The sequence below is a fragment of the Sodiomyces alkalinus genome (assembly GCF_003711515.1).
Source record: "Sodiomyces alkalinus F11 unplaced genomic scaffold SODALscaffold_5, whole genome shotgun sequence".
Classification (NCBI taxonomy): domain Eukaryota; kingdom Fungi; phylum Ascomycota; class Sordariomycetes; order Glomerellales; family Plectosphaerellaceae; genus Sodiomyces; species Sodiomyces alkalinus.
Window position 1 is genome coordinate 2,207,910 of NW_021167083.1, and position 72,089 is coordinate 2,279,998.

Consider the following 72,089-nt stretch of genomic DNA (forward strand, 5'->3'; position numbering starts at 1 on the left):
AGAACGCCACGGCGGCGTTATTTTTGCTATCGCGATGACCCTTATAACGGCCTTAGGTATCTAGTAGGATATATAGCCGGAACCAGTAGCTGCTATAGTATATCTGTATAACCTTATCCCTCGGAAGGACCTCTAGTAGAAGACCCCTTAAGGGCAGATAGAGGATTAGATTAATACATAAGGCCTGAAGAAGATCCTGACGATGCTTATCGTCAGCTACTTATAAAGGTATAGTTATAGGGTATATCCACTAACCGCCGACTATTAACGAGGTCGTAACTGTAACGCCAAGCTCGCGGAGAGAGTTTATATCGGCTATTTAATCGGCTATGAGAGCACTAATATATATCGGATTTAGGTGCTAAAATTAGGGAGGATCCTACGCACGAGAGATATTACCTTTAACGAAAAGCTTTTATATAAGGATCGTGATATAGAGTCAGAGGTTATAGAGGAGGTCTTCGAACTTCTTAACCTACCTATAGACTATTAATAACTCTACGATTCTCTTAGAGTTACTACTAATATCGCCGATCTTCTGCTTTAACCACTACTAGAGTAGAAAACTATAAGGGAGGCTATTACGGCTACTACTGCTACTAGTGCTTCTAGGGGGGTGGAGAAAGGTGCAGGTTTAATAACTATTATAGCATCTGTAGAAGAATAATAATAGCAGAAATAGAGGGAGGCACCTGATTAAGAGGCACGTGGAATAGGGTAAATAAGCCCTATAACGCCTTCCACGCCTCCGGCGGCACCTGCTTTAAGGTCTTCTATAATTACACCTATAATTATGCCTCTAACGGCACCTATTTTCCCTCCTTCAATAACCATAAACAGCCCTCCTACGCCACTAACTAGAACTACGGATCTGCCGTCTATTTTTAAACGAACTAACAATGCCGAAGATTAATCTAATAATACGGCCATAACCGGCGATACCGCTATCGAGATAGGATTATTATCCCCTAACCAATCGGTTCTTAAAGAGGAATTAGCCACTACTGCCACCACCGTTAATCCGGTATCCACGGCTCCTGCTAAGTCTTTATAACCCTTTTCTTCTACTACTATAGCTAACTAACCTGCTTCTATAAGTAGAAGAAACCGCCCTCCCGTTATTCCGACGGCCGCTGCCGACTAGCCTGCCCGTAGTAGGCGTTTAACCGACCGTTATACCCCTCCTTCCTTTTATACCTGCTATAATTAGATCGAGATACCGAAGAAGCCGCTACTACGCCACGATATACCTAAGAACCTCTAAACTAGTCTTAAATGCTAAAGAGTCCCTAGAAATTAGAATGGATTAAAGCCGTCTTATAGGAGGTTAGCACGCTTAGATTAATAGGTACCTGTAAACGATGGGAATAGTCCTACTAGTAGGGGTAAGGCTCGGGACTTTCTAAATCAGTTCTAAGGCCACTAGACCTTAAATAGGTGTTTAAGTATAAGGTCGATCTTACTAGTTACGTTAATAAGTTCAAGGCACGCCTATACGTTCGAGGGGATTAATCACTAAATAACCACCTTAACGCCTATGCCTCCTCCATCGCTAGAAGGACTTTTAGGTCGCTAATAGGTATTATAGCCCACTTCGATCCTAAGACTTAGTAGCTTAACGCCGTTAATGTATTCACTAATACCCTGCTTAACGAAAAGATCTATATTAAGGACCCTCCTGGTTAGTAGTTACTCTAGTCGGTTACGGGCCTTAAAGCCTACGATTAGCTCGAGGATATTTTAAAGTAATCTATATATATCCCTAAATAACGTAGAGGGATTTAATAGCTACGCCGGGCATTATATAGCCTACGGCGTTCCCTAAAGCTATAGCACTAATAGCTCTCTTCCGTACTAGGTAAGTGCGGTTTAAAGTAATTAACCGAAAACGATTACGTTTTTAAGAACGAGGTCCTGATTACTTTCTTTTACGTTAACGATATTATCCTGATCTACCGTAAGGAATATTAATCTGCTACTAATAACCTAGTGCGGTAGATACAGAAAAGCTTCTAAATTAGTGATCTAGGACCACTTAAGCGGTTCCTTAGAATCCGCGTGAGACGCGATCGTTAATAATATAAGCTATGGTTATCGCTTAATAACTATATCACCGATAAGATAAAGGCGTTATAGGTGGATTATAGAGGTTATAGGGTTAAAAGCCCCCTTCCTTATCCAAACGTCTTAGAACCCTTTATCGACTAATAAGCCTCCGAAGAATTAATCTATGTATATCTTCGGAATATCGGTTCTATTAACTACGCCGTTTATTAGACCCGGCCTAACGTCTCTAAAGCCGTTTTAAGGCTTACCGAATTTAGCATTAACCCTTTAAAATAGTATCACGAAGCTGCCGACAAGTGCCTAAAGTATTTCGGCTCGATAAAGACCCTATACCTGTACTTTGGACCACGGAAAGACTACTAAAAGCCTACACTCTTCTATACCTCCGACGCTGCCTTCGCGGACGATCGTAAGACTAGGTATAGCTCGTAAGGTTATACGATCCTCCTCTTCGGGGGTCCTATAGACTAGAAGGTAAATAAGTAAATAAGCGTTATAACCTCTAGTACTAAAGCCGAGCTTATAGCGCTTTCTGCTACTACTAGGCAGTATATCGCGACGAGGCGTTTAATAAAGGACCTTACCCTTATCTTTAAGGAGGAACCACTAACTATATATTACGATAATTAATAAACTAAGTAACTACTAGAGTCGCTACGGCCTTAGGTTACCTTAAAACTAAAGTATCTCGATATCCACGCCCTTTAGATCTGATAAACCATTTAAAAAGAGATTATCTTAATTAATTGGATCGCTACTAACGATATAGTTAGCGATAGCCTTATAAAGATACTACCCCCACAGGAATATAGAGCGTTTATATACCTGCTTACTATAAAGGTCCCGCCGAAATAGGATTAAAGTAATTAATAGGGATAAAGTCCTTCTATTACGTTTTTAATTAAAGGAAAACGGTTAATTAGACCGTTATTTTTAGTGTTTTTATACCCCTATAGACTATTATTTAGGTACTGCTTTTAATACTTTTCAACTGCTTTTTGGCTTTAACGCCTTTAACACCGTTAATTAATATCTAGGCCTATTTTACCCTAGATTTACGGCTTTAAATTAAGCAGAATAGTCAGGATCAATCCTGCAGTTCTAGGGGGGTGTGTTAGATACTATAGCCACCCTATCAGGATATAATAAACTATATTATATTAGACGTGTAGAGTACCTCGATCCTATATATCCACCCGTATTTCCCCTGCTTTTTCGTGTAGTTAGATGTTGCTATAAAGTATCATAAACTTGACTTAGATAAATACACACATAATTCCGCGGACCTTATTTTGTGTTCTGACACATATACTACGAAGGAATCCATACTTCTTCGTTCGCAACAATCCAAGTCTTCAATATCAATTCAATTTTCATCTATTTCTATCTTAATTATCAAAAAAGGTAATAATAGAAGAAAAAACCTAAGGAGAATAGGGCTTAAGCCGACCCGTACCTAAAGACGCAGAATAATACATAATGCTTATAAAGGCTTATCCAGCTAATTCCTCCTATTCTAGTTAGAACAAAAAGAAATCCGCTCATTTAAGACTTCCCTATTAGCTAAGCCCTATAAGGCTAAATACCCCATTATACAATACGATAAGTGCTGGGGATATTACCCCCGGTATACCTATAACGGCTAAAGCAGATATAAAGGTTATAGCTTTACCCTAAAGAAGGGCTATACCTATAAAGTCCGGTATACTAACTACTACGGACTCTATACTACGAATAATCCAAAATACTCGACAAGACCTAGGAGGTTGAATAGTAACATTATTCCTTTTAACTAAGGATAAGTATAGAGGTTTTCCCCGGGATCCCGGGTTTTCCCCTTTATAGCCACCCAAAAAGGACCGCATAGTCTAAACCAGGCTCTTATAGATTAGATATAATAGCGGCGTAGGAATAATAATAATAATAATAATAATAATAATAAAACCCGATATCGCGTTCGTCTATTTAGAACTTTCCTAATATAATATCAACCCCTCCTCCAACTACCTTAGAAACGATTAATAAATACTATTATTCCTATACTATATAAGATACCACTATCCAGAATTTAATAGACATAAACTCTTCTTAACCGTAAACGATACGTCCTTCGGGGATAATCTAGACCGTAAGAGTTCGTAAGGATACACGATAAAGCTTTTTAGCGGTACTATTAACTAAAAGGCGGGTAATTAACTATTAATTACGATATCGTTAATAGAGTCGGAACTACTTACTCTTATAAAGGCGGCTAAGAAGATATTATTCGTTAGTCGGATATTAAGGGATTTAAAGTTCGGTTAGATTAATAATAAATATAGGTATATTATAATAATAAGCAGGCTATTACGCTTATTAATAAAAATGGATAGCGTCTACGAATAAGGCTACGCCACGTTAATATTTATAACCAGTAAACGCCCTAGTTAGTATAATAAGGCCTCTTTAAGGTCACGTTATCGAATAGACTATAGTCTTTTCGGTTACATAATAGGCCGGATTGCTAAGAGTATAATCCGGGTAGATGCTTATAGAATCTGCACTATATAAAATACGGTGGCAGTGTTTCCCTAACGGTCTAAGACAGTTATAGTATATATAATTACCTTAATTAATTTTAACCTATTTTATAACGATTTTCACTGCGCTTTATCTGATAATTAAGAGTCTCACTTGCTAAGTGAAGATATCCCTATTTTACCTACCCTTTTACCACTACTACCAACTTAAGAAGCTATCTAGCCGCGCCTATATAGCGTGTTAATCTATAAATAACTATTAAGATATCGTATCTTAGCCCTGTTATATATAAAACCTATAAGGATTAGGAGCTCTAGCGACGCCTTATTAAGAAGAAGGGTGGGTCTACCCCGAAGGGACAAGGACTAGAGGGTGATAGGGAGTAACAGATAAGGATCGTAGTCTTATGCAAGGAGAGGCCAACTATAGGTTAACTGGTGGTTAATAGGAAGAGTATCTTAAAGGTAGGTGGTAGTGTAGAGGAGAGATAATCGCTAAACCCTTCCTTCCGGAATAGTCTAGCTCTCCGTCTTATATAATAAATATCCACTTATCAGTCAGCCGATAGTCCACTACTATATCCTAGTACCTCCTAAGTCTTGGTTATATCCTACACCTAACAGGCTACCCCTTCCTGGAATAAGACCTGTCCTTAGGCTATAGCTAGTTGTGGAGTATCCGTAGGGTGGGTGGTAGTTATCGGGTAAGGCGAGTGGGTTAATATATAGGTCAGAGCTTAAAGAAAATAAAGCCGTAGATAATCCACCGTTAAGTGACGGTGGAGCTAAAGGCTTAAAATATATCCTAACCTTAAATACTGGTACTAGAGGATATTTTTAGGGGAAGAGAATAAAGAGAAAATTCCTTACGAAGTGTGCTATTTTAGGTATATATAAGGGCGTGGAAAGAACTACTATAGGTAGCCAACCGTTAATTAAACGGTGGTTTATAGAGGTTTATTATAAAAAATAAATCTATAAGGGATATATCCTTATATAATAATAGATATAAAATAAAAGTTTAAAGCAGCTATTTACCTATTATTAGATAGTAGTAGTGTTATTAAACGGCTAATATCTCCCCGTTTATTAAACGCGTTCGTATTATTTATTCCGTGAATAGGGAAATGCGTTACCGGTAATAAAGGCGCGCCTGCCCTTCTATACGTAAATAGGAAAACGGTAGGCAGGATAAGTGGGGCCTCCGTAATTATATAGAGGATCTTTTCGGCTATAAGCCTTTTTTCCTTTTCTTCTTCTTTTTCCCTCTTTAGGTTCCTGGAGGAGGTTATAAGTATCCCCCCCGTTCCTCCCTTAAGGAGGCTATAGGTAGTATTACCGTGCCAGAACTAAAGTAAAGGAGGGGGTAGTCTAGTAGAGGGGTAACGGGTAGCTAACGTGTATACAGTTTTCCTTTAGTATACTCTCGTAATTTTTCTTTAGTATATATAGGTCTATTCTTCCGTTAGAATCTAAGTTCGAAGGAGAGTAATAGCTAGATAGCGGTTAGATAGAAACTAATATAGAATAGATTAATAGAGAAGATTTATAGTTATTATAGTTAGGTAAAGATTTACCGAGCGTTATAAGTGCGTCTAGAGTTATAGTAGGAATATAGGTGATACCTAATTAGCTATAGAATAACTATACCTCCTAAGGGTAATCGTGGTAGCGGTACGGTAAAGACTCCTAAAAAGCCTTATCCTAAGAAAAGTAGTACCGCCGGCGTTTAATAAGGGATTAGCGGTAAGGGGTTTAGTACCCAGGGTACGTATATAGAGAATAATAATACCTTAGCGCCTCTAAGTCTAATTAGTGGAGAAATAGCTAGTGGTTAGCAGTAAACCGGCGATAAAGCTAGTAATAGGAATAATAATAGTGCCGGTAATTCAAATAATAGTTCTATAGCTAGAAATAATAGAACGATCGAATTAGATAAAAGTGGACTAGCTAGTATATCTCGGGTGTATATTTTATATCCTCCTGCAGAATAAGGATATAATCCGTTTCTAGTTCTATATATACGGTGTATCGGTCGAATAACGAAGTAGCACCCTAGTAGTAGTTAAATTCCCTTATATAGTTATAGAGGTTATAAGTAAAGTGGTCGAGTAGGGGGTAATAGGTAATTAGCTGCTAATTTAGTATAATAGCGGCCTTACTTAAATATATATATTACATAGGATAGGGATCGAAACCCTGTGTGAAGGTATATTAGTTAGTGTATAGCTATTTTACTGCTAATTAATTATAGATGCTATATATATAGTTAGATAAAATTATGCGTTTTCGTGACGTGATTAAATAATACTAGTATAAGGCAGATACGACTCTAAAGGTATATACTCGTGAGTTAACTATTAGGTAATAATTCTAAAAATAATATAGAACGAATTATAGTATTTATAGCGTTTAGGTAAACGTGTATTAAAATATAAGAAGATATAGCTATTAGGTTAAAAGCGCCCCGCGCCTAAGCTCGAGGAGGAACGTTAAGAGTAAGTTTAGCGGTAGTTAATTATAGCCGAGCGGTAGGCTAGTAGTAGCGTAGCGGTTACTAATATACTACGATAACTGGTAGTACTATAAGAAAAGCGAAATATATATTCCAGCGTCTAAGTATCTTTTATTAGGTCACTTCGGGATAGGCAGAAATCCTTAACCGATAAAATCATTATAGGTTAACTAGTAGTTAACTTATAAAGATAAGGCTAATAATTGTATAGGAATTTAGAAATTAGCTAAAGGATCTAAGTAGTCAGGCACTTAATAATAGCGGAACCACTATTATTGCTTTAGTACCTAGGCTACCCCCTCCTCTGGTAAATAATAGCTATAGTGATATTATAGATAAGGAGGATAATAAGGGAGTCCCTACTAGTAACTAAAAGGTGGGTAATTCCCCTTATTCTCCTGACTTATAACCTATTACTGATTAGTTATTATAAGAGTGGGTATTATAATTTTAACGATGTCGTGGATTAAGGGGTAATCCGTAATTAGTTAGGGTTAGGTTTATTAGGTTTAGACTAATATAAAGTACCGGGTTTAGACCGGTGCTAAAAGAGTAGATAACGTACGAATATCCAGTACCTAGCAGGAGATTAGCGTCTGGGTTTAGACTAGAATACGAATATCATCGCTAGGTTTAGACTAGCTAGAAGAAAATATAGCCTTTGGGTTTAGACTATTAGCTAATAGGTAAATAAGTAGGACTTAGCAGTTATATATATTTTGCTTTAATAGAAAATCCGTAAATAGCGGCTAGAGATTATTAGCTACAAAACAGTAATATAAAGGAACGTAGTTAATTTAGTAAAATAGTAATATTATTATACCGCTAATAACTATAAATCAGCGGTTGCCTAATTAGAGAGGTACTCCGTAACTAAATCTTTATAGTGATATAACTTAGGTTTCTAAGTATTTTCTTCTACAGGATAACCTTCTCACTTAATAAGAAATTTGTAGCAGCGGCGTTTAGGGTACTAGCGTATACCTAAAATCCTTTTAACCTTAAACTTATTCTCCTTTTCCCCTTTAATATCTAATAGCTACTTAGCCGGCGCTCCACGGCTATCTTAGTTAAAAGGCTTAAGCAAACTAATAGGGAAAATATTATAAATCCGAAGATACTTAGGAAGGTCGACCTTATAACTGAACCGGTGATTACCTATCACCTTAATAATCTTAAAAGGCCCGATATATTTATATAATAATTTTTGACTTAGGCGTATAATTTTTATATTTTTAGTAGATACTAAAATCTTATCGTGTAAATAAAACTCCTTTAGTGTATATTTACAGTTATAATAGTTAGCTATTACCCGATTACTAAGTAATAGTTACTTATAAATTAACGTGTAGTTAAGAGATAGTTATTTTACTCTCTCTTCTGCTAACGTAGAGGGCCGTTTAACTTATAGTATAGGAGTATAGGGGCCGCGGGGGTTATAACTTATTAGGGCCTTAGCGGGTAAATAACGAGTAGCGGAATACTATAACGTGTTATATATAAATTCGGTAAGGTTTAAAAGATTAACCTAATTATCTTATTATTATATAACGTAGGAGCGAAGGTAATACTTAAGAATTTAGTTAATACGTTCGGTTTAGCTATTAGTCTACAGGTAGTACGTAGTGGAAAGGCGGTGTTTAACTTATAGTAAGCCGTATAGCGTGCGCTAAAAAGCACTTATAAAAAGACTTCTATAGTTGGAGATAATACTATCGGGTAGACTATATACCTTAAAAATATAGTGCTATAAGGTAGTCGCTAACCCCTTAGCTATAAGCTTACTAGAGGTAGGAGTAAAAAGGGAATATTTAGTTAGTCTATAGATAACTATAAGAATAGTATCTTTCTGCTTACCCCCCGGCCACTGAATAGGTAGTAGGCCGGTAATAAAATCTATTAAAATTTACTAAAATAGCTAGGTCGGAATAGGTAAAGGGGCTAGTTCGCGATAAGGAGTATAAGTGCGAGATTTAGTATATTACTAAAGAGGGTAGCTAGGTACCTACTAGCGAATATCCGTTGATATTCTAGGCTAATAAAAAGATTATTAAATTCGTTTTAATATCTTTATAATTCCCTAGTAACCTATAGTCGGGTTATCGTGGTGTAATTAAAGGATTATTAACTAAAGCTTAGAAGATCGAGGAATATAGACCTTACCGCGGAATTAAATACGACTATTAGTACCACGGGTCTATAAATTAGGCTCTCGCTAATTAACTATTAACTATCTACCGGAAGTAAGAAAGTTATCTTCTTTTTAAGCTTAGTGAATATTATTAAGGATATTAGGTAGCTATTACTTATCCGGTGCTTAGGCGGGGGCTACTTAAAATTTAGATATGAAATTATCTAGCACCTCCTAAGTAGTAATAAGACGTTTATTAGAAGCAGGAAGATAAAGAGGATTTTACAACAGACTATTGGTAGAGTTCTTATTACCCGGTTAGTGAATAATACGAATATCATAAGTGCTTAATTTATTAAGCCAGCGCACGTGCTTATTACTAAGCTTAGGTTTATCTAGTAACGTCTAATAATTAAGGTAGTCCGTTAGAACGTTAATAGTAAAGGCGCTATAGAGTATATAGTAACGCTAATGATAACACACCTCTATAATAGCTATAAGCTCGGTATTAGGAGTAGTATACTTTAATTTAGCGCCTTTAAGCTTACGTGAAAGGAAAGTAATTAGGCGCTAAACACGGTCCTTTAGTTAACTTAGGATAGCACTAATAGTAAAATTAAAAGTATTAGTTTTAAGGCGTATTAGTAATAAGGGGTTAAAATACCGTAAAACGGGTATAGAAAGAAAAGTATCCTTAAGTTATTTAAAAGCACGATAAAAATCTTTTAGTAGTTCGGCTAGTATATAGCCGCTGATACGTAATTAGTCCGTGAATAATCGTATAATTTTAGAGTAGTTATAAATAAAACGCCGGTAAAACCCTGTACATCCTAAAAAGACTTAAATTTAGCGAATAGTTATAGGCCGTCGCTAATTAATAATCGTATCCACACGATCGGGGTTTATCTTAATACCTACTAGGCTATAGCGGAACCCTAGGAAGTCTACCTTATTAATTTTAAATTTATATTTTTCGGCGTTTACGTATAAGTCCTAATCGCGTAATCTGCATAGGACTTATTTAACGTGTCGCCGATACTTAGTAAGGGAACGACTATAGATAAGAATATTATCTAGATAAACCACGTAAATAGTGTTAATAAGACCGGAGAGTGCTTAGTTGATATACCGCTAGAACGTAGCGGGGGTATTAGTAAGTCTAAAAGGCATAATAAGGTATTCGAAATAACTATATTTAATACGAAAAGCCGTTTTCTATTTATCACCTTCCTTAATTCGAAGTCGATAGTAAGTATCCTTAAGATCTAATTTACTATAGATTTTCGATCTAATTAAACGGTTAAGTATCTCGCTAATTAACGGTAGGGGAGTACGATCCTTCCTAGTAATCTTATTAAGGGCGCGGTAGTTAATATATAAACGTAACTTAGTCTAAATAATAGGCACTTATTATCCTCTAGTTAAATAGTATAATCCTATTATTAATAACTAGGAAGTAACGCTGCTCGATCGATATTAAAAATATCTTTAAACTCGTGATAAATAGTAGGAATATTATATAAATAGGGAGGAATATTAGAATTAATAGTTAGATTACTAGGCTCCTCCTATTAAGTAACCGATAATATAACTCTACTAATCCGTGGTAAAGAAGAAAGATATTCGTTTATAGATAAAATAATAGTATAACGCGTGTTACATTTAGGCGAACGAATCTACTTTAGTATAAAGATAAGACAATAATAATCGGAGGATAAAGGGTAGATCTACTCGTTAGTCCGCTAGTTAATAATAGGGTTAACGGCGTGGAGCTAAGTGCCGCCTAGAATAATTTTATATTTTATATTCGTAGTAATATTAATAATTCGAAATTCCTCCTTCTATACTTTAGTAAGCGACTAACTATTAATCGCTTTAAAAAGTATAATAGTGGTGCCGTAAGTCTGAATCTAGATATCGGCTCTACCTAAAGTCTAAAAGAGATTTTATACTAGGCTAGCCGCTAAGCCGCTAATAGCTCCTAAAGAAGAACGGTCGATTAGACTAAATTCTATACCACTATTAAGTAAAGCTAGGATCTTAATCTATTCTTTACCCCGCCGTAGACTAACTTTAACCTCTATAGTGGAGTTAGTAGTGCTCGGCTATAACAGGGATAATTCCTAATCGTTATTATTATATAACTCTATAACACGGGCAGGGATAGAGATAATATTAGAGCTAATAATAGGAGGAGGTTTAGTTAGACTACTAATAGTCTAGTATTAGCTAGATAAAAAAGAATATCTTTACGGGTAAGTATTAGCGTAATAGCCCTTCGTATAATATTTAAAATAAGTAATCTTACTAATAGAATAACGAATTAGAGGTACGGAAGTAGGCTAAGTATTCTGCTATTAGGTAGTAATAATATTAATAGCGTTATTATAGGAACGCTTAGTTCCCCGGAAGTCGTTATTACGACCGTGACGTTAAGAATAATTATTACACGACTAGTAGTTAATTACGTATTTACCACTTTTAGTAAAAACTAATTCGGCCTATCTAGCCCGTTAATCTAATTTACGATACGTTATCGGTAAGCCGCCTAATATAATAATCTAAGGGCGTAAATTATCTTGTAATTTTATGATTATAAAAATAATACCGATAATCTCCGGTAGGGGAATAAGGAGCTCGGATTCGAGTAATCGCTACTTAGCTTTAAAATTATCGTAGAATTAACGGGGACCCTACTATAAATCCTTATAGAATATACGTTAGACCGCTCGTAAAACTTAAGTATCACTATCTAGTATCTAATCGCGGAGCTAAGCTAAAAATTCGTCCTAAGATAGCCTACTATTAGGCTACCGTCGGTTAGCCTCAAAGTTATAATCCTATCGTAAGGAGGGTATAAGGCACTATATAGTAAAAATAATACGGTTAGTGTTATCGTTAAGAGCAGGGTTAATAATACGAATCTACTATATCTACGTAATAAAAGATTTATATTAAGCCTATAAGGTAGCGGAAAAATAGGGATTTAGTATATTAAGTTTCGAAAAAGCAGGGTTCATTTTAACGACGCTTTATTTGACATAGGTAATCTAGACGTGGGGCCAAGTTTCGAGCTAACTTTTCTAACCCTGGCAGAGATCTACATGCTCCTTATCTTGCGTCTATTTTGTATTCCAATTAGTCGGCGAGTTACCCAGTTCAACAGGGCTTCAAAATCTCAAGCTCAGACCGGACAATACCCTACAGTCATGAATGCCTCTCACGCCTTCCTAAAAGCGCCCCTTCCGTAACGATGCCTTGTTCCGAGCTCTGGCCTGCAAGGCGAAGCCTCGCATGGCGTCTTGGTTCAGCTGGCGTCATGGGCTTGACTGGGACCATATCAAGGGCGCTTTTGTACGGTCTGAACACTGTCCAGACGCAGAATCTTGTTTCTTTCCTGAAGCTTCTGGATCAGAGGAGATCTGGTGGGAGCCGGCAGGGTCTTCTGACAGGTACGCCGGTAGATGCATCTCGAACACCACGAGCCGTCTCAAATCACACAATCACTGATAGCCAAGCTGCTTAGTTTCCAATCACATTAGCGTGTAAGTAATGCAGCTCGTTTCGAAATAGTTCATGGACTTATTCGTTCGCAGCCTGGATGATCCGCTGATGTGGGGTGTGTTGCCTTTAAAGTATGCGTTTGACCCTGCCAACCTCAGATGGGGCCTTGGAGCCCATGACATATGCTTCAAGAAGTACGTGATCACTTCATTCACTCTGATGTCTGGCAGACCGAACTGACAATCCATCCATATGGATAGGAAATTCACGTCTTCGTTCTTCACGCTTGGTCAAGTTTTGCCCACCTATCGACTGTTCCACTCACCTCATGGTGGTCTCTTCCAGCCAACAATGGCTGAAAGCATTCGCTTGCTCTCCGGAGAGGAACCAAGCCCGCCCTCTGAACCTAATGGACTCACGTTTGCAACCGACGCCGGCGATGTATACCCATCCCCATCGGGTTTCCGTCTGCGTAATGCTTGGATTCATGTCTTCCCAGAAGCCTGCGTGCACCAGCACCCCATGTTGGTCCTCCGATATTTCAAGTGGGGCGTATCTCGCCTTATACTTGAGTCGAACCCGGCGCCGCTGTTAGTGCCCATGTTTATCGATGGGATCCAGCATATCATGCATGAACATAGGCGGTCGCCGCGCTGGCTACCTCGGATCGGGCAGAAAGTCCACGTAGTTTTCGGCGACGCCCTCGATACTGGCCACGTCTTTGGTCGACAGCGGGCAATTTGGAGGCGTTTGATAGAAGAGCAAGCGGGCCAAGCCAGGCCTCTCGTCGATCATAGCTATCCCGAGCAGCTCAAGTACGGCAGTGAGGCGATACAGCTTAGAATCGAAGTAGCAGAGACTGTGAGGAGTGCTGTAGCCGGTCTCAGGGGTGCATCCGGTTATCCGCCTGACGACCCTACATTTGCATTGGCCAGAACCTGGCAGAGGGAGCCTCCTCAACGTCGCTTCAAGAGCCCAGTTGACGGGAGCATCGTGCACAAAGAGTAATCAAAGTCTGGAATGAGGGTGACCAAGCTGTAAACGTCGCTGGCGCGCCATGCAATTACTTCCTACTGCAGCAAATGGCCTAATACTAATCCTGCAAGGCAAGCCGCTTGTCATTTCTTTTTTTCTTCCCGCTAGAATTTGGGCTCTGTAGCTGTACCGCCAATGTTGATGATACTCAGCTGTGGGCGAACTGACTAAACGACGAATTGGCAAGCCTATTGTTGTCATGTGGATCCAAGACTGTCTTCCTTGCTTAAAACCATACATATGCGACCGAGTCCCAGGCAGGGCGTGTCCCCTTAGACGATTCAAGAACCTGTGATCTCCAGAGTAAGGAGCAGGCTGCCCGCCTCGCTGCTGCAGTTGTTTGGCAGCAGTAGTCTGGGCCACTTGCAGTCTGGTCACTAGTAGCCCTCATAAGAGCCCTGCGTCGAAGAGTACGCTCTCGCTTGCGCCTGCAAAGCCTGCTGCTGCTGGTGTTGATGCACGATGATATCGTTAAACCAGGGGTGCTTCAGCGCTTCGTGGGCACTTATACGAAGTTCGGGACGCAGCTGCAGCATGCGTTGAAGCAAGTCAATACCCGTGGGATCGATCTGCGGAAGGATCTGGCGTAGATCCTGCGTGGCATACAAGCTGAAGGTCGGCTTGTACTCGGGCAGTTGCGTGATGCCCGGCCATGTCCTCTCAGTAGGGGTTCCCATGATGCGAAATATCCGAGTAAGCTGGTCCTCATTGGCCGTTCCTGGAAATAACGGCCTCCCGGTGTACATCTCGGCCATGATACAGCCAGCCGACCAGATGTCGATGCTTGTATTATAGGTCCTGCTGCCAAGAAGAACGTCGGGCGCACGATACCACAAAGTGACGACTTCATTGGAAAAGGTGTTCACCGGGATGCCGAAAGCACGAGCTAGGCCGAAGTCACCCAGTTTCAGTTGACCTTTGCTGTTAATAAGAAGGTTCTGAGGTTTTAGGTCGCGGTGTAACACCCTGTTCTGATGACAGAAGTCAATTCCCCTGAGGAGCTGGTACATGAAAGACTTGATCTGCTGGGGTTTGAGGGCGCCCCGGTCCCCGTGAGTGTCCATGTACTTCTTCAGGTCGCCGTCCAGAAATTCGAAAACCAGCATGAGCTTGTTCTCTGTGTGTATGACATCATGGAGGGCAACTATGTTTTCGTGCTTTAATTCCTTCATGAGAGATATTTCCCGGATTGCAGTCGAGGGCGTTCCTTCCTCGGAGTCGAGATGAATTTCTTTAAGAGCAACGAGCTCACCGGTCTGTCTATTCCGACCTTTGAAGACCTTGCAGAGGAAAGGGAGAATGTTAGTGCACGGATCCTCTGTGCGCCTTCAGGTGATGCATACTGTAGCGTAGGTGCCTTCCCCGAGCTTCTCGAGCTGCTGAAATGAACTTGGGTGTCTTTTTCCGTCCATCTTGGATTGAACTGTTATCTGTGTGATTTGATCCGACTTTCTTTCTGTCCGCCACACCTTTTCCCTTTTGTCTTTGCCTATGGGGAGAGCGAATAGGTTCCGGGAAGGAAGACCAGTGTCAGCTGGTTGATGGACCAATACTACCGTACATGGGATTAGCATGGACCAGTGAACAGACAGCTTCAAAAGGAAGGGGTGCCGGGGGAGGGGAGAAGGTATGACTTGCCATGCGTGAAGTACCTTAGGGAATACTGTCAGTGACTTCGTGGGGTGGGAGAAAGCAAGCAACAAAAATAAAGTGGAACAAATAATGAATTATGGCCTGGATGGAATATGGTGATTATTCTAGTTAATATATAGGAGCGTGACAGAGAGGGGTCGAGTTGATTTAGCACGGCAGAGACATTGACTGGCATGGTAAGCTCACTCCGACAAGGAAAGTAGGCGCGAGCTGCATAGCGCCAAAAATAGACTCGGCCACCCCGAAACAGTGGGGCCCGACTACCAGGCCATCACGTTTGAATTGCCGGGCTTTAATTAGTGGGGCCGTGACATACTATATAACCCCTGAAAAAACGTATAACGTGGTACTTCGTGAACTACCCTTTTAGGAAGTTTAAAAAGGTTCGAGGTACGTACCTGCACTAACAGCACTACTACGAAAATAAATTTTAATACTATTATAAGATATCTTTAGGTTAATCTAGAATCTATTTATAGCTATTTTATATAGGAAAGGATTTAGTTACTCGGTATATATATACGCGCTATATAGGAGGTACTTTGTATAGCTATTAGTTACTATTTAATATATTAAGGAGCTATAAGGTGGTTTTAGAGAGTACTAAGTCCCCCTATTTTCGTATACCTAAACTTCTGTATTTTATATAGAAAGTTCCTATCTCTTAATATATCTAGTTATACTTATTGTCGTGATACTATTGGTTATCGAATAGACTATAGTCTTTTCGTTTATGTAATGGGCCGGATTACTAAGATTATAATCCGGGTGGACGCTGATAGAATCTATACTATATAAAATACGGTAGCAGCGGTTCCCTGACGGTCCGACACAGTTATAATTATATATAATTGCCTTAATTACTTTTAACCTATTTTAGAACGCTTTTAACTACGTATTATCTGATAATTAAGAGTCTTACTTACTAAGTGAATACCTACCCTTTACCTTTACTACTACCAATTAGGAGCTCTGGAGTAGCTACTTTAAAGCTACGGCCGTTAATAATAACGTGTAGGATTATCTACGGCTTAATAATCCTATTCCCCCTCCTTAACGCCCTATTTTACCTTCCTATAACACCTTCTAAGCATCGAACGCTACTATATAAGCAGGCGCTATGCCTACGTAGCTATTAGATCTATCTCTTACTAGGTAGCGTGCCTACGAATCTACGATATAGCGTTAGAAGATATAGAGGGATAACCACGTTAAATACGCTAAAGGCATTAACGCCGTACTAACATAGTAGATTAATACTATTAATAAAAGCCGTAAACTACTCCTATTTAACGCCACCCCTTAAGGGACGTATAAAGCTATTTAACGCGATACCGCTTACTATATAACTACGCGCCGCGTGGATATCTACGAAGAATATAACGAATACATTCGTATTACTCCGAATAGCCTTAAGAAGCTATAGGAGTAGTTAGTAAGATAGCAGGAACTATTAAAGTACCTCGAAAAGGTTATATCGATAACCGTAACGTATATTTAGGTGGTAGACTTCTTTAGAGGGATCCGCGGGATAGCTAGCCGCGATTAGACTAAGGCCGAGGGACGCCTTTTAGATAAGGAAGTAGTCCCCCCCGAGGATCTTTAACCCTTAGTTAATGATATATTAAGACTAGACTTAAAGACTAAGGAAAACGCGGTAACTATTACGCTATAGTATTCCCTGCACTATATACTAGAAGCGATAAGGGTAAAGATATCTTAAAGGCATTAACTTAGCCCCGGAAAAAGGGTAATCGTGAGAAGAATAAAGCTAAGAATCCCGCTACCATAGTATCTTCCGCTATATTAATAGCTATACCTTCTATTACTTTAGCTATTACTTTAGCTAACCGCTCTTCTTCTAAATAATATAAATCTGCCCTCCGATAAGGGGAACGCTATCGCGTATATACTACGCCTAGTCACGATATTAACGCCTACTACTTACTTATTCCCGGAACTAGTACCGGACGGTTAGATTATACACGATAGCACTAAAATAACCGTCTAACGGATCCTTAGATATAACCCCGTAATACGCGCAGAAGTATAAGAACTACGCGCTACAAAGAAGGTAAAGAAGGATATAAGTCGGGACTCTATATAGCTTAAAAAGGCGTGACTCGTTTATAGTAGTATCCGTAGCGGCGTCTCCTACGCCGTCACCTTTACGGCGAGTATTACTACTAGTTACTCTCTTCGAGCCTCGGCTATCCTTAACTCCGGTACCACTATTTATATCTTTAACGAATTTTCCCGCTTTTCTGATTTTATACCCGTAACGCGAGGAGACTATATTATCGTAGGTAGTTCGTCACTACCTAGTAAAGGTTATAGTAACATGACCGTGAGATTAAAAGGACCAATAAGAGGCCTCGATTTTAGGCTCTTAAGTATCGTATACTACGAAGATTTTACCTATAATTTAATCTCTAACTAATAACTACGACTACGAGGGTACTAGTAGGATTAAAAACCACTAAATAACTACCTTCGATATACTAATAGATTGATACTATACTATTACGGGCCATAGCCCGCGGAATAGTCCCCAGCAGTGGCCGGGACTAAGAAGCACGGACCTCCTAGTAAACCCCGTCCGATCCTATATATACTTAGCCGCCTATACACCATGTATATTTTTCCTTTCCTCCTTTCCTTCCTTAATTCGAATAAACTATATTTTCGGCCTTAATACGTGAATAACTTTTAATAAGCCGTTATATATTCGAACTTATAAGACTATAAGCTTTAACGCTTATATAGAAGGACGTCCTAGTCACTTCGCCCCGAGCCTACAAAGGCGCTAAGGGTAAGTCGTAGGGACCTTATATAATAAGATCGATAAACACGTATTATAATATGTATAGGAAGCGGTAAGGATATCTATCACCCCTATTCACGATATACTTACTAGTATATAAGTAGCCCTTAAATGGTCTTAACTTAACCCGTACCTTATACCTACCACGCACCCGACGCCTACCCTAGTTATTACGCCCTTACCCTTACCTAGGCCTCTAAAGGTAAAGACTATTATACCCGTCCCGCTACTAGTACCTACGCTCTTATACCGTGTATAGTAAGTCGCTATCCCCGTAAACTTTAGTGGAAAACGCACGGAATACACCGCTTAGTCCTAAGCTATACGACTAAAGCTTAAACTTAATAGTCCGCTATTTTATAGTAACGAAGAGGCGTAGTATCTAATTCACGCGTGCTTAGATACCTAGCCTTAATAGGTGGTTGATACCTTTTTTAGTAATAGAGGTATAAATAGTAATTTTAATCTAAATGACTTTATAGCTTACCTTAACCGTATATATAAGGACTATAACGAATAAGTCCGTGCTATTAACGCCCTATAATTAATAAAGTAAAAACCTAACTAGCCGTTTACGCGCTTCTTACCTACCTCTACAAAAACCTAGTATAAGTAAGAGGCTATAATTAGGTAGACTATATTAAGATATGATTCCTCGATAACGCCCTAAACGATAGGCTATATTATAGCCTAATAGTAGCCGACCTCCTTAACACTTATACCGAGTAGGTTAATAAAGTATAAAAGATCGCGTAGAGATAAGAGAGTGCTAGTAAGTCGTACCGACTAATTCCTATTGCCTATAAACCGGCTAAGGATATTAACGGCGATATCGCTATAGGTAAAGTTAATAAAGTTAGCGAGTCTAAAGGGTTCTAATAGAAACTTAACCGCTATACGAATATTGTCAGGTGCCTGCAGCAGTGGTCATAATGGGTCCCCAGTATGAACCTATAGGGGTCTAGGCGTGCCTAGTCTAAGACCCCTTAAGGTATAAATAAAGCAGTTATTATACTAGTAAACAGAATAGTCCCTTAAAGTAAATAAGGTAGCCCTTAAGGAAGTAAATAAAGTAGTCCTCGAGGAGTAGCGGAGTATAGTCTTAAGGAGCGGAAGAGCCTCCCCTTAGAAGAGGGAGGCTAGCGATTAAGCTAACTCTTTGGCTATACCCACGTTTTAACCCTATTATAATCCTATCGTGATTATACCTGGTTCCTTACTTAACCCTACCTTCTCACTCTTTACGACTACCTATTTAATATTTTAATCGCTTTACCCTCTAAGGGCGCGAAGACCGTTAAGGAGAGTCACTAAGATATCTAACTATTATAAAATAAACGATCCTACCTTCGATTTCGACAAGGCTGCTAGCCAGTTTAAGCGATAGCTACGCGATAGCGAAACCGCCTTTATAGAGGACGCCGACGAGGAATATAACGGGAACACGCCGGGAACTAACACTACTCCTACTACTCCTACCTCTATTACTACACCGGCACCTATTCCTGCTCCTATACCTACTCCTATCGCTAGCACTACCTCTACTACTACCTTTACCCTTATCACTATCCCTATTCCTCCTATAACTATAACGGGACCCGTATAGGATCCTAACCTGCCCCCGCACGTAGACGTTAACCTAGCTATTCTAACGGATTAATAATTAGACGAACGCGTTAAATGGATAAAGGTATAAAACCACCGTAAGCGTAAGCTCGATTATCTTACTAAGCTAGAAACGGACACTACTGCCGTCGCTACTATCGCTACCGCCTTTATTAATCCCGCTATCGATCCCTACCGGGCCGATATTACCCACCGTCGTATAGCTAAACCTCGATATCGTATTATCGTAACCCTAATAGGATCTTAGTATACCCACGATATATCCACGACGTTTTCTATACACGGGTCTACTATATAGGCTAAGTTTAATTTCCCCTTACCTAAATAGAATAGCGTATCCTAGGCTAAGTATCGCACGTTTATCTAGGAAACGAATTAAAGGTTTAACCTAGACTCTTAGTCCTTCCCTATAGACGCTGCGAAGAACTACTTCGTTATATCGTGCCTCCCCTACTACCTTAAGGAACGCTGGTAGGCTAAACTACGATATAAGTATAATAGCGACTCTAATCGGGTTAGCTAGGCTATACTATAGGCTTAGTTATCCTCTTAGGTTAACGATAACGATACCCGTTTACGGGAGGTAGCGGTATAGATCTAGAGCGAGTCTATCTTATCTTAGAGAGAGGGCAAGTCCTACGCTAAGTTTATATAGCGGTGGGAAGCCCTGGAGTCGGAACTGCCGGACGAGCTCCCGGACTAGTAGAGAATCTAGATAATGCTAACGAGGGTCCTCCCACCTATCCGGGACTATATAGTGTCTATAGGAGTTCTTAAGGACTACTAAGACCTGGCCCCGGCCTGCCGTAGGGCTAAGGCTTTAACCGTTAACGACGGGCTGGCCGTTACTCGAGTAGACTTCTAGTCTACTGTCTAATAACGTCGTTTCCGTTCACGCGCCCCAGGATAAAGTACCTAGACAGCCACCTACGGTTCAATTAGTATCCCCGCGTCTACCCCTACGTCTGCCCCTACGCCTGCCCTAACCTCTACTCCTAGCTACCCTACACGCCCTAGACTATTATTATACCTCGACTCTATTACATACTATAACTATAACTAAGAGGGGTATTACGCCACTATATACCCTAGTCCTTAGATATAGCGTTCGAGTAATAATAACCCGAATACCTAACCGGTGTCTATATCCCGCCCCACGGTCGGCTATATTACGGGCGAGGTACCCTAGGAACTATACCCGCCTCGGACTACCCCTACTACTATACTAATAAAGGCACGCGTGTGCTTTCGCCGAGGTAGGGGATAAGTATAAACGTCGGCCCTCCTCGACGGAGGCGCCGATATTAATATACTGGATCGGTCCCTCCTAAGACCTAGTTAGGTCCCCGAGGGATCCTTAATCCCGGTATCCTGGATTACGGAAGGATAAACGAACCTTAAGTCCCTTTATAGGATTATTACCACTACCGACTATTAGGATCGGAAGAAAATATAGCGCGTTAAGTTTTACGTTATAGACCTCGATCCCTAGGACGTAAAGATTATCTTATTAAGGCCGTGGCTTATAGCCGTTAACCCTAACGTTAATTAGTAATATAGCACGTGGACCTATCCCTTAACCTATATAGAGCTTGGTGTGGTTATATGACCGAGAGAACTACGTAAAGCAGTTAGATAAGCTAAGTTTATCCTTACTCTAACCTATATAGGTTCTACGCGGGTTCCACGTATTGGCTATATCGGCCTTAACGGCCTAGAAAACCCTTTAGTAGGATATAGAGATATATTCTTAAACGGGGTCTACCCTGGCCTAGATAAGGACTTAGTAGCTACCCCTACGCTGCCGGAATAGTATTAAAATTTCGCTAATATTTTTAACGTCCAAAACGCCGGGCGGCTACCGATGCACTAGTAGTGGGACCACGCCGTTAAAATCGAGGAAGGGAAGAAGCCCCCCTACGGACTGATTTACCCTCTCGCCGCGTAGGAATTAGAGGTGCTGCGCTAGTATCTATAGGATACCGTTACGAAAGAGTGGATTAGACTATCTACTAGTCCGGCCGGCGCGTCTATTCTATTCGTCCCTAAAAAGAGTAGTAAGCTATGCCTTTATATTAACTATAGAGGGTTAAATACAGTGACCGTTAAGGACTGTACCCCCCTGCCTCTAATCCACGAAATCCTAGATCGGTTATCGTTAGCGTAGTACTACACTAAGCTGGATCTTAAAGATACGTACTATCGATTACGGATTCGGGAGGGCGATAAGTGGAAAACGGCGTTCCGGACGAAATACGGCCACTACGAATACCTTATTATGCTATTCGGGTTGACTAACGCCCCCGCGAGCTTGTAACGGTATATTAACCAGGCGTTAACGGGCCTTATCGATACTATTTATATAGTTTACCTTAACGATATCCTTATTTATAGTAAGGACTTGGTTACCCACCGCGTGCACGTTCGCGAGGTTCTTATAAGGCTTAGGTAGTGGTCCCTGTATACTAACCCTAATAAGTGTGAGTTCGAGACTAAAGACGTTAAATTCCTCGGGTTTATCTATAGCCTAGATAGGGTATATATAGACCCGGCCCGCGTTAGGGCTACCCGCGACTAGGAACTCCCTAATAGTGTTAAGAAGATATAGGTCTTCCTGGGCTTTACGGGTTTTTATAGACGTTTTATTAAGAACTACTCTAAGGTGGCCGCCCCTCTTATAGACTATCTTAAAGGGGGACCTACTAGGGGCTACGCCGGGATTATAGTACTATCCCCGTAAGCTTAGTCCGCGTTTAAGGAGATAAAGGTACTATTCTAAAAAGCGCCGGTCTTATAGTATTTTAACCCCGCTTTACTAATACGTATTAAGCCCGACGCTTCTGCTTTTATAATTAGGGCTATTATTAGTTTGCCCGAGGATAGGCTCTAGAGGCCCGTTACGTTTATATCTTTATACTAAAGTACTAAAAAGGGGCCAATAATATCGCGGCCGATATGCTCTTATATTAAGAGCAGGATATACCTAAGGACTCTTCTAATATCCGAAAGTAGGGGAGGTATATCTAGATAATCCCCGATATAGCTATCTCCCCCCGGGTATACCTAGTAAGAGTAACGCTACTAGAGCTAATTATAGTCTTTAAAGTAAACCCCGACCTATAATAACTATATGATATAACTAGGGCTATTAATAAGCGTTATTAAGGTACCCTTACTATAATAGTAGCGGGCGAGGGGACTTTTTCCCCTAAAATAAAGCTTAAAATGTGGATCGCTGAGTATAGGATCGACTAAGGGTAGCTAATATTTTATAACCGCCTATAAGTACTAGGGGATAGCGAAGACGGAGTAAGTCACCCGCTATAAGGCCGTCTTATATAAGCGATCCACGACTTAATAATCGGCGGATACCTAGGCAGGGATAATACTATTACCCTAATTATCTATTAGTTTTTCTAGCTCGGGATAAACTAAGATATCAGAAGATTTATACGGACTTATAATATATACTAAGCTAGCTATATATAAAAGGGTATAAAGAGAGGATTACTACGCTTACTCCTTATACTAAAGCGAATCTTCTACGATATCGCGATAAACTTTATAATAGACCTATTACCTACCCGTAAGGGTAAGTATAGGTACTCATAAGTAATCACCGATTACCTCTCGGAATTAGTAACGCTTAAAGCGATAAATACTATAAACGCTAAAGCCTATACTAAACGGTTCTTACTATACCATTATAGGTTTTACGGAATACCGAAGTCTATTATTAGCGATAAGGAGTTAAACTAAACTAATCGCTTTTATCGATACTTTTATAAACTCGAGGGTATTAAATAGCGACTAAGCACTATATACTCCCCTTAAACGGATAAAGGTCTTAAATATATTAACTAGGAAGTCTAAGCCTATTTACGGGCATATACCTATTACGCCTAAAAGGATTAGATTACGCTATTACCGGTAGCGTAACTAGCCTTAAATAACCAGGTAAACTTAATAATCTAAATAAGCCCATTCTTTTTATAATATAGGTACAACGTGGATCCGCTCTAAGTTAATAAGACTATGCTAACTAATAAGCGTAAGGCTTCCGTATAGGACCTACTAAGTCGCCTTTAAGAAGCTACCTAGTTTGCCTAAGCCGCGATAGCCTCTATATAACTCTATTAGGAAGAGTCGGTAAACAGTTTACGTTACCCTGCTAAGAGGTTTAAAAAGGATAACCTTATATAGCTAGATATTAGTAATTACTCCTTGCTATATCCTTTATAGAATGTTACCTAGCTTTACTATAAATATAAAGTTATAAAGGTTATTAAGTCCTATGTTATATAACTAGATATTCCCTTATAAGTCTATAACGATTTCTATATAAATCTCCTATAGCGAGCCGATTATAACCCCTTACTAGGGTAAGCGATAATTAACCCCTAGCCGCTACTTATCCGTAAAGGGCTAGATAAGGAGGAGGAATAAGTAGTAGAGGAAGTTCTTTACACCTATACCTAAAGGCGAGGTCGCGGTAAAGTCCCCGAGCTATTAGTATAACGGGAGGGCTATATAGAACTAATATAGGAACCGTTTAAAAGCCTATAGGAGATATAAGCACTTAACGAATTCGAGAAGAAATACGGCCCGGTATAGTCGAATAACGGGCCTTTATAATAGTATACGAAGGAGACACGGATATAAAAAAAGGCTAATATAGCAGCGAGGACGATAAAGACCGAAAATAAGATTATATTAGGGTTATACCCCCGCGCCACTTAACGTATAAGTAGGAAAGAACTAAGTAAAGTCCTAAAAATAATATAAACGGCCTACGCCCTTATAATCTTACCCTTTTCTAGCTCCTTCTTTTATAAGACTACGTTATCCTTAACGGTACTTACCTATAACTCCTTTACCGGCTTAGGATAAGCCGCTAAGGGGGTTATACCCTCCTCGCTATTAAGGATAAAAGGAGTAATAACCTCCTAAGGAGGAGCTAAGGTGAGTATAGCCTTATGAGTAGCCCTCGGATTATCACTAATAGCGAAAGGAGTTATACCTATATAATACTTATACACGAGATATACAGAGTAAAAGAGGTTATAAACCTCTTACGATATTATAGTAACGTTATTATTCCTATCCTCTAAGTTTTATAATATATCCTAAAGCGTTTTACTTATACTACGTATAAAGGTGGCGATATCATTAAGGGCTTATACTATACTTACTTAGAACTCGGTAATAGCGGATATGGCGGTAGTAGGCGGTAAGGCGATAATAGTAGACGGGGCGGTGGCGGAAATAGGAGCGGCGACAGGGGCGGGAGCGGCGATAGAAATAGCGGTAATAATAAAAGCGGGGGACTATAAAGGACCGGCGACGTTTTTACCTAGCTTAGCTAGGCTAAGAGTAACCTAAAAATACCTATAAGTATCCTAGAACTAGTAGTAATTCTATACGGAAGAATTAGTGTTAAGGCCACCGTATCAATGGCGGAGGCAAACTTATATCTTCGTTATCGGAGTCTTTATTTATAGCGTAGGCGGTATCCTATAGGGCCTTAGCGGCGTTATAGGCGGTAAAGAGGAGCTATATTACTTATTAGTTATAGTTATTACGCGTATAACCGGCACGCTTACCTCGGAATATTTATAAGTATAATAAGAATACTCGTAATATTTAATATCGGCACGAGCCGTGCTAGGGCCCGACTAATAATAGTACTTAACTCTATATTCTTATTTATATTACCGGGTAGCGTACTAGACGTAAGAGGCGAGGCAGTAAGGTCCGGGGGGGTTCTTAGGGGCGCGACGCTTCCTTAGGGGGGGGGGGGGGGGTTAGGGTCTACTTAGTATTAGTTACGACTAACCTTATAACCGATTATAACACGGGCGGAACTTATATCGTTATTACTATTACCCTTATAAGGGCGCTTACTAGGTAAAGCAAAATCCGATATCTGCTAACAGTTAACCACGGCACTAAACCACGGGCGAGGGGCGTGCTAACTTATTATAAGGAGGATATAGACGGCCTAGGAGATACGCTATGACTCGGCGATATCAGTTATACTACCACGGGACCTATAAAGTATCTCGGCGCTCCTTATAGTATAGAAAACTTAATTAAAATAAAAAGAAATAGATAAAAGAAGCTATAAAGGGGGAAGAAAAGAGTAAAAAACGAGGAATAGTAGGAGGTTTATTTTACTACCGTTCCTACGCGATTTAGGTAGAAGGAATAACCCCCGGTTATATATTTAGTAGGGATATTATTTATAATATACACGCACGCTAGTAAAGAGCTCGTGATAGCACCGCTATATAAGAGCTCCTTTATGCTATTTTAGCCTTAAAAGGATCTTAGCTATTACGAATTAGCTCCCTTTGAAGGAGCCTTTAATAGAATCGACTAAAGGAGGCTATTTTTAGATTATACGCGGGGAGGCTAAGGGTAAGCGAGGTCACGACCGCGCGACCACGATATAAGGGCGACCTCGCCGCCCCTAGCGGGGGGGAGGTATATTACGGGCTATAGCCCGCGGAATAGTCCCCGGTAGTGGCCGGGACTAAGAAGCACGGACTTCCTAGGGAGGCCCGTGCGATTCTATATATACTTAGCCGCCTATATACCACGCAGACTTTTCCTTTCCTCCTTTCCTTCCTTAGTTCGAATAAACGATATTTTCGGCCTTAATACGTGAATAACTTTTAATAAGCCGTTATATATACTAGCTAAGTTATTACTTCGGTTGGACTGTTTTTAAGTATATGCCCTACGATTCTAACTAATCTACGGATACTTTTCTAGGCTCTTCTTCTTCTTCTACCCGAAAAGGCGTCTATAAATTAACGATACGTTATCTAAGCACTACGGAGGGTATCTTATAGTATCTATAGCTAGGGCACGCTAGCCCTAAGCCTCTTAGGCACCTAGAAGAGCAGACGTAGGGGGTTAACATCAAGGGACTAATAACTATCGAATACGTAGCCTATAAGCTTATAAAGATAAAACGGTATATTAGTAAGCACCCTCGTATAGCACTAACCTACGGAGGGGAACGGTAGGCGATTAATCTCACAGAATTTAAACGAATATCCTATAGGGATTCGCGGTTTATATATTTTAGCGACTATTATAGTGTGTGTGTGTGTGTGTGTGTGTTTATTTAACGCCTTGGCAATACCCAGTGAATAGTGGGACCGCGCCCCCTATTAGAGTATTGGACGGTGTGGGTTCTATGTATATATGCTAAGACTATACAGTGCTAAGCGCTTGACTCTATGACCTGTCTCTACCAAAATAACATAAATCCTATACTATGCCGTTAAGATAGTGTATAAGATAAAAAGTTAGTGAAATAATAAAGGGAATCTCGTTATCTCGCTATATGCCCTCGGGGGCCTTTATACTTTTCTTCTCCGGTATCTATAATACCCCTATTAGGTTATAGGTGCGCCCCTCCTTAAGAGTAAGAGGTAAATCCTTTCTAGGAAGCCTATTATATTATTAAGGGCGGTAAACGCCGCCCTATCCGTGGGCATCCCTATAAGGGTCTCCTCGGGGTTAAACCTATAGATTCGGTCCCCGTTATTCTTATTATAATGCTATAGCTAGGGTGGCTATTTACGGGCGTTGCTGACTTTACGGTAATAGGCGAAGTGCTCCCGGGTCTTTTTATAACTATAGCTATAGTCCCCGATATAGTCTTCGTGATAGAATCGTTAGTAGTAGTCGTTAAAATCTCTATACCTAGTATATACCTATAGGAGGCGTATAAGTGTCCTATAAGGTAGTCGGAGGTCCTCGGGCTCCTATCTACTAAATCCTAGCTTCTTCTATAACGCTATTAAGTAACCGCGGGGATAATTCTTTACGTGCTATTTTCGAATCCTAGTCCTATAGCATTCTATAGCTTATACCTTAACGCTCGCCCAGGTTAGCCTCTTATTCTTAGGTAGTATCCCCTATATATCTTCTATACTATATAGTTCGTTAGCCCTTTTATTACCCGGTATCCCCGTATATCCCGGTGCCTAGCGTAGCTAGGCCTTATTAACGAAGGCTAGTTAGTATTACCGTAGAAACCTCTTCTAAGCAGCGCGGGGTTCGGTCCGTATAAGGCTTTAGTAAGCCCTCAAATATAATTAGTAACCTTAAGGCCCTTCTTCGCCTACGTATCGATATAGGAGTCGAATTCGAGTTTCCTATCTATATAGATACTAAACCACCTTATCGGGGTAGAGTAACGGCGGCCTTAGTAGTCTATAGTATAGGCTACCGTGACCTTATAGTTAAATCGGGGTACTAATGTAGTAGGGAATAGGGGGATCTTTTATCGTAAGAAAAACTAGGCCTTAGCCTTACCGAAGTCTAGTTCTATACTATTTTCTACACACTACTAAAGTTACTATTCTAGTATCTCGGTCGTAGCTATTACTACTCTATTAAGGTCCGTGTATACGGTTATAATATAGGAGTTATCTGCGTATCCGAAGCGGTTCCTTTTATTAGGTAGTCTATATATATCTACATTATTAAGGGTATACCTAATCGGGGAGGCTAGAGATCCTTATAGTAAACCAATAGAGTTTAGCGGGGTATACTTATACGGGTAGGAGGCCCCGAAAATAATATAAGCGCTTCTCTCGGAGGCGAAGCCCTCCTACTACCTAATTATAGGAGGGTCCTATCCTTATTTCCGGAGCCTATACACGAACTATCCGTGTAGGACTATATCAAACGCTCCCTTTATATTACTAGTTATAATAATAACCTGCTTCCCCTATACTAGCTATAACTTAACCTTATATATAAGGACTACCGTGAGGTCGATTATCGACCTTCCTAGTAGGGCTCCGATATACTAGGGGTTTAATAGGCCGGCGACTATAGCTCTATATATTATCCTTCTAGGTATAATATGTTCTAGGCCTTTACCGAGTACGCTAAGTAGTTAGATTAGCCTATACCTAGTTATAGTACTGGTATCTTTCCCCGACTTATCGATTATTATAACATCCCCGTGTTTAAAGGGCCGCGGGTAGTATCCTATAATTCTATAGGTTTCGAAGAGTTCCGTTACTTTTTCTTTAATCTCTGGCTATACTAATCGTAGGAGTAATATACTAATATTATCCCCGTTAGGGGCTATTATATTAACGTCGATCGTGTAGTGCCTTACGTCGTCCCGTAGGATAAGTGAGTCTAATAGTATACGCCGGCTAGGGGGTTTTACTAGGTGGTTCTAGGGGTCTTTTAGGTCCGGTATTACCGGCTTCCTTATAAGTTTCGTTTTCCATAGTAGCTTACCCTTCTAGGTATCCTTAAAGTAACCCCGGCCTTCGTGGAAGATCGGGGGGGCTAATAGTCCGTTACCGAGCTTATACTATCCCACGATTTTATAGAGCTTATCGGCGTTCTTTACCTCCCCGATCCTCTTATTCTAGCAATCCCTGCTAACTCGTTATACTATCTTCTAAAGGCTACTCGTGCTTTAGTATCGTCGGGGTCTTAATATCTACGGATAATAGCTTCCTTATAGGCCTATCTATATTCGTTATTCTACTAGGGCTTTCTATTACTAGCTAGTATAACTGGATGAAGACGTAGTGGCACCAGATCGTCAATACAAAGATCGGACAAAGAGGTCAGTCCAGTAAAACCACGATGCATAACCAAAACATAACCAACACCACTATAACCTTTAGCGAAGAAGTAGATCGGTAGTCACTATTCCGATCAGGGTAATATAAGTTAAACTGGAAAGATACCTTAAACGTAGAATAAGTAATTATAAAAGAGGATAATAATTAAATATTAATCCCTCGATAAGGATATCCGGCGCCTATCCTTAATATATATATAGGAGGTGGATCTCGTAGCCTTAAAAAGGGGGTTATATAACCGTTCTGCTAAACCACTCTAAAGCCGTATCTGCGCGGTTATAATACGGCTCTAGTTATTACGTTTACGCCCTCGTAGCGTAGATAACTCCTAAAAACAAGCAGTTATAAGTAAATAAACTAAGTAAAGAGCTATCGTATACTCTCGTTCCTCTAATTACCCCGTCCTCCACGTATACCTAATTAGGGATCCTCTTAGTTCTAGTTCCTCTATATATACCGTACGCTTACTATCTTTATCGGCTATACCCTTAGGACGTCCCTTATCTAATCCTCTATATATACCTCTACTTACGCTTTCGTAAAGTCCTTCCTCCGACTATATAGTCCGGCTTATTAGCCTTTTTAGCCTCTTAATTAGTAGTAGCCTTATCCGCTTTCTACTTAATAGCGGCACTATAATAACGCTATCCTCCTTATTCCACTACTCACGATAGCGGGAGATACTCACTACTATTAGCAGCGGTATCCTATAAGGCGGCTTTATAGAGGTTATTAAACGACTAGACCTAATCCTCCTAGCTATAGTTACTTAGTCTGAACGGCACGTTCCTTATCTTGATTAGCCTATAGAATAGCAGGCTACGAGATATCTCTAGACCACGACCTTAGTACGCCTAATCCTTCTCCTACTTACTCTGTATATCGGTCCTTACGGTAACATTAACGAGGTCCTCTCCCTTATACGTGTAGTAGCTAGTAGCCGAACTAATCTTAATAAGAGCGGGCTACGGCTACTTCTTTAGCTCTATCTTCTTCTGATTAGGGGAACCGGTAGGGGCTTAGGCTTTATAAAACATAGGCGGTATTATAATAGGAGAGGGTTCGGCAGCTAGGGGCGTGTATTCCTTAGTAACCTTCTTATACTTAGGGGTGGTAAGCTTAAGGTTACCTAGTTCTAGGAACGCGCCGCTATTATCCTTATCGAATATCGGGACTTTAGTTAGTTCTTAATCAGGGGAAGGGGACTTCTGCTTAGTCGTCTAAAGGGTCTCGGGCGCCTTAGGCGTCTTTAGTGTCTTCGGTCCCTTAAGCGGGTTAACGGGCGTCCATTTCTTATTAATAGGCTTAAAACCCGTGATCTTAGGCGGATTATAGGAGGGGGTTATAACGGGAGTAATAGTACGAGCTAGGTTAGGGGTCGGGGTAGGTTACTTAAAAGCTAGCTCGGGCTAGTAGCCGAAGCCGAAGAGTTCGCGTGTATAGCTTAACTAACTATACCGGATATACTATATATAACTAGCGTTATCGGTAGTATAATAGCGTCTATCCTATAGCCGATATAGCCTAAAGGATACAGGAAATAAGTAACCCTCCTAAATAATAGAACGAATCTATTTACTAATGAATAGACTACACGAATATATATCTTTCTACTAGGGTCCGGAGATAATATAGAATTTTCTAATTAAGCTATCTATAGCCTTTTCAGGCGCCTTAATATACCGTAGCTAACTTATAACACCTTAGAAGCTCTTTAGTAAACGCTTCTTAGCTCCTCCGTGAAGCTATATACTATTATATACGTATATAACCCAGGTTTCTTAATCTAAGATTAGGCCGACGAAGTGGTTACCTCGAACGTGATATATAAAGGGGATTAGTCTACTCGTTATAATACGGAAAAGGTCCCTATCGCTAATATCTAGGTAGTTATACTTCTGCGTCTTCGCGTCGTATCCCTATAAGTTAACGTTATTAATCTAAACCTTAGGCCTAGAATCCCTAATCTACTTAGTGGTTATTACCCTAATCAGGTCTTCTAGGGTAGACTTTTCTAACCACTTATTCTTAAAGATATCGTTATACACTCTTTAGGCAGTAAGTAAGGCTATTCGGGCCGATATAACGCTATCCCTATAGACCTTTACTATCCGAGTTAACTAGGTTATTTTATCCGTAGCTTCTCCCCCTAAATACTCCCCTTCCACGCTTCCTAAAAGCTATCAGATAGCCTATTAGTTAGCCTCGTCGCCTATAGCGAACCTAAAGAAGAGAGGGTTATTATTAGATACGTCGAATAGATAGTAGGGGAGGCTAGTTAAGGCAAAAGGCTATCTACTCTTTTTAGGAATATATTCTACGCGGCTCCTAGTATAAGACTTAACGACTACGCGTGCTTTAGGGTGAATATACCGCTTAAGTAAGTTCTTTATAGGGGCTATAGCCTAATAGTTAGTTATAGCGGTAGTAACGTATATAATAAGAGGGGGAAAAGGGGTACTAAGGGGAAACAAGAGCCACTATAAGTATAAATTACGCCTAGTTAGCCTGATTAGATCTAGGGGCGTTAAAGGGAGTTAAAAAGAAAAAGAAAAAGTCGTTACTTACAAAATAAAGATTAGTGGTTACGAGTGATATCCGAGGGTAAAGGCTAGTCGAAAACTAAAGAGTAGAAGAGAGAGGAAAAGAGATTCTTAGACCTCGAGGTTAAGGGATATTTATCCTCCTCTAATAAGCTTAAAAGTGCCTTCTTCCGTGATAGTCTTCTCTTCGAGGGTTCTTTTATAGTAAGCGTTACTACTTAGCTACTACCTATAAAGGAGTCTTTTCGGTTAGTTAAAGGAGGCGTGCCTTAGTCACTATAATAGTGACTTCTTTAACCCGATAGGAAGGTTCCTAATTAGGAAAAAGACGTTAAAATCCGGGCTCTATTTAGTCGAAAAGATTTAACGAAATAGCTCCTACGTTATTCAGTTATAGGCGTAGCCGTAATTTAGGAATAAGGGATCTAAAAGGGGAAGTAGTAAATCACCCCTCCCTTAGGCCGTAGCAGGTAAAGGCCCCTTTATAACTGCTTTAACTAAATAGCCGTCTTTATAATTATAGTAGTAACGAGGCTTATAGCCTCCCTTAATCGCTCGATGCCTTAAGTATACAGGGCGAGCTTTCTAGCGGTATCCCTCCTCTTTTTCTTCTTTTTCCCACTATAATATCGAGGCGGATACGAATATAACCGCCACTTACACTTATAATAATCTAATAACAGTAATAATAGCGACTAAACGGCTAATTAGTATATTTAATAAGACGGAGTCTTATAAAAGAAAGAAGGCCGTTACCCGTTAATAGTCTATTAAGCTAACGCCGTGGTTCTAGACCGCGGCTTATTTACCCCTTAAAACCCGTAAGGAGTACTCCTTTAGGGTGACCCTAGTGGATATTGTGGTAGGTTTTTATTAATTCCTTACGCAGGTTACCCTGATCGGGTTATAAAGAGATTAATAACCTATAGGTGAACTGCTATCTCGGCTAGTATAAAGTGGCTAGTAAGGGCGGTTCGTCGTACGTTAAGTTAGACTTCCTATAGTCGTTAATTCCTAGTAAAAGTAAGGCGGCTATTACTAGGCGGGTCTAGGATACCCTTCTTAACCTTAGGGGCGTCGAGGCTAGCTTATTTATAAAGATAGAGCCTAATAACGGCTCCCCTCTCTTCCGTCGTCGAATCTTTATAGCGAAGGATATAGCTAGCCCTTAGAGGGAATATCTTATAAAGATTATCTTAAGGCCTTATGCCACTAGGGCACTTTTAATCCAGGTATACGGTACCGTTAATAAGGTCCCCTACTAATACTACGAGGAATATTAGATAGCTATAACTAATCGGGTTAATAATAAGATTCTATACCTCTTTTTCGAGTACGTGTTAATCCAGGGGAGCGAGGAGTTCCCGGACTACGCTAACTACTAATTTCACGAGTCCGCTTACACGTATTGTGACGATACCCTTTAAAGATAGTTTTAATAGCGTAATTAAGAGTTCTCTTAGCTAAACGATAAGTATCCCGGTATTAACTACCCTAATCCTTCTCCTAAGTAGAGTATAATACTATCTTAGTCGATTTATAATAATAGTCACCGACCTTTATAGTCACCTAGGCATAGCGTTTATATTATTAATATAAAGGCTATTTACTAATAGGTGGCTCGCTAGTAACGCGATACTTCGAGAGGTTAAGATCTCCTAGCTTAAGATAGTATCCCGGCTGTAATTTTAACTCTAATATATCGGTATTAGACTAAACTGGATAGCCACTACTAAAGGGTTAAGGATAGCGCTTAGTATTGGAAGGGGGAGACTATTAAATATTATCGGATCTCTCTTCCCGTAGGGGCTTATATCTAGCGCAGGGAAATCGAGGTATATATCCCGGAGTATAAGGACTATAAGGAAGGACCGGTTTAGAAGTAAAAGAAGGGAGGGAATAGTCGTCTTTTATAGTAATCAGGGGAATAGGGGCGTGGTTATAACTAAATAAAGTAGTCGGGGCTAGATCAGCTAATAGGTAGTGAATTATAACGAAATAAGCTTCCGAGCCTAAGTCGCCCGCGTAGTTAAGGGGGAGAAAGAGCCGTTTCGTGGGAGAGCAGGGTAGGGTAGTAAGATCAGGAGAAAACGGGTATAAAAGGAGGTCTTCTTCGTGGCTTATCTTCTTCTTTTTTCCTTCTCTTTATAATAATCCGTTTTTTACTCCATACGAGTAGACTCTATAGGCCTATTTACCGATAAAGCCCTTATAAGAAGAATATGATTTATAGGTAACGGCCGGCAGTCGCTTAATCATGCTAATAAAGCTAGGGAATCCCCGGATTTTCCGGTTTTTATTATTATTATCGCCGTTATCGTCGTGATATTACGTTTTTCTTTTTCAGGGGTTTTTCTGGCGGGGCTCTTAACGCCGTTGACTTAGTGTCTTGAACTTACTCTTCTAGTAACAGGTATAGTATTAGTCTTTTCTTTCTGGACGAGGAACTTACGTATTGTAGGTTTAAGGGTAATATATATGGGCGTGGTTAGGGGAATAGGGGTCTAATATTAGTAATAGGGAGAGCGATTAGTAATACAGATTAGGAAAAGGGGCTTTAAGCCGTGGAAAAGAGAGGGCTCTTATACTTTTAAAATCAGGCTATTAAGATTAACGTAATAACTTAATAAGTTACTAGTACTAGGATTAGTAAAGGAGGGACTTATTATTTACGGCTTACTGCCTCTAACGGGATTTCTCTCGATTATAATATATCTTTAGTAACTGTCCCTATACTAGTTATTCCCGACTATAACTCCCTTCTGCAGAATAGGCAGCTTATATTAAACTAGGTGTAATTTAGTTTAGGTCCGATAAAGTATATAGTGATTAGGGGAATAGAAGTGAAGAATTTAACAGTATAATAAAAAGAACCTATGTTTATAGAAAAGAGAGTATATAGTAGTATATCTCTATAATATCCACGTAGTTAGGCTTACTTATCAATATAATAAATAATAAATATAGGGAAAAGTCTTCTAATCGGGGAAATAAGTCTGGATAGGTTTATAGTGCTTCTAATCAGGGCAATAAAGGTAAAAGTTTAAAAACGAAACAGACTAGGGTGGCGGTTAGGAAGATTATTTATAGGTTTACGCCCTTTATACTAGCGTATATCGCGACTCTAGGTGGATAAAAGACTTAGCTCTATTTACCCTTAGCCCTAAGACTACACGCTAGCCTCCTAGCGAGTATAGGCTTTAAAAATAAAGGAAATTGTGGGAAATAATAGTAAGGAATAAAATATAGCTTACTAGTATAATCCTCGTACTTACTCGGGTTAAAATCTAAGCGCTGTAGAATCTACACCTCGATGGTACTAGACTCCCTTACCTTTTTTAACTCTTCTTCCAGCTTTTTGTAATACTCCCCTAATAACTCTCTTAGTCTCTCGGAGCGGCGTAAAATAGTATTAATAGTACAATTAGGGGAACTAATATTATCCTTGGCCCTAGTATCTTCCTTAGAGTCCTTACTAGGTAAAAGGGGTACTTCGGTAACTTCTTCGGTAATAAGCGCTCCTTAAGCAGGGTACATAATCTTAAGCTCCTCGCTATAGTCCCGTTTAAGTATAGATAGTCTAGTCCTTAGGCTCCTAATACCTATCGTCCTTTTAGATAAACTTCTTTAGGCAGTTAGCGGTAAAAGTGATCCCTTTTAATTCTTCCCTAGTAAGAGTCTTAAGAATAAAGGATTTATTATCGTGATTAGCCTTCCGGATACGATATAGGCCGTTTTAACGGTAGTCGAGCTTAGCCTTACGGCTTATATTAATAGCTTTCTTAGTATTATAAACTAGTATAAGATCCTTAACTTATTGCCTTTACTTACGGAGTACCCGGGCACGGCTAGCGTTAATATAGGCTATTCGTCGCCCTTATTATTTAGTAATTATAGTAATAGTAGTATATCGGTCGGTATTTAGCTCAGTAAAAGCCCTTAACCGAAGCATTATCTTATTCTTAGGGGTTTTAACGCGGCCTTAGTCTAGTAGTCTTTAGGTTAGGCAGGTCGTCTTAATTGGGGTAATAGCCTTATAGCTATATAGAAGGAAGAAAGGGATACGGCTAGTAAAAGCTCTTACCGTTATACGGTTAGCGAAAAGGATTATCAAGAAAATCTTATAAAAGGCTTTAGGGTAAAGCTTCGACTAAATAGATAAAGCGTGGGTAATAGCCTTGTACCTAACCCTATTAAGGCTATTAGCGCGGGGGTAGTAGGCTAAGGCGAGCTTTCGAGTAGTCCTATAGCGACGGTTTAGCTCGATTATATAACCCTTATTCTCTAGACCTTTATCTATAAGGAGGATTATATAGAGCCTATACCTATAGATTATATCTTCCTATAAGAACAAGGTAATAGCCTTAGACGTGTTCTTTTTTAGTAGTCGGGCCTTAACCTAACCTATAAATATATAGCGGGCCTTTATAAGATACTATCCTTAGAGATATTAAACGTCTAGGTAACCCTAGGTAAAAGGGAGGGCGGCCTTAGGCAGGCTTATAGCGATTAGAGGATCCTCCTAGGAACGGCTACGGCGGGCCTAGTATTCAGAATAGAACTCGATAAACCTCTAAACGCTCTTATAGATATAATCCTAGAAATAGTTAGCGGCGAGGCGATAGTAAGTGCCCTACCTTCCTTAGTATCCGGATTCGTTATAGGCTCTCCTAATTAGGTTAATCTAGGTATCCTTATCGTTAATCTAGCGTTTAGGGGTCGAATCGGCCTTAGTTACTCGAGTTTATAGCAGTCTATCCTTAAGGAATACACGGGTAGCCCTATCTTTAACTCTACGGGCTTTCTTAGGATCTATTCCTTTAGGCACGCGAAAGGTTATTAAAAAGGTAGCTACTTATCGGGAAAACTAACTTTATGTAAGGTCCTTATCGAGGATATCGTTTACTAGGGTAGGGTCGTCGAACTACTTCTTAGCTTCCATGAGGAAGATTCTATCGTCCACAAAGTCGTTTAGGTCTCCTTAGTATTATCGTTAGTCTAATTAAAGGGTATTCCGGGTATCCGTAAGAGTCTATCGGCTATAGTATTCTTAGATCCTTTAATATACTTAACGTCGAAGTCGAAGAGCCGGATCCAGGCGAGCTATTAGGTGATTAGGGTATTAGGGAGGTTAGTAGTAGATCCTTTTAACTAGGATAGGAGGGCTTAGGTATCGGTTTTAAGGATAAAGTGAACCCTAGAGAGGTAGTCACGTAGGCGCCGAAAGGTCTTTAGGACTCCCCTTAGCTCTAGCTTATTAGTGTTATAGACCCTCTTTATAGGAGACTAGCGTCCGCTTTCATACTATACCACGGCTCTTTTATCCTTAACGTACTATCCGAGGATTCTACTCTATCTATCTATACTAGCATCGATAATAACGTAGATAACTCCTACGCCTTCGCCGTACTAGATAGTGATTAGGATAGGGGTAATAGTAAGGGCTTTCTTAAGGGAGTTTATAGCGTGTTATTAAGGCTCCTCCCACTTAAAGGTAGTGTTCTTCCGTAGTAGGTCGGTTAGCGGTCTAGCGATAATAGCGAACTTATAAATCCAGACTTAGTAAAAGGTGGTAAGACCGAGGAATAAACGAATATTAAAGACTATACTATACCTTTCCTACTCCCGGACCTTCGCGATCTTAGCCTATTTAGGAGAATAACCGTTAATACTATAGATATAGCCTACGATAGTGGCTACTTTCTAATACTACTAGCTTTTAACACCTACGATAGTGCCTCTAGCTAGCTCCACCTTAAGAAGCACTTTATCGATATTAGCGATATACTTAGCTATAAAACGGCGAATTCCTAGTTTAATTAGGGTATCCTTATAGGTGGTTATTAGTCCTTTTACTATAATATTATTAATAAAGGGTCTATAGCACTAAGGAATAAGGTCGTAAAGGATACGGGTTATAATACGTATAAACTAGGCTATTAAATTAATAGCCCCCTAAGGAAGAGTATATATCCTAAAGAGTCTAATAATAGTCGTAAAGGTAGTTAGATCTCGAGACTCCTTATTAAGGGTAACCTGATTATAGCCGGAAAAGAGGTCTAAGAGGGATATAAGCTTATATATAGCGAAATCCTCGGAGAACTCGTCGGCCCTAGGCGGTATAAAGGTATCTTAAAGGGTTACTATATTAATGTTAGTAGCCGAGTTAATAAGCCGTATATTACCGTCCTTCTTCTTAACTAGGAACCAGGGGTTATAATAGGCTACGTGGCTCTCTTCGATTATACCTTTCTTAAGGCGGTCCTTTATTATCTGCAGGACTATAGACTCTAGAGCCTTAGGGATATGGATCCCCTTCGCCTGCTACGCCTTATAAGAAACCGCTCGAATCTTCTATAAAGGGGCTACCCGTTTATTAAGGCGGCCGTACTTAGTCTAATCCTACGTAATGGCTACCTCTCGGTTTAGGAGGACCTTTATTAGGAGCTCCTTTTTCTTAGGGATTAAGTGGTTAACGGTCTTCAGGATAGCGTTAAGTCTTTCGGGTATAAGGCGCGAACGGGGTATAATTTTAGAAAACTTTAGTGTAATTAGACTAATAAACCGCTCGTCTTCTAGCTCCTAGTCTTCCTCTTTAATTTCTACGAGGATATTCTTCTTCTTATAGGGGTCTTTATTAGGGATACTTTTATCGGATAGGACGTCGTTCAGAGTGTAAACCTTAAGAGTCTTAGGTTTCTATATAGTAAAGACGCCTTCGGGATTTGGGGGATAGTGCGCTTCTTTAATAAGATCTTAGGACTTCCTCTTCTTTAGCTACTATAGCCTTTTCGTTATAACCACGGCTATACTAGTAATACTATCCTCCTCTTTTTTTAGAGCCTCGAGCGCTCTTATCTAGGAATCATTCTATATTATCCGGTTCTTCTAAAAATATAAGACTAACAGGCTATTAGGGTAATTAGGCTAATAGTGGTATAGAAAAGTCGAAAAAGATAAGTGGTTAGTATAAATTAGTTATTATTATATAGTCGTAGTTATTATATAGGGAGGCTCCGCGACACACCTTTTATATCCTTAGCCTTATTTTCGTGGTATTACCCTTAAGGCTATATAAATTCTTTTCGTTAGGGGCTTTACCTCCTCTATAAATAGGAAGGCTACTAAAGTAGTAGCGTCCTTATTATCTAAATAAAAGAAAATATTATCGTCGCTTTTCTTCTTCTTCTTCTCCTCCTTCTTTTTCCTCGCCTCCTCCTTCTTTTTCCTCGCCTCCTCCTTCTTTTTCCTCGCCTCCTCCTTCTTTTTCGCCCCTTAATCGGGCGAACCGCTAATCCTATTATTACTGGATATTAAAGTAGCGGCCCCGGACTAACTATAAGAGACGCCGTCCTCCCCTTATTATCCGATACTTAGATCGATTAAATCCTCCTCCTCTTAACGCTTCTCTTCCTCTTTAAACTTAGGCTAGCTTTATCTATAAGAGCGGTTATCGACTTATTCTCTGCTAGCGATAAGGATAATAATATAGGCGTCCTTATAAGCGAAGTCTATATCGATTTATCCGTCCCTATAAGTAAAAAAGGCGTGACTATTAAGTGGGAATAGCAGGCTAAGAAGTATCTTAGGCCTTATTCCCTCGATTATTATATAATAGATTTTCTCGTGCTAGTCCCCGACCTAGAGGTACTCCTCTAGATATCCTGCATAGTTTACCCTATCTATATCGTTAATCCCCTTAATCGCGATATTACTTTTACCGATATGGCCCTATAGTCCTAGCTTCTCCACGAGGTCTAGCCGGATAGTATTAAAGACGGCTCCTATATTAATAACTACGTAAAAACGGTCCTCCGTAGGGTAGGCCTCAGCTATTTACTTAATTACGCTAGCCCGTATCGTTATATACTTACCGTAAATAGTAGGAGGCTTTAGTTTATTAATCGTCGGGGCGGGCGTAATAGATAGGGCACCGTTAGGCGTAGGGGTAGCGGTCACGGTATTCCTAAACTATATAGAATATTCGGGTCCTAGGGGTAAGGAGTCTATAAAAAAGGCCTCTTTAGGGGTTAAGCGGATAACCTTATAAGGCTTTACCTAGCTACCGATCGACCTTAGCGTCTCCTTATAGTCCGCGAGGATAGCTTTATTAATAGAGAGGAGGTAAACTATAGGAACCTTAACCTCTATCTTTAAAAGGTGCTTTAGGCTCTTCTCGCGGACCTTCTATATAACGGCCTCCTAGTTAAATAAGTTAAGGGTATCCTTTTAAGCCGAGGCTCGCGAGATAGGCCGAGTAATAGTCGAGGTAGTAATAGGTCTAGATATAAGGGCTATCGAATTAGCTAATAGACTGTTATCTATATCGGTATTATTAACTATCTTTATACCCCTTTAAGAGCTTTCCGGAGTCGTTAGGGTCTATTAAACGGCCTAATTAGGGGAATTAGCCACTTTTAGCGTGGGTTTACTAATTTAACCGCTCCTAATAGTGCGAAGAGGGTCCTAGGGGTCGGTCGAAGTGTATCGAGATATAGATATAGTATACACTCTAGTAATAATAAAGTTAATAGATCCCGTGACCTTAGTAACCCTTAAGGCTTAAGTGGCTTAGGTGGCCTAACTACTCTAACCGGTCTACTACTTCTATACCTGCTTAACTATATACTTAATTATAAGCCTATTAGTCTTATTAGTCTTATAGGGGAGGGTAACGGGCTAGAAGGTCTTAATATAGAGGTCTACGAGCTCCTTAAATCGGCTATAGAGCTTAGTGGCTAGCTAATATAGTATAAGATGTCGGTATAGCTAATACTCGTTAACTTGTAGCTCGCCTTTTAGGCAGGCTGCCTAGGTACCGGTCTAATCTATAACTAAATATACGGGGAACTCCTACTTAATTAGTTTATAGGCGCTATCGTGGATTAGGATAGGGTAGTTATCTCTCCGATACCCTTTTTAGCCGTAGTAGTAGTAGCGAGCTAGCAGGGGCTAGCTATTATTCTAGGCACCTCTTTACTATCCTAGGCGGTTATCGTATTACTAGGTCGGGCGGCTATCGTTACGCCGGTTATTATACCTAGGGCAGGGTCCTCCGTAATAGATCTCCTTAGTATACTATGCGTTATTAGGTTAGGAAGCGGCACCGTTAGCCTGATTAGGGGTGGCGAAGTGCACTAAAGTAGTTATCGTAGGCTAAGGGGCATGCTTAAGGACGGTATAAAAGGCGTTTTTTAGATTAGACTTTATAGCAAGGAGGGCTTAGACCTTCTCCGTGCCTATCCTTTTAGATAGGGCGAGTATTCAGGCGGTAATACCCCTAACGCCTTTAGCTCTATTATAGATAAGGGAAATAGTATACTTCTTAAAGACGTCGGTAAGCTTATTTATATCCGATTAAGAGCCTATAGACTCCTGGACTATAATAGGCCGCCTTAAGATTATAGGCTAGAAAGCGGTAGTATTAGGCTAATTAGACTTAGCTATACCTAGTATAGTGTTCTTATCTATAGGCTTACCCTCTGCTTCTTAGATATCCGTAGCCTACTCGCGTAGTAGGTTTAAAAGCAGCTTATAGCTCTTAACTATCTTTCTTAAGTCGGTAATCATAAGCTTATTAGCGATAAATATATAGATGTCCCTATACAGAATAGTAAGGATAATACTGTAGAGCTTAGAGTCCTCGATAAAAGTGTCTTAGACCCGCTCTGCCTTAGCCTTCTAGATAGTAATTTACTATAGTAAGTCCCTAACCTAACGAACGCTATTAATCTTATACGTTTTATATTTTACCCGAAGCTAATAAACCTTATAAGAGAAGTTAAGTTAGTAGTCAGGATCCAGATAAAAGTACTCTTTAATAAGCTTCTCGACTAGATTAGGCTAACTGCCTTTAGCGGCTTAAACCTCTTTAACTAGGCGTTCGACGGCGGGATAAATAGCCGTGTCCGTGTATAGGTTAACGTAGGTGATTTTATCGGCTTTACTAAGACGGTTAAGCTTAGTGTAGTTATCGTACTACTAAAGGAATATAGAGAGAGATTTACTACTAAAACGGGGAGCTTTAGTAATAAGGGGATTTAGGGGTACTCTCGATATAGTAATAGCAGGGGGTAGGGCTCTAATAACCTCGGCGATAGTGCTCTCTCTATCACGGCTTATTAGAGCGTATAGCAGCTTAATTAGGTCTTTAGCGGTAGTAGTAGGAGCGTTCGAAGCGGGCTAGGTAGTATAGGCAGACTAAGTAGGGGCAGTAATAGGTGTAATATTAGGGATAGTTATCAAAATAGTAGTCGGAGCCGCGGTAGACGTAGTAGTCGGCCTAGAAGCGGGCGGAGGTAAGGCCGTAGCCCTGATATCGAGGTTCCCCTAATTAGGAGTAGTAGAAGTGGCGGGCGTAAGAAGAGGGGGAATAGCCGGCGAGAGAGCCTCGTCGTCGGAGTCGCTAACGACGATAACGGGGTTAGGCTCGCGATACTAAGTCTAAGTGTCTATAGTGTTTTAGGTGTAAGTGTAAGGGGGTAAGCGAATAATAATAATAGGGTTAAGGCGTTTAGGGTAAGGTTCTTCGAACTAATCGTTTAGTAAGAAGATCCTATAAGTATTCTAGATACTTGCTAGGTTATTATATATATTATCTTATCTTAATAAGAGTTATAAAGTCTTTAACGAGAGGGCGGTCCTAGGTTTTACTCCGTGATACTTATCTTCGGGGTTAAGCTTTTCTAACCTACCTTAAAGGAAAAGGCCTCCTACGATTGGGAGATTACCTACTAGTAAAAGGGCTATACATATACATATTAATATTAGTAATATTACGCCCTAAGATTCACGAAGAAGCATTATAACTTACTCACGGGGTCTATAAAGGTCTTTGCTAGACTATCGGGTCCTTATATAAGGTATCGTTATTTCGCTCCTATACTCGGTATTAGCTTCTTATCGGGTCTGCTAGGGGTTAGTTACCCTAATCTAGGTAAGCTGCTCTCGGCGGTCTTATCTTTTTTTCGCTATTATACGAGAATCTGTTTTAATTAGTAGTAGGGTTTATAAGCCCCCTATCGAGTCTATTCTATATCCGGAATCTAACTCTATCGCGATTTAATCGGTTTCTTCCGTTCCTATAATTACTACTTCCGTGGTGGCGGGTCTTATAATTAAAAGTATTAATAGTTCTTTAACTCTTACCTAAGCAGTTATTTCTTTTCCTGATCTTATTAGGGTAAATCTCCCCTCGGCCATAAAGCGTTAAATCCTTCCTCGGTCGTTATCTTTATATCCTTTAGGGGGTTGTTAACTGATAGTCCGTTTAGGAGGACCGGAACCTCCCTCGAGCGCCTTTATTACTCTGATTAGGGTTAGAATACTTTAGGGACGTCGAATAAATCCGCCTCCGAGCACTATATTATAACTGGATAAAGACGTAGTAGCACCAGATTGTTAATATAAAGATTAGATAAAGAGGTTAGTCTAGCAAAACCACGATGTATAACCAAAATATAACTAATACCACTATAACCTTTAGCGAAGAAGTAGATCGGTAGTCACTATTCCCATTAGGGTAATATAAGTTAAACTAGAAAGATACCTTAAACGTAGAATAAGTAATTATAAAAGAGGATAATAATTGAATATTAATCCCTTAATGGGGATGTCCGGCGCCCTGTCCTTAATATATATATAGGAGGTGGATCCCGTAGCCTTAAAAAGGGGGTCATATGACCGTTCTGCCAAACCACTCCAAAGCCGTATCTGCGCGGTTACACTAGCCCTTAGTATCTTATCCCGAACCGTCGAAGGGGGCGTACTATAATATCGACTAGTTACTAAGCCTACTAGTCGATTAAGCCTAGGTCCTTATTCGGGGGTCGTATAATAAGGCGGAGGTTATTAGCCACCTCTCTTTAAATTATAGCCTTTTTCTCCTCCTCCTTAGGGAGCTTAAAGTAGTCGGGCCTAGTAAGGGCATTTACTGGGGTAATATATACGGTGCCTATTATGCCTGATAGGGGGTAGTAGTAGGCCGGTGCTCCGGCCTTTAGTATTACTCTGATATCGGTAAGGGGTGCTAATAAGAAGACGAGGTCGATAACGGTATAGGCCCCGCCTCTACTATATATCTTTTCCCCCGGGATGTTATAGAGTACTAGCCCGTATAGGTATATTTAGTCTATAATCCTATCGCTATTACCGGTTATCTATATAACTCCCGGTTCCTAGTCCTTATACCGGGCGTTAAAGTCTCCGCTAATAGTTATATTCGTTAGGGGAGTCTATTAGGTATTCCTAAGGTTATTCTAGGTATTGTCCTTAGATAAAAGCCCCCGGTAGAGGTTAAGGAAGTGTATACTATTTACCCGAACTAGAAGAAGGTCTCTTAATCCGGGAATTAGCGACTATAGTTATTATAAGTTAAGGTCGGCCTTTACGTAGGTGATTACCCTTAGCTTATCCCCTGGTTCCGGCTAGGTCCGGATTAGGGAAAACTTCTTATAGCCGGGGAGGTTCGGCAGGGAATATACCCTTACCTTTTCTTTTAGCGGCTCTTAATATATTATAATATCTAGTTTACGTTGTTAGGCGATATCTAGCACTACCTTTAACAGGCTACGGTTCTTATCTCTATTCTATTAAACGTAAGTAAGATCCTTCTAGGATTTAGGCCCCCAGTAACCTCTCCAGCTACTCCTATAGTCTCTTATTAGGGTTACTAGTAGTTACTATCTCCGGTAGTCCCCTTTAGGACGTCTCTAGTTAGGCGCTAGCTTATCTAAGCCACGCTTATATCGTTATCGGCTTTTTAGCCGACTACGGTTATAACTACTTAGGTATTAGTATTCTATCTTCCTGGGGCCTTTTCGGGATCCTAGGTTAGTAGGATAGGGGCCTAGCTAAGTCGACTTTTATTTCGACTCTATTTAAGGTCTCCCTATTATTACTAATACTAGTATCGCCAGTATCGGAGATAGTTAACTTACCTTCCTAGGTAATACCGGGGGAGGTAGGTTCGTGAGGGGTCTCTTAACTAGGCTCTACGCTCTCTATTAGTGTCTTTAGGCTCCGTAGTTTCGCGTAGAGGGTTATGCCCTCTGCCCTGATTTTACTAAGTTTTGTCCTTATAGGAGGAATAATCTTACCTTTTACCCTCCTTAGCTTTACCGGGTATTTAGTATTATCCGTGGTATAGGGTCCGTAATAGTTAATATATCGCACTTTATAGGTATAGTCCGTCGATAAGGAACTATATACTTTATATCTAGCCTTACCGTTATAGGTATATTAGGGGTAGTATCCTTAGTATTTATTATACTAGGCTATAGCCTATTTAGTGTCTCGGGGCTTTATAAGCAGGGATATCATAAATAGGCGGAACTATCTTTTCGGTGCTATTTAGAAGGAGATATACTAGCTAGATAGGCCTTAGATATTATTCGGGTAGCCGCGTTTTAATACACGGACTGGCTTTAGCTTAATTTATTTTAGGGCTTTTTCTTTAATAGTGGCCTTTATAACCTCTTAGTTATTAATAAAATTAACGACCTCGTGAATTATAAAGGTATACTAAGTCTTCGCCCCTTAAATATAAAGGGCTCTTATAGCGGCTCGGATTTCTTCTTCGGCTTTTAGGATCTTCGTCCTAGCCTAGGAATTCCGTGGTTATATCGCCGCTCTATTACGGGTTCGCTCTACTATAGTAATATTTTAATTATCGACTTTACCGATCTCTAGCACCGCGCATCGGATAATTATTATAGCCTCTTATTATTCTAGTTATAGACTTATCTTAGGTAAGAATCGTAGGAAGACCCTGTTATCCTTCTTCTTCTAGGGGTCCCTTAAGGGGCGTTTCTCCTATAGGCTAGGGCGCGTTGCGTTCTTCTTCTTCCCCCTTTTCTCTATAATAGTTTAATCCTATTACTTAGGGGGTCGGGTCTACTAGCGTACGGGCTATAGGACAGGTCTTACGAGCTTCGCGGGGAGTACTTTAGCGGGCGTTAGGCTAGGATTAGTCTTACCGGGCGGTGCTATACTATTTAGTCGGGGTTAGGAGTCTTTGCCTCCCGGCTCCCTAAGCGGGTCTATACTGGCTACTAAAGCCGGTACCTTTATCTTAATTAGGCCGATAAACTTACTACCGAGCTGGCTTATTAGGGCGGTGTTAGCTCCCGGCGTGTCCCTAGCTTTAGATATACCCTATTCGACGGCCTGGATTAGGATATCGACGGCGGAGGTTTTCTGCTATAGGGCTTAAACGAGGTCTTTTATAGTCTATTATAGTTACTTTCGGGCGTATACGGCGAAGGTTTTAGCGTTCTTCTTATTCGGGGCTACTCCTAATATATCCGTCGTGGTAGTAGCGGCGCCCTGGTTTAGGGCTTTAGTCCGGGCTAGGGCCCTATTAGTTATCGGGGGAGGCGTTTAGGCCTTCCGTTAAGGTATAGTAGGTCCGAGAAGAGTTTTCTAGGGGTTATTAAGGGGTGGGTAGTATTATAGTAGTCCTTCTAAGGCTATTACAGGATTACGCCTAACGCCCGCTAAGCTGTATTTAGTGCCGCTGGGTAGAGTGGGGGGTTAGCTACCTAATAATATCCTTCGCGCCGATTTTAGGTATATTATAGTGGATTACACCGATCCCGAAGGCTAGGGTGATTCCTATAAGTAGGGCGGCTATTAAGGCTTTTAGTGTGGCGCCGCTACCCGTACTAACACTAGTGGGGCTTCTAAGGTGAGTTGCAGGAAGGATGATTCTGCCGACTATTATAGTAGCTTTACGGCCACCTGTATTATAAAGAGTAAACTTACTACGGATATCCTCGTAATAAATAAGGAATTCCTCCCCTAGGTAGACTATTAATTAGGCTATAAGATACGCGTTTTCGAAGCTAATCATAAGCTAACTTAATCTAACGATATTACACTCTTCCAATAGAAGGAGGGTATTCTAGTAAAGGCATCTATTACTAATATATAAGCGTAGAATAGCGGTACCGAACACGCCGCTACCGTGGCGATTTTAAAAGGTTATACAATAAATATCCACGTAAAGCTACCACCGTTTATATAGCCTAAGGATATTCCCACGGCTATATACGTCTATAACCGCACGCCGCGAAGGCAGTAAAAGGATTAGAAACCGCTATATAAGCTATTCTTTAGCAGGAAGCCGATTTTATTATATCTTCGAGCATACGGTTATAAGGTGTACGCGATAACTAAGCACGCCTAAAAGGGCACTAATAAGCTATTAAATCGTATCGCTCCTTATACCTATATTAGCTACCTTATCGGCTACGATTCCACTAATATCTTCCGTATCTAGGTATCTAGCCTATACCGCTATAAACGCGTTATTCGCAGGCGCGATATAGATTTTAACGAATACGCCGTCTTCGACGGCGATATCGCTACCTTTAAGGATAATCTTGGTTAATTAACCGAGGAATAACTAAATGACCCAATTAGTTGGATCGAGTAGGAGACGGCTAGAGATTCACGGCCGTTTACGGATGTATAAGCTAAGGCCCCCCCTTTATATAATTGCTTAGTTTAAACTTAACCCTTTACCAGGGCTAGCTGCCCCCGGATCCTTTTTCTTAACGGTATCGTTAAGGTTATAATCTGTAATACCCGGCCGTAAGGGGGTAGAGGAGGCTATCTTAAGTCTAGGAGAATAAGATTTAGGTCACAAACTATATAATTTAGCTGGTGTAACACTTAATCCCCGTCTATAGCTACCTGGTCTATAGCTTCCTACTCTACCAGAAACCCTGTTATCAGTTATAGCGCTAATAGTAGCCGTGATCTTAGGTAATTATCGTAAAGTCCCTACGGCTATAGGCTTCATCGTGGATAAAGGAATACGATACCGCGATATCCCTATAGCGACAGCTATAGGGCTCCTTATAGATAAAGGAGCGCGGCCTAATCGGTAAGACGATGGCTAGAAAAGAGACTATTAGATAGTAGTATTTAACGTAAGACGTTATGCCCCGGATATATATATATATTAATTAAAACTCCGCTAACTAAATTACGGTTAAAAAGGACCACGCCTATAACGCTATAGCGGTGTTTATCGGTATTACTCGAATCCACGGCCCCGGTAATAGCCTCGGAAAACACGACTACCCGGCGGCCTCGAAGATTCATTATAAAGACCTCCCTCCTCCTCCGGAAAAACCCTCGCAATATACTATTATACCCTTTCGGCTACCTATTCCGATAGATATAGGAAGACTATTTACGGAGCGACGAGGAGATAGGGTTATAGATACGGGTACCGGCGTCTATTGTATATAGAAATGAGGTTTTTAATTCGATATAGGTAATAATATATAAATTCGATAAGCATAGATTTCTATATAAATATAAGGCACGGCTTATAGTGCGAAGAGATTAGTAGTATTAATCTTTTTTTAAGGAGACGTATATAGCTATATTAGCCGGACGGTTATTCGGCGCGCTAATAGCTATCGCCGCCCGTTTCAACCTTACGCTATTATAATTCGACGTTATAAATGCATTTATATACGCGCCTCTCCCCCACGATATCTTTATATACCCGCCGCCAGGTTTTCCGGCCCCTAAGAGCCGTTTATACGTAAAAAAGGTGTTTTATGGGCTTAAAGAGTTCTTATTACTTTAGTAAAAGCACTTTTCGGCTATCTTTTTAGCGGACGGTTTCTATATAGTGCTATAGGAAGCGTGTTATTTTCTGTATCGCGATTTAATCCTGTTTTTCTACGTTAACGATATCGTTATTACTAATAAAGAATAATATAAGGTATAGATAAAGCAGGCTATTAATAACCTATAACGCTACTATAATATATAAGGTAGCGATCCTCTATTATAGTTCCTTAGTATTTAGGCTATTCGCGACCGTGCTATATATAAGATCTGGTTATCGTAACGCGATTATATAGCTAAGTTTGAACGCCTATTAAAGCTAAATATTAATAGTAAGCATAGCAGTAACTATTACCTAACACACTTAATTAAGGTTATAGAATTACTGCCCTATTTAGGGACCTGGACTAATATTAATAGCTATTAACGGAAGATAGGATCTAAGCTATACGTAGCAGTAATATCGCGACTAGATATCGCGTTTATAGTATTAAGGCTATGCCGTTTCAATACTAATCCAGGGCTAATACACTATAAGGCCGCCGATTATCTAATTCTCTATCTAATTAATAGCTAATCGTTTACATTAGAACTAGGGGGTGGCGATACTATTAAAATCTATACTAACGCCTCTTTTACCGATAATACCCTTAATCGTAAGAGTACTTAAGCGTTCGTAATACGCTTATTTAGAGGAACTATCACATAGCGTGCTAATAAGCAAGATACGGTCACGACGTTAATAACAGAAACAGAGCTATTAGCGTTAGTATTGTTACGGGTTGACCCCGATATAGAGGATCCGGCTATACTCCGGATCTTCCTGACTGCGCGCTTAGTCAACGGGCCCACATCGCCAAGTCATCGCTACCTTGTAGCCAGCCCAGCGCTGCAGACTTTTCTCCTTTTTCCTTCTTCCTTCCTTAGTTCTAGATAATCTATTATTACGACCTCACTTAGTGCTACGACCTGTGACCAGTCGCTCACAAGTATCGGGTATAAAAAGGGTATCTTTATATAACGGCTGTTACGTGGTATAGGAGTAGAAATTAATAATTCGCAATTAAGAATCTTATACAATAATAACTAAACGATTCGGTTAGTTACTTAAGAGATTAGCACGTTAATAATACTCTTCGTCACGTCGATATCCACGGCTACTAGTTACGTTAAGTAAAGGAATAAGGGTAAATACTCGTAATATACGTTACGAGCGCGGAAATAGTGGTATAGTGGGTGAGTAATAATTTCCGTATATTTCAAAGATCCGGTGATTCGTTACTTTTGCAATATAATATGGGTTTTGCCCTAATAGAAAAGTCTTCCCTAAAAGGTTCGAAGCATTCTACTTTAGGTTATCCCGAAACCTTTGCTTACTCACTGTAGACGGGCTAACGAAGGCGTTATGCGGCGATAAATGTAGGATATTCAGGTTATATATGGGCGTGGTAGATATACGGGGACGGTTATAGTACAAATAGCTAGAGGAAGTCCGGGTAGAATATTTAGAGGACCTAGAGAATAAATTTACGGGCGGCCATAGGGAAGAGATTAAATAGCTGTTATATCTGCCGGTTACGAATAGCTTTAATCGCCGAACTAATATTTAAGGCGATTAGGGAGAATATCGAATAGACTATAGTCTTTTTGTTTACGTAATGGGTCGGATTACTAAGATTATAATCCGGGTGGACGCTTACAGAATCTGCACTACATAAAATACGATAGCAGCGGTTCCCTAATAGTCCGACACAGTTATAATTATATATAATTGCCTTAATCAATTTTGACCTATTTTATAACGGTTTTGACTACGCTTTATTTGATATTGGTTTATCCAGGCCCCGTAAGTATATATTGAACGTTGTTTCAGGGGTTAGATAGTATCTGCCCGGAGTCCTATATATACCGCACCTTAAATAGCACTTGTATAATAATTGTAGTGATAATTCTGATACAGCAGAAATCTCGTATATATATACTATACTAAGTTATATCTGTATAAGTCTTCTATGCCCTTAATTTAGATGGTGAAGACTCTGCTATGGGTACTTCATTATTTATATCGTATCCGGTCTTTCTCGATATCCACTCTTATTATATTCTATTAGCCGAGATCCGAAGCCCTTAGTCAGGTATAGTCCTATACCTATGCGATATATCCTTTTAGTTAAGATAGGTTCTTTTTGTTTAACTCACTAATTAAACGCTTCGGTTTAAACTAAACGCTCTTAACCTTTTCTATTACAAATATAATAGTCTTTTAAAAGTAGAAAAACGCTGTTATAAAAGTAATCTAAATCTACCCCTTTTAAGTATTTAATCTAATTCTATTATAATAAGTTCCTCGCTTTCAATTAGCTTAATCGGCTTAATTGGATCTATATCTATTAGAACTACTACACTCTCGGAGGCTGTTATTATGGTCGTAGCCGTAGCTTTAAGGCGGTTAATATCTTTATATAATTATTTTAACCATTTAATACGACCCTTTTAATCCGTTAAATTAAGAAGACTAGGGAGCAATTCGCCTAAAGCCGTAAGGTCAGGGAATCCCAAATTTAGCCACTATAACTATAGCAATACACCGAAGACGGGTAAAGATCCCGACGCTATAACCCCTAGGAGACCGTTACGGAGATCCTCACGAATAGGGAGGTATTCGCCGCCCTTAACGATATAACGAGCTTCCTGGACAGGATATGCCCCTTAGCTTCTAGAAGAATGCACTCTGACTAACCGCTTATGAGTGGCTAGGACTTAACTTAGGAGGGCAGAGTAACGAAGATAAGTATAAAGACCCCTAAGGGTATATAGCGCGATATAAGATTTCCTTAGTATTCGTTTATTCGTTTATTACTATTCACTACTTATATACTATCGTAGATAGTGGAGTATTAGATTCCTCTATATTAGTAGAAAACGGTTATAAAGTTAAGCATATAATACTATATAGTCTAGATATATCTATATAGATTCTGTATTGCCCGATGCCCTATCAGGGGCGCGATCCCCAGTATTTACTAGGGATTACTAAGGCATTAAATAGATACACACACACATACACACAAAAAGGGAAAATAAGGAGGCCCTTATTAGTTATTAATCTACTATTTTACGGTTATAGACGGAGCCTTACCCTATCTGCCTACTACCGGATATAGCAGGCCCCCACCCCTAAAGGAGGCAAGAGAGCCTGCCTTACCTTTGCTCTTTAGTAATTAAAAAGAAGGGATAATAAGAGCGAAATCCCGGGATATAAGGAGACCGAGTATAGATTACCGCGGCTACCGCGTGGCGGAGACGCCGTGGCACCTCTACGGCCGCTACTCCCTCGCCGGGATTAGTCTAGGCCAACCCGAACCATAGCTAACTACCCTTCCCGTTAACTACTAGCCTAGAGGTATAATCCAGATATGTAGAAGGGATGAACCGGGGCTATATCGGCTCCGTAGTGCTATTACTCTACCTAAGGACGAGTATAGAGGTTTTCTCTAGGACCCCGGGTTTTCCCCTTTATAGCTACCAGAGAAGGACTCTATAGCGTAAAAAGGCTTCTTAGATTTAATAGGAGAACAGAGTATAATTAATAATAATAATAATAACGGATTAAGATTATCCCTATATTAATCGGTAACCTCTCTGCTAAAGGATATAGGCGTTACCTATAAGATCGCCGCGTATATTACGGGGAGAAGGATAACTATAATGCGTAGTAAAAGGAGCTTAAAAAGGCACGCTTCTTTATCTTAGGGATAATCTACACTATATTACGTAGCCTCATTATATAGCTATATAGCGAGGCCGTAAATAACATATAGGCGTGAGTTACCCTCCTCTATAAGTAAGGAGGACTAACCACTACAAATCACTATAAGGATACCCTAATTCTATATTAATAGTATACCTCCCCTATAAAGACGATATCTAAGAATATAGCCGTGTGGGTTATGAGCTGGAAAATACCAATAATACACTATAAATAGATAGGCGTTTTAGAACTAATAAGTGTAGAAAAGTAAGTTAAAGATACGTTAAAAGCTATTAGACGTATCGCCCCGGAATAGAGTAATAACTACTTAGTAAATAATTACGATAAGATTCCGGTAAACGAACTAATGATTAAGAACTTTATAAGGGCTTTAAGGGCCGTCTTTAATAATATAAAAAGCCTCTAATATCCGCTATAAGGCCTAGAGTTAGGGGAGGCACTTTTAATACCCTCGAGTACCTCCCTAATACTAAGGATACTACTACTACTAATAAACATACTAATAAGAAGCGCTCTTATAATAATATATTAGTAAAGGCTATCTCTTCTACGATAAGGAGGCCTTATAAGATCTGTAAGAACCCCTATTCCACCCCGCCTATTAATATATTGGGCTAGATATACGACCTTATAGCTAGTGTAGTCGTGAAGATATTACGAAGATTATAGAGAAAAAGATATATAACTATAGTTTTAACAGCCGCGTAGAGAGTGCGATATAGAAAGGGCGGGGAGACCTTAGCACCTTAGGGTCCGCTACCGCGAGTAAGATAAAGAAGGTATCTCTCTAGTAAGATTAACTCTAATATACTACACGTATTATACCTACAACGTAATAATATCGGCGGGTTCTCTAACCTAGCGGCCTAGTATAGCTAATTAAGGTAAATATTCTAGCCGTAATAATAATAGAAGAAGCACCTATTAGCTTTAACTATACGAGGGTATCGAACTTTAACGTCTCCGCCAGGGGGCGGCTAGGATTCTATCCTACCGAAGACGTGCGCGAAGCGAGCCCTCTTATAACGATATAATTAAGATTATAATAATTGTAAGGGGTATTCCTTTCTATTGATTAAGCTAAAGTACTGCCAAACTCCGCGATCCTAGACTTAGAAACGTTAATCTAAATCTTTAACAATCAGGGCTGTTTTATAGCCGTTGGGCCGTTTAATAGCGCTGTATCTTTATCCTTCTAGGTAGGCACCCACGAGGCTCCTTCCTTGGGTACGGCGAGGTTAAGTTACGTTTATAGTCCTTATCCTGCACGAAGAGATTACTATACCTGCGCGATATCGTATAGTATAAAGAATTTATCACTAATATCGTCTCGGAACGCTAGCTACACCTATAAGGCTACCGCTAGGATACTCTAAATAATACTATCATTAGCTCTACTAATAACTGGTCTATCTATAGACTACTAGATATTTATAGTTACTATATAATCGAGCGCGCGGTAGTAACCGCTACCGTGTTTACGGGTTTAGCTCTGCACCTATATAATAACTCGTAAGGAAGATTATAACAACCATGGTAGCCGTATAAGACTATAGCATAATAGTAGCATAAACGCCTCGGCTATTATAGTATAAATACCCTTATAAGGCTTGTTAACGCTACTTAGGGGGTTAGGATTAAGAGACCGCGTATCGGTAAGTATAACGCGTATAGGTAATTATAAATACCTATGTATATTAGGCGAATACTATTACTTTACCTATTAAAACCCAGTAAGGCCGTAGCTATGGATTTCCACAATCTCGAAAAGTCGGACGTCTTAGCAAGTAGCTTATATAAGTCTATTATATTCGTTATAGACGTTTTTATAAGTTATACATAGGATTGCTACCTTCAAAATAGACACTAACGCTCTATCCTCTATATATTAAAGGACGTTTTTACCCTGCTTAAGACCTAATTCGACGTTAAGCCACGTATCGTGCGGGCCGATTCCGAGATATTCTAGCATCTAGAAGCTCTTACTTTCCTTGCTACTAAGGGGATAGAAGGCTAGCTATCGGTATTATATTTATAATATTAAAACGGTGTTATAGAATGGATTAGTGGTATAAGTAAGAGAAGGGCGAGGGCTATAAAGATTAAAGCTAATCTGCCTATATTTATCTAGCCTAAGATCTTTAACATTGCTATTTACCTGTATAATAGAGCCCTATACTATATTAATAAGTGGGAAACGCCGTATAAAGGCCTACGCAGCCGTTAACCTAACTTTATATACCTGTATATATACGGCTATAAAGTCTTTATAAAGACGCGGGATATCTAAGCTAAAAGAAATCGTCTATAGAGACTAGAACCGAAGGCGTGGATTGGCTACTATATCAGATACTATTCCTTAAATAGTTTCCGTGTATAGCTACTACACCTAATGAATATTATTACTATAAGAGACGTTATCTTTAACGAAGATAAGACCTTGAATAGTAGAATGAAAACGCTATAAGCCCTGGCGTCGACCGAAGAAATTAGCGAACGCCTATAATATATCTATATTATCTAATCCGATAATATAATAGTCTACGCGGGGCCTATATTAAGAGGTATAGCCGTAGATAGATTAGATCTCGAGTCGAAAGACTCTAACGCCACCGCTATAACTACAGGTAAAGGCGAGGCCACCGCTATTACTACGAAAAAGGCCACTACTATTACTATAGACTATACTACTACTATTATTATAGATTATGCTACCGCTATTATTAGGGGTAAAGGCGAGGCCACCGCTATTACTACGGAAGAGGCTACCGCTATTATTACGGGCGAGGCTCTACGGTTTACTACTACGAGGTTTAAGCCATTCTCTACGCCTCTAATATCCCCCGGCCAATCTTACGCGCGCGTTCCTTATAGCGTTAGCCGTGGTTCGGGGTACGGAAGAAGACAAAGACTAATAACGGGTAGCCGTAGATATCCCTAGAGAGTGCCCGTTAACTATACACCTATTACCTACGCGCCTATCTATCGCGAACCTCTACACGACTAAGAAGGTATAGAACGATATTACTTAAAAGGCGTTCTTTAAAACTAAAAGAATATATAACCCTATATATATAAGGAAGTAAGCTATTAATAACGGCGATATTAGCGCCGTAAAGCCCTCTTTTTCTAATACCTCCTAGTCACTACCGCGTCTAACCCGCGATAATCTCTTACCTCCGCCGAATCACTACTACAATATACGCTTTTACCCGTTATAGAAGGGGTGGTTATAGGCCGAGGAGGAGTACCTTAAGAGGTACTAATAGATAGGCTACTAGAAGGAGGTAAGAAGTAATTAGGATAATAAGTAATAAGCCCTCGCCTATAGATAGGTATATACCTATAAGGTTTATAAGAAAGGAGTATTACTAGGTATAAAGCACGCCTATAGTTGAAGGGAATTAATAAAAATAGTTAAAGTCTAAAGATAACTACGCCGCTATATAGCCTCACGGTCCTTCTATATACTAATAGCTATCGCTGCCTAGTTTAACCTGGATATAAGGTAATTGGACGCCGTGAATTCGTTCGTTAATATAAGCCTTAAAGATAAAGTGTTTATAAAGATACCGTAAGGCTATAAGGTTCTAGGTAAGGTTCTATTATTATAGAAAGACCTTTTTAGCCTAAGGGTATTACTACTACTATCCTAGGAAGAAGTTAGCAGTACACTATAGAAGATAGAATTCACGGCTATCTCTAATAACTCTTATATTATAATCCGCGATAGTTTAATCCTATTCATCTATATTAACGATATTAGACGTACCTATTATAGAGATCGTAAGACTAACGCCAACGACCTTAAGGCTACTCGTAAGCGAAGTTATAAGTTATCTAGAGGTAATAAGATCCGTTAGTTCCTAGGGATTAAGTATCACATAAGTACACGGACTACGATATAGTCCCGAGGAGATCTATGCCTGACTAAGGGCTTCGGATCTCTGGGACCTCGGGTATCAGGATATAATAAGGGCGGATACCGGAAAAGACCGAATAGGATCCAAATAATATAGGACCTATAATAAAGTCTTTACCACCTAAATTAAGACTATAAAAGACTTATATAAATATAACTTAATATAATACACACACACGAGATTTCTGCTCTATGATAACGGTTTATTAAAAGTTATTCACGTATTAAGGCCGAAAATATAGTTTATTCGAACTAAGAAAGGAAAAGAGGAAAGGAAAAGTCTGCGCGGTGCGTAGGCAGCTAAGGATAGATTAGGTTATACGGGCCTTGCTAGGAGGTCCGTGCTTTTTAGTCCCGGCTACTATCGGGGACTATTCCTTAGGCTATAGCCCGTAATATACCCCGCCTCCCGGGGATAGCGAGGTTACTATGTAGGGTACCTGTTGCACTCGGTATAGCAAAGGTCGTGGTCGTGAATAGTTATACGGTTATAACATCGCGTCGTCCTGGCCTCGCTCCGTGTAATCCAAAAATAGCCTCTTTTAATCAATTCTATTAAAGGCTTCTTTAAAGGGAGGCAATCTATAATAGCTAAGGTTCTTTTAAGTCTAAAAGAGTATAAAGGAGCCCTTATATAGCGATGCTATTATAGGCTCCTCGCCGGCATGCATGCCCGCTATAAATTATATGCCTACTCTATGTATAACTAGGGGTTATTCCTTCCACCCTACTAACGTAGGAAGGGTAGTAAAATAAACCTCTTACCATTCCTTGTTTTTCCTATTTTCTTCCTCTTCTATAGCTTCCCTTTTTCCTAAAAAAAGAAATTGATTATCTTTTATATCGTAAGTAGCCCTAAGATATCTCGTAGGAGTAGTATACCCCTCGTCTACGGTTCGGTGCCGTAGCTAACCGTTAATAGATATCTAACTATAAGCCCCCTAGTAAGCGCCCTTATAAGAGTAGTAGCGATAATAACGTAAGTTTAGCCCGTGTTATTATAGGTTACGAGGTCGGCCGTAACTAATAGTGAGTACGCTCCAACTCCCCCCTCCCCGGAAAAAGCGTCATACACCTAAAGACCCTTTAGGCCCTCGCCGCCTCGCCCCTTACTCGTAGTACGCTACCCGGTAATATAAATACGAATATACTATCGAGTATTATTACTTGTTAGGCCCCGGCGCCGCTTATACTAATACTAGATACTACGAGTACTCCTACCATACCTATAAGTATACCGAGGTAAGTATATTAGTTAGGTGTATAGTTACCGTAATTAATAAGGAATATAACTCCCCCCTACCGCTTATAATACTGCTAACACCCTATAGAATACTACTTATACTATAAATAAGGACTCTAATAACGAGGAGACAAGTTTTTATATACGTTTCGCGTAGTAGCTTTTATATGAATAATTCGTTTTTCTTCTATACAGAATCGCCGCTAGTTCTACGAGGCGTGTTGTCGTTTTTAGATCGCCCTGGATTAAGCTAAGTCCGGTAAGAATATCGCCGGTCCTTTATAGTCCCCCGTTCCGGTTATCGCCCCTACCTTTATTATCGCCCCTACTCCCGTTACCGCTCTACCGGTTCGGACCTGCCGTGACCACCACTTAATCCACGCCTGCTCCCTTTCTAACCCTCTCGCTACTACCTTTCGAAACCTCTTAACTATCTATCTAACAGGTAAGTAACCGATAGTTACGATATCGTTAATAGAGTCGGAACTACTCGCTCTTATAGAGGCGGCTAAGGAGACGTTATTTATTAGTCGGATATTAAGAGATTCACAGCTTCGGTTAGATTAATAATAACTATAGTTATATTACAATAATTAGCAGACTATTAACCTACTTAATAAGAAGGCATAACACCTGCAAATAAGGCTATGCCACGTCGATATGTATAAGTAGTAGACGCGTTAATTGGTATAGTAAGGGCTTTTTAGCGTTATATACGTTAACACGAAGGATATAAGCGTAGATGGTTTAACGAAGGCGTTACCGAAGGCGGGGATTAAGCGATTATAATAATAGCTTAATTTAATAGATTAAAAGGATCGTATTAAGTTGTCGAAGTAATTTCACAAAGAGATTAAGCGTGCTAAATCCGTAGTAACGATAATAACAGCCCCCGAGGGCGTGGTAGATCCGATAGATATAGATCCGATTAAGCTAATTAGGAATAGGAACTGATTATAATAAAGTTAAATTAAATAGTTAAACTGGGCGGATTTAGATCCCCTTTATAAGGACGTTTTCCCTTGATTGTTATTTTTACGATATAAAAGTCAAGAGTTTTTAGTTTGAACTAAAGCCTCTAATTAGTTAGTTAACCTTGGAAGACCCACCTTAACTAGGAGGGTATATTGTATAGGCATAGGACTATAATATAGTCCTTAGGGGATCTATACCTGACTAAGGGCTTCGGACCTGAGGGACATCGGGTATTAGGATATAATAAGGGTGGATACCGGGAAAGACTAGATAGGATCCAAATAATATAGTACCTATAGACAGAGTCTACACTACCTAGAGTTAAGAGATAAAAGACTCTTAGAGATATAACTTAATATAATACACACACACGAGATTTCTACTCTAGCAGGACTGCTATATAAAGTGCTGTTTGGCGTGCGATAATACGACACCTAAATAAAAATATACCTTATATCCGAGATAGAGTTATTAATTATATTATTAAAAAACTACTAAGAAGCCTATGTAGGATATGGTTCTTTGTACGCTGAGAACTTGGACCTTCTTAGAGCTTTATACATAGAAAAGTAATAAAAGTTATATAATTAGTCTAGAATAAGATAATAGGTCTACTACGTATAATTATATATATAATTGCCCTTATAATTATAGAAGTATTTATATTACATCGTCTAATTACTATCTAATCTGTGAAAAAACGTATAATTTATACTTGCAGGGCCTGGATAAACCAATAGTATCATGACAATGAGTACAACTAGATACATTAAAAAGTAGGGACTTTCTATACAAAATACAGAGGTTTAGATATACTAAAACAGGGGGACTTCGTACTCTCTTAAACCGCCTTATAGCTCCTTAACATATTAAATAGTAACTAATAGCTCTACAAACTACCTCCTACGTAGCGCGTATATTTATACCTAGTAACTAAATCCTTTCTTATATAAAATAGCTATAGATAGGTTCTAGATTAATCTAAAGATATCTTATTATAGTATTGAAATTTGGTTTCGTATTATGGCTATTAGTGTAGGTACGTACCTCAACCTTTTTAAACCTCCTAAAAGGGTAGTTCACAAAGTACTACTTTGTACGGTTTTCCGGGGTTATATGGTAAGTCCCCACCCTGTCTTCTAGAACACCCCCTATTTGGAACACCACTTTACACCAAAACACTGCTTTTTGGACCCCTGCTATTTTATTAAATACAATTGTATATATTATAAGAATAAACCCCTAGATAGACTAAAATTCTAGTACTAATATTCTGTTCATAGTTTTAATATAGGTGTAGTAGAAGAGCTATAATATAGCTTAGAAGTTAGAGATTTCATTTTGTTAGTGTTACCATATATTACAGAAGGCATCCTAAAGAAATAGAAATGTACTAATTATAAATTAACCGATATAGGTATAGCTATAATATAAGTGCTAGAAATAACTTCGAACTCTATACTAGATATCCCTATTATCTATCTAATACTATATATTCTAGTTTCTATAATATAACTAAATGTAGACTTCCCCTACTATATCTTTTTATAGGCTTACACGTATTACTTAATAACTTCTCGAATACTGAATACTTTTTTATAAGGGTTCTATAGTAGTATCTATGAAACTTACGCTATTCTCTAATATTTAAGTTATACTTTTCACGAGTAATACTACTCTATTATAAATATTCTTAGTTATATTCGACGTTACTAAGAAAACATATACTGAAATAAATAAATAATCAAGTCCTAACTTCTAAGCTATATTATACCTCTTCTACTAGACCTATATACAAACTATGAACAGAATCTTAGTACTTGACTTTTAGTCTATATAGGGTTTTACATTTATAATATTTAGTATTTTATTAACTAAAACAGCAGGGGTCTACAAAGCAGTGTTTTGGTGTTAAGTGGTGTTCCAAATAGGGGGGTGTTCCAGAAGGCGGGGTGGGGACTTATACACCCGTGCCACTCTTTAGCCATACCAAAAAGGTCTGAGCCCACTGACATAATGTATAGGTGGGGTGCGTCATTCGCGTAGCCTTTCTGTTATTAGGTCCTCATGATCCCATTCTCCTCGCAGCCGAGCTAACACCTCATTCCACTTCTTCCATATTGCCTTATTGATCTTATACGTCTACGACAACGATATGCGACCCATACCTGGCAGCAACACCACCGTTCCCGGTGGTGCAGCTTTCGCCTCGGGCCTGGAAGCCTCGCCCCCTCTTACCTCCATGACCCCGCAGATGAGCTTTGTCCTCACCGAAGACCCCACGAGAGACGTACCACGCCCGCTCGTGCCGCGCCCTGGCAATCACCATTCTCGCGATCGCATGAAACATTCTACACAGGACAAGTCAAGGGAGACAAACCTGTCAAGCGACGATATCCCTCGGACCAGTGCAAAGCAACATGACCCAGTTTCGTCAACTCGTTCTAGTAGCCCATCGGACTGCAATCGGCCATCAAGTTGGTGGATGCCGATTGGACAGGCGAGAACCCGTCGCGAGATCTGTGGTCCTTCCTCAGTCTTGAGCAGTCCCTCATGTAACGAGTACTCGCTATGCGACTCATCGTCTGACGACCAAGATAGTGTTGTGCTGAGTGTAGTTGACGGCTCTTGCCTTGATTTTTCATTTTCCCCGAGTGAACAGGACAGCCAGGACGCCCCTCAGTTAATAATGCCCAGGCTTTTGATGCCATCGCGGGGATCTTTCACAGAAGAGGGGAAATCTCTCGGGAACTTGAAATTGCTTGTTGCGGGAGACACGGGCAAGTCCATCCAGGCCTATATTCACGCCATCGAGTGGGTCGACTTTGGCTGACATCCATGTCGACAGGACTGGGAAAGACTTCGTTGATCGAATCGATTATCCAAGCATGTCGGCATATCATCCATGTTGATACAGCGGTACCGACGTCGACTTCTAATGGCCACGAATCGATACCAACTGGGCCTCACACCATGGACCAGTTACGAAGCTTAGATGGCGGAATCCCGGACATCACGGAGGTCTATGCTAGTACGAAGCCCCGTCCGCCATGGTGGTATTTGGCAGAGAGCGTGGACTCGCATTCGAGACACGGCAGTTCAGACGATGGGATCCTGGAGAGGAATATCTGCCTGGTTGATACACCTGGCTACAGTGCCACATCTGAGGTAGAATGCCCGTAGCTCCCATTCATTGGTCTCGAGCTGACAACCTCATTCTTTTTAACACGCCTCTAGCCGATGGACGTCATCACAAGGGTGGCTCGATACATCGAAGATCATCTTCACGATGGCGGTTGGGTCGGCCTGGACGATGCAGACGTCTTGAGCGTTTTGAATACCAATAATGGACCGCTTGTCGATGCTGCTATTTACATGATATCAAGCTCAGGTAGAGTCAAAACCTCTGGGACGGGACCTGACTTCTATGAAAGCTGACAACTAGCTCAGGTCTCACATCAAATGACATCCAGTTTCTTCATTGCCTGGAAAATCGGACCAATATTATCCCTGTTCTGGCCCAGACAGACACACTACAGCCAGAACAAGTCGCACAGAAGAAACGACATATACTTGGGGAGCTCATCAAAAATCATATCTTGCCCTTCAAGTTCGATCTTCCGACGCTGACGCAACATAATGGCCCGCATATTATTTACGCAATCACGAATGAGCGTGTGTCTCCTGTCAATGTCGAAGCCGGTCTCCTAAGATCCGAATATGTGACCCCTCAAATTCATTCAGATCTATCTTGTCTCGTAAACAACATCTTCAGCGTACATGGCAGTGCCCGACTTCGGTACGCGGCAGTACAAAAGTTGCTGAGCTGCCGGAGGCAATCATCGCATCTTCTCCCCACATCTGCGACACTAGGACACAAGGTCATCACGACACCGTCAAATATTTACCACACTACTTGGACATCCCTTCACTCGAGTGAAGCCTGTCTGTTAGCCGACACTGGGCATGATTTCTTCAGAGTTAGCCTGGAGAACTGGGCGTCAGGCCTGCGGCAAAGCTTAAGGAAACAACATGCGGCACGTGAACAATGGATGCTGCACCCACAACCCTGCGAAATGCGAAGCCTGCTGGCAAAGAACACCTCAAATTCATTACAGAGGACTCATAGCAGGAGCAAGGGCATGCTGAGCTCCGTTGATGCGTCATGGCCAGTTGTCAGACAGCAAGACCCCTTGGGCTTAGTGGAATACAGCTTCCCACTGAAGTGGGCGGGCTGGAACATAGCACAACTAATTGGGAGTGCGAGCATGGTTGGAAGCTTAGCAATTTGGCTTTATTATTAGCTGAAGTACTATGAAAATAATTTACGGGTATAAATCTACGAGCTTAGCAGCTTGCCCTACAAGCAAGGCTGCTGCGCTCGCCCCTATAGGGGGCCACGTATATAATCCGATTATTTAAAAATATTATATAAATATTTATACTAAGTAATATAGATAAATATTATTACTTATAGATAGAGGCTATTTACTTCTAATAATTTCTAAAAGGATTTTAATATATAAAACTACGAAGATCTACTATAAAATTAAACTTATAGATATATATATAGATATATACTTCCTTAAGTATACTAAGAAATTGTATTTATATACTTTTTATACTTTCTATACTAATACTAATATATTATAATAAGCGTAGGGTTAGTCCGACTAGGGCACTTGGTTATTCCGACTAGGGCACTACTAACAGCACCTAATCCCAGCCGGTGTCACTTCCGGTTATACCTCAATACTTCCACATAATCTATAAACGGTATCGTTAATTAAACGAGCGACGATATCGTCTAATACTATACTAACACTGGCCCGCTTTTTGTTTTGCAGATAGAACTCTTAGTAGCCTGCGTTGTTTGTATTAGTACTACCGCCCGGCTCCTTTTACGGCTTTTTTGTGGTGTTTTTTAGGAGATATACCTCTATAGTATATAGTTATATAAGCGTAAATCTATTAGTACTTTTGTTTTATATAGGTTATATAGCAGATTTCGTTATAATCTACTAAGGGATCTTAGTACGAATCCCCTATAGATTTAACTTTAGACTATGCTATTATATACCACGCCCTTCTTACTAATCCCTCCCGTAATAGAATATAACGGCTTATTAAAAGTTGTTCACGTATTAAGGCCGAAAATATAAATTATTCGAACTAAGGAAGGAAAGGAGGAAAGGAAAAGTCTACGCGGTATATAGACGGCTAAGTATATATAGGATCGTACAGGCCTCGGTAATAGGTCCGTGCTTCTTAGTCCTAGCCACTACCGGGGATTATTCCGCGGGCTATAGCCCGTAATATACCCCCCCCGCCGCCGGAGGTAAGGTCGCGGTCGTGTTATAGTCGCACGGTTATAACCTTGTATTACTCTAGCCTCTCCGCGTATAATCTAAAAATAGCCTCCTTTATTCGATTCTATTAAAGGCTCCTTTAAAGGGAGGTGATCCGTAGTAGCTAAGATCCTTATAAGGCTAAAATAGTATAAAGGAGCTCTTATATAACGGTGCCGTCGCGAGCTCCTCGCTAGTATACGTGCTTATTAAAAACGATATACCTACTATTTATATAATCGGGGGTCGTTCCTTCTACCCTAATAGCGTAAGAAGGGTAGTAAAATAAACCTCCTACTATTCCTCGTTTTTTACTATTTTCTTCCTTTTCCATAGCTTCCGGTTTCCTAATTCTTTTTTAATTATCTTTTTATATTGTGAGTAGCTCTAAGATACCTTATAAGTCCCCTAATAGTATAACTAATATCGCCGAGTAATAGCTTATCTCTTAAGCCGTAAGAATCCTCCTCGCTATAAGTTAACGCTCCCCTTACTTATGGTTCCGTGCTGTAGCTAACCGTTAGCAGATATCTGACTTCGCCTCTCCTAATAAGCGCCCTTTTAAGGGTAATAGTGATAACGATATAAGTTCGCGGCCCTTATTACTACTGGTTACGAGGTCGGCCGTAACTAACGATAAGTAGACTCCCCCCCCCCCCCTTACTAAGAAACGATAAGCCCCTAAGAATCCCCTAGCACCTCGCCGCCTAGCGCCCTATACCTAATATACTACCCGGTAGTGTAAGTAAGAGAATAGAGTTATATACTACCACTAATTAGGCCCCGGCGCGGCTCGCGCTAATACTAAATACTATAAGTATTCCTATTATACTTATAAATATTCCGAGGTAAGTATGCCGGTTATACGCGTAGTAACCGTGACTAATAAGTAATGTAGCTCCCCTCTACCGCCTATAACGCCGCTAACGCCCTATAGAATACCGCGTATATTATAAATAAGGACTCTAATAATAAGAATATAAGTTTATATCTATCCTTTATATAGTAGCCTTAGTGCTAATTCTTTTATATAGAATCGCCGCTAGTATTAAGATACCTGCGGTCGCTTTTAGGTCGCCCTTAGCCTAGCTAAGTTAGGTAAAATTATCGCCGGCCCGTTATAGTCTCCTGCTCCTACTGTTACCGTCCCCCCTATCGCCACCCTTCCTATCGCCGCTCCCGCTCCCGCCGCCGCTCCGCCTCCTATTACCGCCCTATTATCCGCCGCCGCCCCGCCCTTTACTACTAAGTTCTAGGCAGGTATAGTATAAGCTCTTAACGATATAGCTACCTCCGTGCGTAGTATAGATAAGACGCTTAAGGATGTATCGTATAAACTAAAGAGCTATAACGATAATATAGCCTCTATTAGGGCGGAGGTATATAGCCTTTCCTACTACGGGTAACGTTTTTATAAGTATTTCGTCCCGTTATACCCTCTCCCGGCCGGTGCCTTAGAGGTAACCCCTAAGGCTATACCTGCCTCGGCTCCTTTTCCAGAGGTTATCGCTCGCCTTATCGCTAATAGCGAGGAGGGCGTAGTTACCTTAGCGGCTTACTTTAAGCCGATAAAGGAGTTATAGGTGAGTACCGCTAAGGGCGGTATAGCCTTATAAAAGGAGGAGTTAGAGGAAGGGGAGGTTATAGAGTAATAAGTTTCTTCGGTTACCTAGGTTATTTTTTATTTTTTATTTAATTCCTCGCTACTTATAAATTAAGTGGAGCGGGGGTATAATCCTAATATAGTCTCGTTTTCGGTTCTTATTCTCTTTACCGCCGCGTCGGCCTTCTTTTGCATCCGTGTCTTTTTTATATACTATTATAAAGGTCTATTATTCGACTATACTAGGCCGTGCTTCTTCTCGAATTCGTTAAGTGCTTATATCTCCTATAGGCTTTTAAATAATTCCTATAATAGTTCTATATAACCCTCCTAGTATACTAATACCTCGCGGACCTTACCGCGACCTCGCCTTCGGGTATAGGCGTAAAGGACTTCCTTTACCACCTATTCTTCCTCCCTATCTAGCCCTTCACGGATTAGTAATAGCTAGGGGTCTATTATCGCCTACCCTACTAAGGGGTTATAGTTAACTCGCCGTAGGAGATCCACGTGAAAATAGTTATAGATCTATAAGGGAATATTTAGTTCTATAATATAGGAGTTAATAACCTTTATAACTTTATATTTATAGTAAAGCTAAGTAAGTTTCTCCGAGGGCTATAGCGAGGAGTAGTTACTAATATCTAACTATATAAGGTTATCCTTTTCGAACCTCTTAGCCGGGTAACGCCGATAGTTTACCGATTCCTCCTAGCATAGTTATATAACGGCTATCGTAGCTTAGGCGAACTAGGTAGCTTCCTTAAGGCGACTTAGTAAGTCCTATACGGAAGCCTCGTGTATATCGGTTAGCGTAATCTTATTAACTTAAAGAGGGTTCGCGTGGTACCCGTGTTATAGGAAGAATAGGCTTCTTTAGATTATCGAGTTTACCCGGTTATTTAAAGCTAGCTACGCTATTAGTAGTAGCGTGTTCTAATCGCCTTAGGCGTAATAGGTATACGCCTATAAGTAGGCTTAGACTTCTTAGTTAATACGTTTAGGACCTTTATCCGTTTAAGGGTAGTATACGGTGCTTAGTCGCTATTTAATACCCGTGAGCTTATAAAAGTATCGCTAAAAGCGATTAGTTTAGTTTAACCCCCTATCGCTAATAATAGACTTTAGTATTCCGTGGAACCTATAATAGTAGAGTAAGAACCGTTTAGTATAGGCTTTAGTATTTATAGTATATATCACTTCAAACGTTACTAATTTGAAGAGTCGGTTAGTAATTACTTATAAGTATCTATACTTACTCTTACGGGTAGGTAGTAGGTCCGTTATAAAGTCTATTATGATATTATAGAAGATTCGCCCTAGTATAGGGAGTAAGCGTAATAATCCTCTTTTCGCACCCTTTTATACGTGGCTAGCTTAGTATATATAGTAGTTCCGTATAAATCTTCTAATATCTTAATTTATACTAGGCTAAAAGAACTAACGGGCGATTAGGGTAATAGTGCTATCCCTGCCTAGGTATCCGCTAACTACTAAGTTATAAATCGCTTATATAAAACGGCCTTATAATGGGTGGCTAGCCCCGTTTTCGCTGTCCTCTAGTACCTATAGGCGGTTACGAAATATTAGCTATCCTTAGTTAATTCTATACTCGGCGATCTATATTTTAAGCTTTAGCTCGGGGAGAAAACTCTATTCTCCCGGTACTACTACGGCGAGGGCACCTTTATAACGCCTATTAGTAGCCTTAGCTTTATCCTATAGTCGTTATATGTCGGGGTCTACTTCGAAGATTATAGTTAGCTCCGGTAATATTACCCTTATTAGGTATACTTAGGGGGAGATAGCTATATCGGGGATTATCTAAATATACCTCCCCTACTCTCGGATATTAGAAGAATCCTTAGGTATATTCTATTCTTAATATAAAAGCGTATCGGCTATAATATTACTACCTCTTTATCTATACTCTAATATTAAATCGTATTAGTTAAGCTTAGCTACTTAGCGACTCTAGCGCTCGGTTAGGGCTCTCTTAGTTATAAAGTATTTAAGCGCTTTATAATTAGAGTAAATCTAAAACCGGCCGTTACCTATAAGCTCGGCTTTCTAAACCTATAGGTAGTCTATAATCGTTAGTATCTCCTTATCGTGAATCGGGTAGTTATACTTAGCGGAGTTAAGACGGCGTAAATAGTATACGACGATATACCTATATTCTTATTCGTCTTCCTACAGGAATACGCTACCTAGCGCGAACTATAAATAATCCGTTTCTAGCTAGGTCTTCCTTTCGGGTTACTATTATTATAGGTAAGGCTTTTCCTAAAACCTCTGCTTTAGCGCCTTAAAGGCTGCCTTTTATAGGGGGCCCTAATAGAACGGGGCGTTCTTCTTTGTTAGGGCTATAAATAGCGCCGTAATAGCTATAAAGTCATGGATAAATATCCTATAGAAGTTAGCGAACCCTAGGAAACTTCGTACTTTAATCACGGAGACTGGTGCTTCCTATTCTATAATAGCCTTAAGTTTCTTAGGGTTATAAGATACCCTTTTTTCCGCTATGACGATAAACCCTAGGTATTTAACCGTCTTAACGCTAAACTTATACTTCTTCGGGTTAAGGTTTAGCCTAGCGTTTATAAAGGCACTAAGTATTTACCGTACCTTCTTCTTATAGTCCTTATAAGATCCGTCTAAATAGATTAGGATATCGTTTATATACGCGGAGATAAAATCGTTAAAGATCTCCTATACCGATAAGTTAATATATCGCTAAAACGTTATAAGCGCGCCGGTTAATCTAAAAGGGTATACTAGCTACTCGAATAGTCTAAATTAAGTATAGAATATAGTCTTATACTTATACCTAGGTAGTATCTATATCTTATAGAAGACGGCGATAACGTTTAATTTAGTAGACTACTCGCCTTAGCTAGGTTATATAGGGTCTTTATAATTAGGGGGAGTAAGTAGTAATCTTACTAAGTAATTATATTTAGGGCGCGGTAGTAATAGTATAATCGGAGGCTACCTCCTAGCTTTCTTACAAATAGTATAGACGTGGCGGCCGCCGAGCTACTCGTATAAATAAATCCCTTATCTATTAAATTCGTTATTATCTTCCGTAATATAAGGAGCTCTTTATATAATATATTATAGAGCGGGCCTTATAGTAAGCCTTATTCGTTACTATTACTATCCTTCTATAAGTAGACCTTATAGTCGGTGCTAGGTCGGTATAAGGGTAGGCGTATAGAGTATAAGGGCGTAAATAAGTCGCTAAACTCTCGTATAACGCTCTCGGGGATATATTCTTACGGGTCTACGAGTTCTTTTATACTTAGGGCCTTTTTGATATCTTTTAACGATATAGCTTATAAGCCCTTTTCGTATCTTTTTCCCCTCCGGTACCGTAATCGTTTATATAGTCCTATAAATATAGACCCTATTACTAGTACTATAATATGGATCTCTTATACTACCTTTGGCTCCTCTTTGCCCTAAAGTCGGATATTAATATCGGCTACTTTATAGCGGAGCCTTTATTCCTTAGTATAAAGGACTATATTATTACGTTATATCTATAAAAGCCTAAGGAAAGGATCCTAGTCTAGACCTAATATTATATACGCGAAAACGCGCTCGGTATACCCTTATATATCTAGTGTAAAGACTACAATACCGGCGCTACTAGCCGGTTTAGTCTTATCCGAGAAGCCTTTTAGTAGTCGTTTCTTCTTATTAATTAATAGTAAGCGTATTTTTTAAGTAAACTTCTTATTTATAGCGGTATAATAATTATAACCTATATCTATAAAAGCGTTTATTAACTTATTACTATTAACTTTTACTTAGATTAATACTGCCTTACTCCGTAATAGCAGTTTAAACTCCTCTTACTCGTATTACTCTCGCGCTATCGGCTCCGGTGCCCGATTTCGTACTAAAGCTACTCTTTTTCCGAATCTTCGGGAATATCTTCGGGTTCCTCTTCTTAAGGGGATATTCGGGCTACCGTATCTTTCTTACTCTTATAGTGCCGTTATATATAGCCTGTCTTTTAGTAGTTCTAACACGTAATATTCGTGTAATAGTTAGGTTTTTATTAGGTCCCCTTTAAACTTATTAGCCTTATTAACTTTACTTATAGCGATATCGTTATTAGTATCCTTAGCCGGCTTACGGGTAACGGGAATTAATTAGTACGATTTATTAATACCCTTTTATCTCCACGCGATCGTTTATACTTTATCGACCTACTCGGTATAGGTATTAGGGAGGTCGGCTATCATTAGGCTATTATATAGCCTATTATTTAAGGCGTTATAGAGGAATGATATCTGAATATAGTCTACCTAGTTATAGCGTTTTACTTACGGTAAGTTCCTTTTAAAAGTCGGGAGGAAGCGCGCGAACGGCTAATCGGGTTTTTACTTTATCGCTTTAAGGGTGCTAGTAGCGCGACCTTATTCGTTATAGTCCTTATACGTACGGTTAAGGTAGGCTATGAATTCCTTTAGGTTAAATTTACTATTTATGCCTCCGTTACCGAAAAAGGTGCTAAGCACCTAGTAAGGCTAGGTATCTAAGCACGCGTTAATTAAATACCACGCCTTTTTATTATTATGAAATAAAAAGTTTAAGTTTTAGTCGTATAGCCTAGGACTAGGCGGTATATTCCGTGCATTGCCTACTAAGTTTTACGGGAATAACGATTTACTATACCCGGTATAAAAGCGTAGGTGCTAGCGGCGGTAGCAGGATAGGTATAGTAGTCTCTGCCTCTAAGGGCCTAGGTAAGGGCGAGGGCGTGATAACTAGGGTATATCGAACAGACCACCGTCTTTTCGGTTACGTAATGGGCCGGATTGCCAAGAGTATAATCCGGATAGACGCTTACAGAATCTGCACTATATAAAATACGGTGGTAGCGTTTCCCTAACGGTCTTGGAGAGTTATAATAGTACATAATTGCATTAATCAAATTTTGACCTATTTTGTGACGATTTTGACTACGCTTTATCTGATAATTAAGAGTCTTACTTACTAAGTAAAGATATACCCTTTTACCTTTACTACTATCGATTTAAGAAGCTATCTAGCCGCGCTAATATCGCGTGTTAATCTATAAATAACTATTAAGATATCGTATCTTAGCCCTGTTACGTATAAAACCTATAAGGATTTGGAGCTCTAGCGACGCCTATACGAATCGGTTACCACCTATAATAACGTATAGAGGTTTCTCCGCCTAGTCGATCCGACGTAGTCCCCCGAAAAGCCTATAATACCGAATTACGACTCCTTCCCCTTAATAACGCCTAGGCGTACCCCTACGTAATATCTTAACCTAACGGAGGCCGGCTAGAAGGCGTACGACGTCGAAGTCGCGGGCTTGAGGATCCTATAAGTATAATACGACAGCTACCTGAAGGGGATTAACGCTATGCTAACCTAGCAGGTTAATACTATCGACTAAAGCCGCAGATAACTACTACGAGGAGGTATACCCCGCGAGGTATACAAAGCCGTTAAACGCGATACGGATTAATACCTGGCTACCCGCTAAACCGATACCCAGGAAGAGTATATCGAGTATACTCGTTGCCCTGCGAATAGCCTTAAGGAGCTCGGGGAGTGGTTAGATAAGTGGTAGCTACTGCTGTAAAGCTATAAAGATACCGGTTCGAAGCCCGCTACGTATATAAAGATTATAGACTTCTTTAAAGGTATACGCCCCTATACCGGCCGCGATTAGACTAAGGCAGAGGGACGCCTTATAGATAACTAAGTAGTTATACCCGAAGACCTTTATACCCTCGGTTAGAAATATATTAACACTAGACTTAAAGACTAAGGAAAACGCGGTAGCCACCGCGCTATAGTATTCCCGGCACTATATGCCGGAAGCGAAAAGGGCGAGGATACCTTAAATACCACGGCTATGCCTAAGAAGGGCGGCCGTGGGAAGAATAAAGCTAAGAATCCTACTACCGCGGTATCTATAGCTATACCTTCTACTACTTTAACTAACCGTTCTTCTTCTAAAAGACGTTAATCTGCCCTCTAATAAGGGGAACCCTGTCGAGTGTGTGCTACGCCGTATCACGATATTAACGTCTATTACTATATCTTTCCGGAGATAGCGTTCGATAGCTAGACGCCCTACGAAAGCACTAAAATAACCGTCGACCGGATCCTTGAATACGACCCTGCTATACGCGCGGAAGTGGAAGAACTGCGCGCCGTAAAGAAGGTAAAGAAGGATATAGGCCGGGATTCTGTATAGCTTAAAGAGGCGTGACTCGCCCTTAGTAGTATCTCCTACGCCGCTAGCTTTATAGTAGGAGCCGCTGCTACTAATTACCCTCTTCGAGTATCTACTATCCTTAATTCCGGCGCTACTATTTATATTTTTAACGATTTTTCCTGTTTTTCTGATTTTACACCCGCCACGCAGGGAGACTATATAGTAGCCGGCAGTTCGTCCCTACCTATTAAAGGTTACGGTAACGTGACTGTAAGACTAAACGGACTATTAGGAGGCCTTGATTTTAGACTATTGAACGTTGTATACTTCGAAGATTTTACCTATAATTTAATCTTAAACTAACGGCTAC

General features: G+C 40.0%; 3 protein-coding genes across 3 annotated transcripts; 2 read left to right on the forward strand and 1 right to left on the reverse strand.

Annotated features, from left to right (window-relative positions):
• The first annotated feature begins 12,334 nt into the window (after nucleotides 1-12,334).
• SODALDRAFT_333479 (tafazzin) lies at nucleotides 12,335-13,964 on the forward strand. Its single transcript, XM_028611984.1, has 4 exons — nucleotides 12,335-12,684; nucleotides 12,759-12,777; nucleotides 12,829-12,930; nucleotides 12,997-13,964. Exons 1-4 carry the CDS (start codon nucleotides 12,486-12,488, stop codon nucleotides 13,742-13,744), a joined length of 1,068 nt encoding a protein of 355 aa, XP_028466656.1. The 5' UTR covers nucleotides 12,335-12,485; the 3' UTR covers nucleotides 13,745-13,964.
• A 184-nt stretch (nucleotides 13,965-14,148) lies between these two features.
• Nucleotides 14,149-15,183, reverse strand: SODALDRAFT_277479 (protein tyrosine kinase; the record flags this gene model as incomplete). Its single annotated transcript, XM_028608068.1, has 2 exons — nucleotides 14,149-15,051; nucleotides 15,115-15,183. 2 exons carry the CDS (start codon nucleotides 15,181-15,183, stop codon nucleotides 14,149-14,151), a joined length of 972 nt encoding a protein of 323 aa, XP_028466657.1.
• Nucleotides 15,184-60,614: 45,431 nt separating this feature from the next.
• SODALDRAFT_333482 (hypothetical protein) lies at nucleotides 60,615-63,038 on the forward strand. Its single transcript, XM_028611985.1, has 4 exons — nucleotides 60,615-61,334; nucleotides 61,403-61,722; nucleotides 61,792-61,945; nucleotides 62,005-63,038. Exons 1-4 carry the CDS (start codon nucleotides 60,710-60,712, stop codon nucleotides 62,856-62,858), a joined length of 1,953 nt encoding a protein of 650 aa, XP_028466658.1. The 5' UTR covers nucleotides 60,615-60,709; the 3' UTR covers nucleotides 62,859-63,038.
• The last annotated feature ends 9,051 nt before the right edge of the window (nucleotides 63,039-72,089 follow it).

Coding starts and splice junctions, on each gene's coding strand:
- SODALDRAFT_333479 (XM_028611984.1), top strand. CDS start 12,486: ATGCCTTGTTCCGAGCTCTGGCCTGCAAGGCGAAGCCTCGCATGGCGT. Junction 12,931..12,996: donor CATGACATATGCTTCAAGAA/GTACGTGATCAC, acceptor CCATATGGATAG/GAAATTCACGTCTTCGTTCT.
- SODALDRAFT_333482 (XM_028611985.1), top strand. CDS start 60,710: ATGCGACCCATACCTGGCAGCAACACCACCGTTCCCGGTGGTGCAGCT. Junction 61,335..61,402: donor GCTTGTTGCGGGAGACACGG/GCAAGTCCATCC, acceptor CCATGTCGACAG/GACTGGGAAAGACTTCGTTG. Junction 61,723..61,791: donor GCTACAGTGCCACATCTGAG/GTAGAATGCCCG, acceptor ACACGCCTCTAG/CCGATGGACGTCATCACAAG.